General features: G+C 38.3%; 2 long non-coding RNA genes across 2 annotated transcripts in view; one reads left to right on the plus strand and one right to left on the minus strand.

Moving 5' to 3' along the window:
* LOC123653263 overlaps positions 1–1,895 on the minus strand; it is a 7,299-nt gene extending 5,404 nt beyond the window's left edge. Inside the window, exon 1 of the long non-coding RNA XR_006742966.1 lies at positions 1,234–1,895. This is a non-coding gene — a long non-coding RNA (uncharacterized LOC123653263). The remainder of the gene's footprint in view (positions 1–1,233) is intronic.
* A 20,057-nt stretch (positions 1,896–21,952) lies between these two features.
* LOC118702282 lies at positions 21,953–23,936 on the plus strand. Its single transcript, XR_004982678.2, has 3 exons — positions 21,953–22,244; positions 22,407–22,580; positions 23,893–23,936. It is a non-coding gene; the product is annotated as an uncharacterized LOC118702282 (long non-coding RNA).
* Positions 23,937–72,089: the final 48,153 nt, after the last annotated feature.

The raw sequence follows: 72,089 nt of genomic DNA on the forward strand, positions 1-72,089 counted from the left end.
AATAGCAGTTTCAAACAGCAGTTTTTTCAAAGGAGGGACCACTATGCTTCATCTATAGGTCTCTAAATTCCTCTGCTGACTATTTTGGTACAGATTAATTCTCAATTAATTTATTTTTTATTTTATTTTACTTTATTTTGCTGTGGCCTCAGAATTCATGAGAAGCACCTGGCACTTTATCTTGCCAGACTTTGAGTCTGCTAGCTTCTCTGTTTAGGAAGTAAAATTGCCTCTTTTTTCCCCTTTCCCCTCTCCTGCTCCCTTTCTAGATTCTCTCACTAGGGAGGTTTTTAAACCATCTGTTCTTGGCTCCTCAGCTGGGGAAGATAATGGCTTGTTAGTTACAAGCTGGTTGCAAATGGCCCACACTGTTTGGCCTTGTTTTAACTTTTCTGTCTGTTTCCCTATTCCTCCTGCCCTGGACTCCCATAACATTATCACCCAAAAAATACCAAGGGATTTAAGAGATCTGTGTCAGAAACTGAGGTCAAAGAGCAAATATTAGAACAAGAGATGCTTCTGATGCTCTTATCACTGAGGAAAGGACAAGGGTCTTGGGAGCCCAGGGGTAGGGCAGAGGCCAGTACAATCAGTTTCTCTTACTCCCACAACACACTTGTATGTCCTTCTCTCCTGTTTCTTAAAAAAATAAAAATAAAAATAAAATAATAATAATATATATATATATATATATATATATATATATATATATTTTTTTTTTTTTTAATTTATTTATTTATTTTTTTTCACAGAGAGGAAGGGAGAGGGACACAGAGCCAGAAACATCGATGAGAGAGATACATCGACCAGCTGCCTCTGCACATCCCCCACTGGGGATGTGCCCGCAACCAATGTACATGCCCTTGACCGGAATCGAACCTGGGATCTTTCAGTCCACAGACCGATGCTTTATCCACTGAGCCAAACCAGTCTCAGCCCCTCCTGTTTCATACTCCTACTCTTGCTCCCAAGCCTCACTTTCCCTAATAAACTACCTACAAGCCAGTTTGGGGCTCAGGTTCTACTTTCTGGGTCAAAGAGAGTCCCCAAAATGACAGCCCAGGTGACAGTTGGGCTGGAGGCAGGAAAGTACCCAGCCTAGACAGGAGAAAGGAGGCCTTATGAGGGATGTGTCCGAGAGATAAGTTGGAACTCAACAGACTTATATGGGATATGACTGAGATGTGGAAAATTGCCCTAAGAATTGGAAGAAGGGACTGAAACAGCACGTACCTATTTAGGTCACATCAAAGGTCATCCTGCTGACAAGAGGTGGTGGGAAAGTGCAACGATCTGTTCCTGGAGTGAACAGGCAACTCTAGGAGGCAAATTTGGTACAGGCATCAACACTCTTAAAATACCGCCATGCCCTATATTCTCACAAAAGAACCAGAAACTGAGAACAAACGTTATAAAAACAAAACACTGTGAACCAGCATGTTATTTATATTAGTATTGAAAAAAAAAAACCATAATTACTTTGAGTCCAACACAAGTGTGTTAATTCTAGAACATGTGCTGGAGGGAATATCACGAAGCCACTAAAAGTGATATGCTCCATGCAAAGTGGGGCCCCACACTGTCCAGAAAAAGGAAAGCACTGGAAAATGGTGAGATCTGAATTAAATTTGTAATTTGATTCACAGTATTGTACACTGTTGATTTCTTAGTTGTGGTGAATATGGTGCTGCAAGATGTTAATAGATGAAGCTGCATGAAGAAAAGAAGGGAACTCTGTATTACTTTTGCAACTCTTCTGTAAATACAGAATTGTTAAAAAAAAAAAAAATAATAATAGCCAAAACCGGTTTGGCTCAGTGGATAGAGTGTTGGTCTGTGGACTGGAAGGTCCCAGGTTCAATTCTGGTCAAGGGCATGTACCTTGGTTGTGGGCACATCCCCAGTAAGGGGTGTGCAAGAGGCAGCTGATTGATGATTCTCTCTCATCGTTGTTTCTAACTCTTTGTCTCTCTTCCTCTCTGTAAAGAATCAATAAAATATATTTTAAAAAAATAATAAAGTGACATGTATCTGTATTAGGGTTCTCCAGAAAACCAGAACCAATAGGATAGTGGGATAGATGGGTGGAAGGACGGATGATGGATAAATATCTCTAGAAAGAGCTTTATTATAAGAAATTGCTCATGCAGTTATGGAGGCAGAGTCCCATGACCTTCCGCCTGCAGGCTGGAGACACAGGAGAGCCAGTGTTGCAGTTTCCAGGCTGAGAGTCGGAGACACAGTGATGTTGACTCCAGTCCAGATGTGGAGGCCCTAGGGCAGAAGATCAATGCTCCAGTTCATATAGACAGGCAGAGAATGAGTGGGTCCTCCTTCCATCCAGCATTTTGTTCTAGTCGGGCCCTTAACAGATTAGATGAGGCCCATGCACATTGGGGAGAGCCACCCACCTTACTCAGTTCACTGATTCGATGCTAATCTCTTCTGGAAACACACTCCTAGGAAATAATGTTTATCTAGCTATGCGGACATCCTGTGATCCAGGCAAGTGGACACATAAAATTAACTACCACAGCATCCATGTTTGTGTGTGTAGAGCCCAGTCCTGTTAAGATACCCTCAGAATGGATAACAGTGTTTGCCTCTGGGGATAACAATGGGTGGTGGGGTCAGGATTAAAGGGAGACTTACTCTTCCACTGAAACCCCTTTTGTACAGTTCAAATTTTTTTTAAAAATATGTACCTATTACTACATTAAAAAAATAAGTCACAGGCACAGAGGATATGCTCTATAGGAGCATATGGTGAGAGGGACTTTTGTGAGTTTGGGATGTATTCAGGAAGTAGCCTCCAATGAACGCCATGGAAGATAAGAGGGGAAGCAGCACTGGCCAGAAGCAGAAGGCCAACTTCAGAGGAACCCCTGTGGAGCTCCAGAGCCAACAGCGCCCACCGAGTTCTTCCCACTGGGCTAAATGGCCGGGCCATCTACTGCCTCTGCCAGTCCCTGGATGTGGGCTGTGCTGGGAAGGCCATGAGCCTGGTCCAAGTGGCTCCCTCCAGCTGAGGCACTCCCTGAGGCGCAGGAGCCAAAGGCCGCAGTTGGGGCACCAAGTCCTCCCCTGGAAAGGGAGTCTGGGTGACACATCCCCCTGCTCCTCACAGTAAGAGAAAATGCTCATACTAACATGGGAAAATGATTATGATATTTGGAAAGAAAAGCATACAGGACACACATTTTTATCCAGAGCCTGTAATAACTAGGCAAAACAAACAATAAAAACATTAAAAAAAAAAAACACAAAACATCTTTACGTTCCTAGAAAAGGAACTAGAAGAAAATATTCAAAATGTAAAAAGTTTTGTGGTTTTTCTTCTGGAAGTGGGACTGCACATATTTTTTTTCTTCCTCCTTTACTTTTCGTTTTTAAAAAAATTATTTTTATTTTTAAAATACATTTTTACTGATTTCAGAAAGGGAAAGAGAGAAACATCAATGATGAGTGAGAATCATTGATCAGCTGCCTCCTGCACGCTCCCTACTGGAGATCAAGTCCACAACCTGGGCACGTGCCTTGATGGGGAATCCAACGGTGAACACCAGGTTCATAGGTTGATGTTCAAACTCTGAGCCATGCCTCCCTCATTTTTTATTTCAGGCGGCATGGCTCAGAGTTTGAGCATCACTTTTCTATATTCCACGCCCCCCCACCCCCCAATTTTCTATAATTGTTAAGTAATCAAATTTTTCAAAAGAACATCCTAGGATCTGCTTCACTTGTATCTATCATTAAGCTTTAATACTGCTTCATGAATAAATTCTGTGCTCATAGAGAAGGATGAGGAATATTTAATCATTATAAAAAATGCCTAAAATTTTATAAGAAAGAAATTTATCCCATAAATCAATATAAACCCACCCCTTGTAGGCACTCACAAGTTCAAGAAAAGTTAGTGGCCCAGACACTTGCTAAATTAAAATGACCGAGGGTCAATTATTATTCTCAGTATTTAAAGCAGCAGTCATAAACTTCTCCAGCAGAGGGCAATGGTAGCTTAGATGAAGATGGAAATCTTGGATGCCTAACTTGCAGCTAGGATATTGTGACTGGAAAAAAATTGCCTTTGCTTTTCGGTCCTGAGAAAAAAGCAATTTATTCTGCAGGACATATATACTATATATTAAAGTTAGTTAATTCATCTGAGACAGTGGGAAGGAAGGAGCTGTGTATTTTTTCTTTAAATTAGAGTCTGCTGAATAGAGTGCTCCCTCATTTTTTATTTCAGGGGGTGGTCATTAGAGAAACAAACGACTCATATCAGGATTTCTGAACTTGACACTAGGAACATTTTGGCACAGACAGTTTTCTGTTGTCAGGGCTGTCCTGAGCATTGCAGAATGTTTAGCAACATCCACAATTGCTATGTACTTGATGACAGTAGCACACTCCCACCGGTTGTGACAACCAAAAATATCTCCAGACCTTGACAAACATCCATTATGGGAGAAGGCATGAAATCATTCCCCACTGGACCGCTGCCTGAGATAAATACCTAGGCTAGTTAGTGTATTTGTTACACACAGTATAGGTGGTGCAAGTGAGGCAGAAATGAGCTTTCAATCCTGTGCTGAGCTGTTAATATTAAAAGAGAATTTATTGGGCACTGAACTAGGAACCTCCCAGGTCACTAGGCTCACTAAGGAACTTCCAGGTAACTCTGTTCTACACTCAGGCTCACCTAGGAGCAAAACTCAGCACCTTCGATTCTTCCCAAATAGATTCAACTCTCAGAATGTTTAAAGAGAAATGGAAGTGTTACTAAAGATATCCCAAGGAAATGAAGAAGAGAAGCCTTTTTGTAAGATTTGCCCTTCAGTATTTCTGTTCTTGACTGTCTCCGAATTCCTCTATCAGCTCCAATGCACAATGTGTTATTCCTACCACATACCCCAACCTAAGATGGGTATCAAAGTCTCTCCCCAACCAAACAAGTTTCTTGCTAACAGGGAATATTTTTCTCCATATTATTATACCTTCATTTATCTCATTTTTATAAACTCTCCCCAATCTCACAGCTAATGAGTGATGGAAGCCAGACTTAGACCAGGGTAACAAAGGATGAACCGTTTTGTCAGGATCCAGAGGTACAGTGCCGAGGACTCATGATATTTTTCATGGGCTAAGGAAAATGTTTTCATGTTCATCCTTTTAAAATAAGAATGGAGTTCCAGTCAAGATGGCGACATAGTTAAATGCCTCCCACAACCACATCAAAATTACAACTAAAATATAGAACAAACATCATTCAGAACCACCTGAAATCTATCTTAACATAAGTCCTACAACTAGGAAATTAAAGAAGAAGCACATTGAGACTGGTAGGAGGGGCGGAGACATGGGGCAGAATCATGGAACCAGCTGGTCCCACATCCATTGTGTGGCAGTTTAAAATGAGGAGATGTATCTTGGATGTGGAGGTTTCCCTGAGTGAGGGGTTCCATCCCCACACCTGGTCCCCCAGCCCAGGGTTCCAGTACTAGGAAGAGAAGGCCCCAAAACTTTGGGCTGTAAACACTAGAATATTGTGGCTGTGTGACATGGAGGCTGCTGGAGACCCAGGTAATTCCTCTTAAAGTGCCAGTGCATGGATTTACTCAGACTTCCTCTGAGTTCCAGTGCTGGCACAGCAGCTTGAAAGGAATCTGGGACATTTTGGGGAGGATCTAACTTGCTTGGAATCATGGTGAGCGCTATAGGGGAGGTTTTCTCCCAGAGAGAAGCGCTGGCAAAGGTTACTGTTCATTTGCTGAGCCCTCCCCACCACAGAGCTGGCAAGCAGGGCACCATATCTGAATCTCCATCAACCTGGCACACATTTTTTTGCCCCATCCTGGAAATTCCCTGCTCCTTCCTACTTACAGGCTCATCCAACTGGCTTCTCTTGCTTCATGCTTTGGACTTTCCTAAAACCTCTCAAACAAACAGCAGCTGTCTTCAGTGTGCCCTGTACTTCTCAATAAGTGGTCTCAGGCCTGGCACTAGCAGCAGCCTGCCTTGATTCATAGCTTTGTCTCTCCAAGCACCTCCAAGCCCAACATAAGTAGCAACCATATTCAGATTGCTTTGTAGCTCACACTGGATAGCCCCAATTGACACAGGCAGTGATTGACTTTGCACCTCCTGGGAGGCTCCTGAGCTAGAGGTACCCAGTGATCAGTTTTGAACTTGCTTGAATATAACCCTATCACCTCCATGAATGACACTCAGGGCCAGACTTGGTGAACACCACTGTCCTACTGAAGCAAGTCTAATTCCATAGGGTCAGTTCCTGCACATTAGCTCTTCCTCTGTTGTTGCAACCAACCTTCACAACTGATTGGCCCAGGGGTCAAACCCTCCCAGTGATTCCAACATCAACCAAGGCTCAACTACCATAGGCCACTTATGTAGTTACCTACTACATAAGGCCACTCTACCAAGTCTGGGAGACATAGCAGATCTACCTAATACATAGAAACAAGTACAGGGAAACAGCTAACAAGCAGAGAGAAATAAACATATCACAAATTCAAGAACAGAAGAAATCAATAGAAAAAGAACAAAATGAAATGGAAGCCAGAAAACTACCAAAGAGTTCAAAACAATGGTTATAAGGATACTCAAGGAACTTATTGAGAACTTCAAGGAACTTAGTGAGAACATCAAAAAGAAAAAAAAAAAAAAAAAAAAAAAAAAAAAAAAAAAGGATCAGTCAGAAATGAAGCACACACTATCTGAAATAAAGAATAATTTATAGAAAATCAACAGTAGAGGATTCCAAGAATCAAATAAAAATTGTGGAATATATGGAACAAAAAGCACCCAATCAGAACAGCAAAAAGAAACATGAACCCCCCAAAATGGGTGGCTTACATACAGACATTTATTTCTCACAGTTCTGGAGACGGGAAGTCCAAGAGGAAAGTATTGGAATGGTTTGGTTCTGGTGAAGACTGTCTTCTGGCTGCCTTCTCACTGGGTTCTCACATGGCAGAGAGAGAGAGGCCAGCTCTGGTGTCTATTCCTATTCTTATAAGAGCACCAGTTCTATTAGAACAGGTTTCTACCCTTATGACCTCATTTAACCTCAATCTCTTGAAAGGCCCCATCTCCAACACATGAGGGGGTTGGGGCTTCAACACATGAATTTGGGCATGACACAATTCACTCTAGAGCAGGTGAATTGGTCAAACAATTTATAGCTGGCATATTTTTAGTAGTTGATTGCAAGTCTGATGTAAACAATCAAGGAGGAAGGGTAGTTCTTTGAGCATTCTTTCCAAAGTCTCACCTCTTCTCTGCTCCTTTGCTGCAATTAATGTGGAATATAATGACGTTGTACCCTGATGTCCATCTCGTCTCTCACTGATGAAGTTAGTAAGTAAAATGGGTTATTGTTATTTGGGGTGAGGTGGGATGTTTTAGGTTGGGTTTGGTTTCTTGGTTTGGGGCTGTTTTCTTCTTTACTGCCATCTTGTGGCAGCCATTTTAGACCACATGGGGGAAGCCATCTTGTACATGAGTCAATTTGCATATTACCTCTTTATTACATAGGATAAAGTATATTAAAACATATATTTTTAAAATGCACTTATTTTTTTGGTGTCCCTCCCCCCTCTCAGTCCTACTCAATGCCTTTTGAATGAACACTTTACAAATATTTAATTTTTGGACAATATACAGCTAAACTAAAACATTTTTTAAAAGGGGAAAATGATTGACTTTATTTTAAAAGTTTGATACAGAAATATGAAAGTATAGAAAACACATAAAATACAGAATAATATTTTAGTATAATAGTGGTAGATTTTCTCTTCCCATAAAAGTACAATGTAGAATATTTTATGGAATGTAATAAATATGAACAAGCTATGTGATCACCAAATTGTAATTGACTTAGGGCATTTAATTTTTCATGCTTTTTGAATTAAATTTAGAAAGAAAGGAAGAGAGAGAGATAGGAACATCTATTTGTTGTCCCTCTTATTTATGCATTCATTGTTGACTCTAGTATGTGCCCTGACCAGGGATGGAACCTGCATCTTGGCTATAGGGACAAATCAACTGAGCTCCCCAGCCAGGCTGATATGACATTTTAAACAGCAACCTATTTCTACTTATGAAAAAAAGGAATATAACAATGTCTTAAAGTTATCTAGACTGTAATAATATCTTAATGAAACACTACAATTTTTCTTTTCCTAATAAATTTAACATATTTCATGTTATCTAGATTCAATTTAAGCTCTCATTAGGTTATTTTAAATTGAAACAAATAATGCATATTCCAATATATTTGTTCTTTTGATTAAAAAATAATCTATAAGCTTTGTTATGGAAAGTTTTCCTTTTAAAAATATTTTTTATTGATTTCAGAGAAGAAGGGAGAGGGAGAGAGTGATAGAAACATCAATGATGAGAGAGAATCATTGATCAGCTGCCTCCTGTACTCTCCCTACCAGGAAATCGAACCCGGGACAATTCTGCAAGCAGATGCTCTATCCACTGAGTCAAAGCAGCTAGGGCTAAAAAGTTTTCTTAATAGTCAGTTAACTTAAACATTCAAATAGTTTATTCTTTTTTTAAAAAAAAAATCACTTGGATTTAAAAATGCTTTTGAATGAGCCATTATATGTATGCATCAATTTTTTTTCCAGGCATGTGATTTAATTTTGATAGCCTAAAACATCAGTGTGTTTTATTCTCATCTTTGACATATATTTTGCATACATAGGAAGGCTTAGTTTTCTCACTTTTATAATAATCTATTTAAATAAATTCATATCTGTTTTCAAGATAATGTGAAAACCATTTCCATATAGGCATCATGAAAAATAAGTAGTTCCTTTATGAAGAATTTTTAATTTATTTACTGTGAAAGGAACATTAAAGGTGAAAATTATCAAGAGTTTTATTCCGTTTTAAATCTCTGCTCTTAGAGATTAAAAACGGTGGTAGAGTACGTGGATGCTGAAAGGACATGCTCCCATGAACAAACTGGAATTACAACTAAAATACAGAAAAACATCCTGAATAATCAACAGAAATTGATTAGGAGAAAATCCTGATACTCAAGTACGGAAAGTGGAGACCGCATGGAGACTGGAGGGGCAAAGGTGTGAAAGGGCTGGCGGGGTGCCCAGAGACAGCAACCAAAGTCCTGGAGAGAGATCTCAGCTGTGGGGGATTGCCAGTGAAAACTCTGGGATCTAATCACCAAGCTGGCCCCCACAGCAGAACACCAAAACTGAGGAGGATACCCACATAATATCTGGCTGTGAAAAGTAGCTGAGTACTGTCTGCCAGGGAGAAACAGCTGCAAATTCAGGCACCCTCTTAAAGGGCCCACACACACACAACCTTGTGCTCCAGCAGAGGGAGGGTGAAGTGGACTGGAGCTGTGAAAGCAGAAGCCAGGACTGGGGACTCTGGGAATAGAGCTCAGAAGGCAGATACCCCAAGTTTCCTGTGAGTCATTCCCTCACTCAGCAGAGAACATCTTTCCCACATAGACATTTGCCCTGTCTGAGGGGAAGAGAGTTGAAACATCCTGCTAGAAAACACCATGCCCTAAGGCTACTTAAGAGATTAAAAGTAACAATTAGCCTCCAGGCAGAAGCAACTGCCTCACTCTGTAGAAAAAAAAAACAACTCTTACCAAATGTGAGGAAGATTGCCTGGAGGGCAATTCAAGTCACAATCCTACCTTGTTTTTCCGAAAATAAAACGTCCTCTGAAGATAAGACCTACTTACAGGTTTCCTTCTGAGTGAAATATAAGGCATCCCCCTGCAAATAAGGCAGGGGTGTCGAACTCAATCAGAGAAGGGGCCAAAATCTAAAATCCAGTCTAAATCGCGGGCCGAATGGTTTACTGAACAGTCATAAACTGACAATGTTAACCAGAAATGTGAATTTAAAATGAGTGGAACAATCTTTTCCTTAACAGTGCTGTTAACCAACTCACATGCTATCAAGCAAAACAGTAATATTGGTATCAAGCAAAACAGTAATATTGAAATGCACCTAAAATGCTCATTGTTTTGTTTTCTGGCTAGATGTCTGACACTGTTTTCCCCGGATCAATGAGTCAATGTTCGGTTTTATTTCTTGGGCTGTAGCAACCCGCAAAACAGCATGGAGATTGTCATTGGTAATGCGTGATCTGTGCTTGTTTTTGTTCAGATTCATTATTGAAAACATCTGTTCACAAAGATAGGTGCTCCCGAACATGGGTAGAATACGGGCAGCATGAAGTCGGAGCTCTGGCATTGAGTCAGGGGGCAGTAGAGGGTAGAAGTCCTCAATTTCAACATCCTGAAACCTTGATTTCAGGCCACTGTCAGACTGAAGCTCGATTATCTCCATCTGAAGGTGATGGGGCACATTGTTGACATCAACTGTAAAAGGATTGGCAAAGATGTCAAAGCCTGAGTGCTGTGTTCTAAAGTCAGAGACGCGCCGCTCAAATTCACTTAGTAAACGGCTAACTTTGGTAGCCAGCCGACTGCAAGGAAAAGTACCAGAAATAGTGGTTGAGATACTCAAACAAACGGGAAAGTGGGCAAGATTGTCCTGTTCCAGTTGGGACTTCCATAGTTGAAGTTTACGATGGAATGCTGTGATCATGTCAGACATCTTCGTGATGACTTGTTTGCGTCCCTGCAGCTTCAGATTCAGTTAGGCGAGATGCTCGCATATGTCACACATCATAGCAAAATCACATAGCCAGGCGGGATCCGACAGTTTAGGCAAGGGCTTTCCTTTACTTTCCATGAAAAGAGCAATTTGTTCTCTGAGCTCAAAAAATCTTTTGAGGACTGCGCTCTTGCTCAGCCATCTTACTTCTGTGTGGTATGGCACGTCTCCATGCTCTGCACCCACCTCCTGTAAAAACTGCTGGAACTGGCGATGATTCAGGCCACATGCCCATATAAAGTTAATAGTTTTAATGACTGTGGTCATTATGTCATTCATGTCCAGAACTTTTCCACACATAGCCTCTTGGTGGATAATGCAATGATAACTAATCAAGGGTGTGTGGCAGTGACTTTTTTGCATTCTTTCCTTCATTAGTCCAACCAAGCCTTTCTTTTCTCCGCACATTGAAGGTGCGCCATCGGTAGTTAGCCCCACCAACTTTTCCCAGGGTAATTTAAAATTATTTATAGATTTCTCCACAGCCTCAAATATATCTCTACCAGTCGTCGTCCCATGCATGGCAGCTACATCCAAAAGTTCCTCAGTGACAGAGAGGTCGGTCTTCGTAGCACGTATAAAGATGGACAGTTGCGCTGTATCAGTGTTGTCTGTGCTTTCATCGATAGCAAGTGAAAAAGCATGATAACTGCATGCCTGTTCAGCCAGCTGTGATGATAGATTTCCTGAGAGTTCTTGAACTCTATCTGCAATGGTGTTTCTTGACAAACTGACATTTTGAAAACTCTGTATCTGGTCTGGGCATACTTGCTCACACACTTTTAGCATGCATTGCTTCAAAAAGGCACCCTCTGAAAAACACCTTGAAGTACGTGCAATTTCTTCAGCCACTATAAAGCTTGCTTTCACTGCAGCATCATTTTTCGCTGTAGCCTTTGTAAACATTTGCTGCTGTGATTGTAGTTTGCCTTTTAGTTCTTTAACAATTTTATGCTTTTCTTCCAAAGTATATTTGCCATACTTAACATTATGTTTGGTGTCAAAATGACGACGTATATTGTACTCTTTCATCACCGACACTGTCTCATAACACAATATACACACTGGTTTGCCCTCTCTAAGCACAAACATGTATTCATTTTCCCATTTGTCATTAAATTGTCTGCCTTCACCGTCAACTTTTCTTTTCCTGGACATTTTGGGATCAATATTGGCAGTAAAAGATGTAGTTTATTGGAAATCTGCGTTAGAAGGAAAAAGTTGAAAACTGCACAGGGATAGCTTGATTTGGCAGATGGAGTGGAGAAAAAAAAGTCAGTCAATAAATGCCTGGCTGGGTACAGATAGCAGATTCTGTTGCGATTTTTATGCCCGCACACTCACTCTCTCCTCTGCTCTGCCACCCGCACAACCACATCGGATGCCGGACTATATGTCACGCCTCCTGAATCTCGCGTGACTTGTTATCTATGCACATGCGTAATAGATAGCAAGTACGGCGGCCGGCGAGGCGGCCGGCGAGATCACAAGCCTCCTATGTCACCACGCGTCATTGTGATGGAACGCAGCGGAGTGCAGGGATGACAGCGCGGTGCGGGCCACATTGCAAGGCCTGGCGGGCCGGATTTGGCCCGCGGGCCTTGTGTTTGACATGTGTGAAATAAGGCCTCCCCTCGGCTCTGTCTCAGAATGAAAATTAATTTACTGTAAACTGGTCGCTAGGGCCACCCCGACTGGTGTCTAGCAACCAGTGACTTAAGTGGAGTCCTGACTTCACTGCTGTGTGGAGGCTGAGTGGAGGTCAGAGTGAGTGGTGAGTACAGGGTGGGAGAAAGGAGGAAACTTTCTCAGATGCATGTATTGATAGAAGAACAGGAGAATTAGAGTGGACAGGATGCGGCGAAGGTGGTGAGTGCTGGTCTGTCTCTGGTGACACTACCTGATGCTCACGGCTGCCCTCATGATGACTGAAAGTTCTCAGTCAGTGGCAGACCCTGCTCCAGCCCAGATCCAGGCCCCAGCAAGCCCAGTGAGGGTCCCCAGGCAGGCCCCAGGGGGTAAATGTCTGATAAAGGGGTAGGGGGGATGTCTGGGGAAGGTGTTCAGTGGCACAGGGGTGGGTGGATCACTTAAAATGACACAGGAGGATCAGAGGGGGCAATCAAAATGACACAGGAGGATCAAAAAGGGTTACTAAAATGGTAATCCCCCCTCTGATTCTCCTGTGCCATTTTGATTACCCCTCTGATCCCCCCTGTGTCATTTTAAGTGACCCCCCTCCCCCCATCTTGATACCCCAATTCCTTTTTTTACCCTTAGAAATGAGCACAAAAAGAAAAAGCTACTCTGTGGAGTACAAGAAAGGAATCATGGAAGACTCTTGGGGCCAAAATCTTACTGCTTTCTGCAAAGAGAAGATGTTGAGGATCCGATTGGTCTGAAAATGGTGAGCAGAGTATGGTAACCTCATTGAACAAGTGGACAAGGGAAATGCTAAAAAGCACAAGTGTGGATCAGGTTGGCAACCATTATTTTCCGAGCTGGAAGACCTGATCTGTGAATGGTTTGTTGACAGGAGAGCAAAGCCTTTGGTTATGAATAGGGCTCAGATTCAAGAATTTGCCCTTGCAATGACACCACAGAAGACTTCAAAGCATCACAACACTGGCTAGATACTTTCCTTCAGCGAAGTGAACTGTCTTTAAGGAGATCTGCCAGTACAACATTGTTTAGGTTGGAAGATACTCAAGTTATTAAGCGAGCACTTGCATTCAAGTCCTTTATTGATGATGCTGACTTCTCTAAATACAATCTTTCCAACATGATTGCTATGGATGAAACTGCAGTGTTTATGGGTCAATCATCTCAAACAACAATTGAACAGTGGAGTGCCTCCTTAGTGTACATTCCCTCAATTGCTTATGTAAGTGCACGTGTTTCCTGTATTTTGGCAATTCGTCTGGATGGCACAAAAATTCCACCTTTAATCATTTGTAAGGGCAAGAAGAAAAAGATTGAACGTGTTTTGGGTGTTTTTATTATTGAAACTGAAAAAACCTAGGCCACACAAGCAGTTATAAGGAAGTGGGTCAATTTAATGCTGCCGCTTGTTATGGGAGAAAGCCAAAGAGGTCTTATAGTCTGGGATGCAGCCAACACTCACCGCACTAAAGACATGAAGACATTTCTTCACGAAAGAAAAGTAGATCAGATAATGATTCCCGCAGGAATGATGGCTTATCTCCAGACTCTTGATATTGCAATAAACAAGCCATTCAAAGACACTTTGCACATGGAAATTAATGACTACATTGAAAATAGAATGGAGAGAAATCAGCGTGGAAACTTTGTGAAACCTAAAGTGCAAGAAGTTGTGACTTGGGTGGAAGAATTCATGGGAGAAAATCACTGACAGTTGCATTGCAAATGCACTGCACCACACCAGCCTCCAAGGGAACCCGCTCCGAGCAGGCGACTGGCAGTGCTCTGCGCCCAAAGCCCTATTTCTGAGCGCTGCCCTTGCCCCATCTCCTCCTTCACCCAACCCTGAGCATCCACACAGGAACTGAGAGAATAGCAGCCTCCTGGGCATTCTGGATTTGTCCCTGAGCCCTGCCTCCCCCAGCACTCTCAGCGAGAATCCTTGGGGAGCAGAATTTTCATCTACAGAATGTTAGCAGTTTCTTCACCACCCCCAAACTAACTACTGAGGTGCCCGCAATGCTTGAGACAGCCTTGCTTGTGTGGGTGTAAAACAACTTCTTTTTAAAAAAAATTTCTTCATTGATTAAGGTATCACATAATTGTCTTCATCCCCCCTTTGATTCCTGGTCAAGGGCATGTTCCGGGGTTGCAGATTTGATCCCACACACATGAAAGACAATTCAATCCATGTGTCTCTTTCACATGAATGTTTCTCTCTTCTCCTCCCTTCCTTCTATCCACACTCCCTAAAAAAAAATAATAATAATAATTAAAAAATATACTCAGGTGAGGATTAATAGTAACAACAAAAAAGTTGGGATAAGGTTAAAATATTATTTCTGATGCTGTCATTTAGTAATCTATCTACCTCTCCATAAATACAATAACAACTACAACAAAATCAAGACTTATAACACGGACAATCTCCACTGCTTCAGTTGGGTCCATGGCTATTATAATCTTTCTTGCCCTCTCAGCCAGCCATTCTAGATCCTGGACACACTCGGGCACTATTTCTGCTGGTTTAGGTTGCTTCCCTAATGGGGCATATCACTGACAGGTCTGAACACCTAGTTACCTCACCCTTCCTTGCCCAGAGGTACTTGCTAACATTGTTCATTCATAGTTATTACCAATTGTAGAAGCACCAAGAGCTGCCCTATTGATTTGTCTGAACTCCAGACATGCTCCTCCCTGCCACCATCACATACAGGCCACTCTGTCTTCTTCTGAAAAGCAGGATCAAGTACCATCGTCCATATAGTAATCTGCTGTTAAACTCAGGCTCTCCTGGCATGTGAGCCCAGAATGACTAGGAGTAGTCAAGGCATTGGGGTCTGTTCAACCCATCCTCCCAACCCCCACCTGACCCCTCCTGCCACAGCCCCCAGTCCTCTGTCAGAAGGTCTCCTCCCTCCACTGCCACTCCCTCGTGCTGAGAACACTGGCCCCACTCGCATCCGCTGATGGCACCAAGCGATTGGGGCCAGTGCCAGGTGCCAGCAGTGGGTATGAGTGAGGCCGATGCCAGCAGCAGGTAAGAGTGCTGGGTGAGACCAAGGTATGTGAGAACAAAGAATTTTCAGTAACCAGCAGAGGCTCACCCTGATGACAGCGATCAGAGCCCTGCCTTGGTCTGGCGCCCCACTAACCTGCTCCACTATCCCGCTGCAGGCTGACACATGCTATGTTTGGCATTATGCCACGTGCTGCTGTGCCACCTGGTGGTCAGCGCACATCACAGTAACTGGTTGTTTGGTTGTTCCATCGTTTGTTCTGTTTACATATTACACTTTTATTATATAGGATTAGTTTCAGGTGTGCAACATAGTGGTTACCCAATCTTATACTTTACAGAGTGCTTCCCCTGATATTTCAAGTACCCTCCCTGGACTGTACATAGCTATTACAATATGATTTTGCCCCCATCGGTCTCTCCCTGGCCACTCCCACCCCCAGCACATGTTCTCACTCCCTAGTGTCTGTGTCCAGTGGTAAAGGTTATATGCATGTCTTTGGTTGGAGTAATTGTCTTTTAGTGGAGCTTTCTGTGTCACAATTCCCTGAGCATCCTAAAGTTCCCCACCACCCTCGCTCTTTTCTTAGGCAAAGACAGCTTTTTCACTGGGGTAACTAACTGTTGCAAGCCTCTGGGAACACTTGGCCAACTCCCAGGGATGTTTGAGCAGAACCCAGACCTGCCCACAGGCAATAACTGATATATATATATATATATATATATATATATATATATATATATATAAATTTTTTTCTTTTGTTAATTTTAAAATTTGTTAATTTTTAAATTTTTTATTTTGTTATAACAGCATCTCCCTGATGGACACCTGACCTGAGGATATTTTTCCCATTTTTAAGATTTTTAAATATTTATTATTACTTTGTGGAAAGAAGATAATGGAGGAAGCAGTAGGGGAGAGAGAGAGGAAGAGAGAAAGAGAGAGAGAGAGAGAGAGAGAGAGAGAGAGAGAGAGAGAGAGAGAGAGGAGGAGGAGAGAGAGAGAGCAGACTCGAGAGAGAGAGGAAGTCGGGCGCCACAGAGCTTCATCGCGCTCTTACTCTAGAGAGCAAGCAGCTAGACTCGTGCTCTCCTACGACGATCGCTCTCGTCTCTCTCTCCTACGATAAGAGCGCTCTCCTCGCGCGCTCGTCCGCGACTCGGCTCGAGTCTCCTAACCCTCCCCCCCCTTTTTTCTCTCTCCCCTTTCTTTGCCTTCCCCTCTCACCCCCTACCTATTGCACCGTGCTCTCATCCTGCAACTTTGGTTCATGCCCTTGACCAGTCATGGAATCCACCACCCTCTGGTGCTGCGGTGGAAGCTCTAACCAGGGGACACTCCCACCCAGACAGTCTCTGAGATTTGAGATATTTGGGCTTTGCACATGTGTTCTGGCTACCTTTGACCTTAAGGTTCTATTCGCAGGGGTCGTGATGTCAGAGGCTGATGATTGATTAGTATGATTCCGAGAGGAGATGTTAAACTGCCAAACTGCCCTGCTTGAATGCTGTGGCATGAGTGGTTGACTAGAGAGCTTGTATTCAGCTCAAGAGGTGAGAAAAGCAGAGGGAAGGTGAGGCTTCTCTGAAGCCCTAGACGCTCTGCCATGGAAAAGAATTTTTCTTTTCTGAGAAGTCCCAGCATGGTGGCCATGGACTCCCCCACCCAACCTGGGACCAGTGGCGTGGGAACCAGAATCCCCCACTATGAAGACCAGCACATGGGAGAGATCCACAAAGCTGCCAGTGTGGGCAACCTGCGGAGAGTGAAGCAAATCCTATTGTTCAGGAAAAGTATTCGGAATGATAGAGACATGATGAGCAGGTAATGGGGACTGGGAGGCTGGTGGCCTGGGGTCCACTGGGAGGATGGGTGGGTGGACCTGGGAGAGGTGCACCCTTGCAGGTCTCAGTGGGTGGAGCGCAGCCTCCTGTCAGCCAGGGCGATGGGTTGACTTCTTTCCCTGGGCCTAGCAGCATCTCCCTGATGGACACCTGACCTGGGGTCTAGTGCGCAGACCAAATTTAGGAGCAGCAAAAATAAAAACACATGGACTCACTCATAATTCCTCTTACAGAGCACTTTACTGACAACATTTAAGTGATTTAACTACACATCAATAATGGAAATGAAATTAAGTACATTCAACATTTTTATATTTATTTGACTAGAGGCCTGATGCATGATTTTATGCACCAGTGGGGTCCCTCAGCCTGGCCTACAGGATTGGACCTTAAATGGCTTTAAAACACCCTCCAAGGGGTTCTAGATTATAAAAGAGCACAGGCCAGGCCAAAGGACCCCACCAATGCACAATTGCAGACAGGGAAGGACATGAGAGGTTGGCCAGTGGGGTGGGGCCATGAGAGGGCTGTAGGGCATGTATGGCCTCTCTCCCTCAGTCCTAAAATGTCTGACCCTAGCTAAGCTACCAGTTGGAATGTCTGCCCCCTCGCTGTCAGTGCACATCATAGAGACTGGTCGACCACTCAACTGTCTGCCCCCTGGTGGTCAGTGCACATCATAGTGAGTGGTTGAGAGGCCTTAGCATATCATTAGCATATTATACTTTGATTGGTTGAACAGCTGACTGATGACTGACAGCATATTAGCCTTTTATTATATAGGATTTTGTACTGTACACATTTTTATATCATATTACATACTATAGAAAAGTACACAGTGAAAGAGAAGTACCAGGAGAATACACAAATGCCTATTTATATATATATTTTAATGTTGAAAAAGACTCAAAGTAAAACATTTCTGGAAGTTGATTGAGCAATATAAAAATTCAAGCCTGGCTGGCATGGCTAAGTAATTGAGTGCTGACCTAAAAACCAGGAGATCATGTTTCCATTACTGGTCTGGGCATATGTCTGGGTTGCGGGCTCTATTTTTTGTAGGAATGTGGAAGAGGCAGCTAATCAATAATCCTCTTTCAACATTGATTAAAATATATTTTACTCATCAATAAAAATATATTTTAAAAAATTTTCAAGCACTCGGTCTACAAGAAAAATAGTCTCAGCAAAATAAAAGAAAATGTTCTTGCAAAATATTTGCAGTATATGTGTATCAGAGAAGAGATGTCATCCTTTTACAGAGTAGTCTTTGAAATCAAGAACAAAAAACTATAACTTGAACGTGAACAAAGTTCTTTTTGGATAAGTATAATTAACCAATGGACAAATGAAAAAATATTTAATGCCCCTGGAAAAAAGGGAATAAGTTAAAAGAAGAAAATAATATTTTCTATCCATAAAGTTTGTGAAGATGACCAGTGATTGTCCTTATACTAATGCTTAAAATTAATTTGCTTTTGACATTTGCATAGGGATTTTGGCAGGAGGGTGAGTGTTAGAAATCAGCAATCTCAGATTGTGAGAGACCTAATAAAAAAGTGATATACTAATACTAGAGACTTAATGCATGAAATTTGTGCAAGAATAGGCCTTCTTTTCCCCCGACTGCTAGCACCAGCTTCCCTCTGGCACCAGGGACCCAGGCTGGCTTCTCTATGACCTCAGCTTTGTCTGGAATGATGTCTGGATTAATTAGCATATTATCCTTTTATTATTATAGATTCTTTGTGGGATTGGGCCTAAACCGGCAGCTGGACATCTCTTGAGAGGTCTCAGTTGTAAGAGAGTTCAGGCTGCGTTTAGGGACCCACCACATGCACAAATTTTGTGCACTGGGCCTCTAGTACAGATATATTCTTTATACACATCAATTCTATTTATACTAAAAGCTAAGTTATATAGTTTATTTCACTCAGTACTTCTTAAAAAGGTAATGTCTTAATAAGAAAAACTCATTATGGTTATACATACACATGAGCAGATTATGATCTTACATTAGTGAAAAATAGGTTCAAAATGTGTTAAAATTTATTTCTGAGCATCACAGACAAAAAGCAACCTAAAAGAGTTCACAACCACTAAAATAGTAATGCATGAAATGTTGAAGGGTATTCTTTTTTTTTTAAATATATTTTATTGATTTTTGTACAGAGAGGAAGGGAGAGAGATAGAGAGTTAGAAACATCGATGGGAGAGAGTCATTGATCAGCTGCTTCTTGCACACCCCCTACTGGGGATATGCCCGCAACCAAAGAATATGCCTTGACAGGAATCAAACCCAGGACCCTTCAGTCCCCAAGCCAACGCTTTATCCATTGAGCCAAACCGGTTTCAGCTTGAAGGGTATTCTTAAGGAAGAACATTAAAGGAGAAGAAAAAGAGGAGGAGTAGTTAAAATACATAAACAATAATATGACAATAAATATATATTTACTAGAGGCCTGATGCATGCAATTTGAGCAAGAGTAGGCCTTCGCAGCTTCAACAGCTGCCTGAATCATTTCCTCACAGCTGTGGTGGCTTCCTTGATCCTGTGGCTATAGCCCCGGCTTCACCTGGAAGGTCCTCTGGAAAGATATTTGGTCTAATTAGCATATTATGCTTTTATTATTGTACTAGAGATCTGTCCGCATTGATTTGTGCAATAGGTTTTCCTTTCCCTGGCTGTCGGCATCGGTTTTCCTCTGACGCCTTCTGTCTTTGCTTTGACTGGTTGGAGTCTTCACTCTAGCCAGAGCCTTGAGTCTTCTCTGCACTGACTGGAGCACCACTCTGGTAGCTCCCTCCACAATCCCCCTCCCGGCCATAGCAGGCATCCGACCCTGTCCAGCCTCTTCGCACCTGTGTATGCAAATTAAGCAGTCATCTTTGCTGGGTTAATTTGCATGCTTACTCCTTATTGGCTGGTGAGTGTCATGGAGGTACAGTCAAGTTGAATATTTCTCTTTTATTAGTGTAGATGTCATCAATTGAATCTAAAAATCAAAATAAATGAATAAGAAGTCTAATAAACAGAAAATACCAATGAATAAAATAGAACCAGAGGCATGGAAACATGGCTGTATCTCAGAGGCAAGGGGAACAGAGGAGGCAGGATGAGATTAACCTAAGATTTTACCAATAAACACAGACAGTAGGGTGTTGAATGCCTAAGGCGGGGCAGGAACGAGGTGGAGGGAGACAACGAAGGAAAAAAGGAGGACATCTGTAATACTCTCAACCATAAACATTTTTAAAAAGAGAGAAAATGTAAAAAATTATTACTAATGCTGAAGTGTTTTTTTAATCTATAAAGAATTTTTATTTTTATTTTTTTAAAGCAAACAGCCTGATTGCTTTTATTTTATTTTTTAAAATTTATTTTATTTTATTTATTTTTAATATATTTTTTATTGATTTTTTACAGAGAGGAAGGGAGAGAGATAGAGTTAGAAACATCGATCAGCTGCCTCTTGCACACCCCCTACTGGGGATATGTCCCCAACCAAGGTACATGCCCTTGACCAGAATTGAACCTGGGACCTTTCAGTCCCCAAGCCGACACTCTATCCATTGAGCCAAATCGGTTTCGGCTATAAAGAATTATTTTAAAATATTAAACTCTTCCACTATGTATACCCATTCTTTCAATCCATTTTTTTTACATGAAATATAATCTGAATACCTATTCTATAATAAAATATTCTACACAGGACCCTTTCCCTCCAACTCTCAGGCCCTTTTCATCCTTACAATCTTCATGTTGTCTAATATGAGCAAAATGAGAAATTTATAATTGAAGTGTTAGGAAATCATCAGGTTGAAGCTTTTTCTCCCTGCTTTTAAACAAAACAAATTTTTTTGAATGTAGGAAATTGTAAAAGATAACCTTTGCCTGCCCTTTTGAAATGTATAATAATATGAAATACAAATATTGATCATTGGGAACATATGCTTTCCCTACAATCTATGAATCTAAATATTGAGCAAAATGAGCCATCCTATGTATTTGAATTCTGATTCTTCTTTGGTTTAAGTTCCCTTTGAAAATCAGAGTAAGAATTACTTAAAAAGCAAAATTCGTGTTTTGCTTTTTAAGTCTTCTTTCCCCCATAAGGCTTTTAAGAATTAAAATTTATTTAAATGCCAACCATTTGACTAGAATTGCAAGAGGTCTGTTGTAGTTATTATTACTACATTTCTTAATGTAATGGCATGATGTCAGTATTTTATGCACCATGGCATGATGTCAGTATTTTATGTACCAATATTTTTTTAAATGCTGCCAATAATAGCTGTAAGACATTCTGAACTAAAAATTGGATTTCAATATCAGAGATATTAAAGTGAGATAATATAATCATTCTAGAATAATTTAAATACTGTGTTCTTTCTGATTCTTTAAACACATCTTCAAAGTAGTTATAATGATATCAGTTTACTTAATTGAAATGTTGTCTTTGTAAAGTGGTAGTAATAATGATACTAATATTATCACAATTATTGAGCTGTGTTTTGTGTGCCAGGTACTGTAGTAAATACTTTGCATAGATTCTCATTAAAATAAACAATGGTGTCCTGTGAGACACCTATTATTTTTATCCCCATTTTGTTGAGGAGGAAATTGAAGTCAAGAAATGACAGTGACAGCTAATAAGTGACAGTTAAAATAGGATTAGAACCAAGTTTAGCCAAATTCCCAGGTCATCCTCTCTGTATTCAAATGGGTTTCTCCTTCACTATTGTGATGAGTAACAAGAACTAATAAATATTGTACTATCCACAGAAAAAAATTAAATATTTGCTTTGAAGGCATAGAGAGAAATGTTTACAATTGTATGTGCAATTGAATGCTTGCATCTAGTGCACTCTAAGTTCCTAAGGAGTCCTCTCACTTTTATAGGACTGCTCTACATGTGGCCTGTGGCAAGGGCTTTCCCAGAGTGGTGAGACTGCTGACACGCAGAGGTTGCTTACTGAACCTCTGTGATATTGACAACAAAACTGCTCTCATTCACGTATGTACTCGCCAACTATATCAACATGAGATGGGTTTAATTTAATTAGTTAGGATAAAAATGAGTTTATCTCATTTAACTAGAAGTCATTGGTGAAACTTGTGGAATGTTTACTTTGAATTCCTAGAACTTATAATCTATTTCTTGGCATAATACTGACAGGCCATACAATATGAGCAAGAAGAATGTGCCACCATTCTACTAGACCATGGTGCCAATCCAAATGTGATGGACATCCACGGCAACACTGCTCTCCACTATGCTCTCCTTGGTACCAACACAGCTATAGTGGAAAAGCTACTTTCCTGTATGGAAAATATGGAAGCGAGAAACAAGGTATAGATCACGTAACTTTATTTAAAAAATATTTAAAATACATGTTTTTACTTTAGTTTAAATCTTTTAAAAAATTGTATGTTCTATTAATTTTAAAGAAAAAGAAAGTAAGAGGGAGAGAGAGATAGAAATATCAATGAGAAATAATTATGAATTGACAGTCTCCTGCCCATCCTCATCCGGGGATTCAGCCATGACCTCCTGGTTCAAGGGTCAGCACTCAATCACTGAGCTACACCAGTATTTTTTCCTTCCTTCCTTCCTTCCTTCCTTCCTTCCTTCCTTCCTTCCTTCCTTCCTTTCTTCCTTCCTTCCTACCTAGCTTGCGCTCTCGCTCTTGCTCTCACTTTCACTCTTGCTCTCTCTCTTTTCTTTCTCTTTTTTTCTTTTCCACAAGCATTTTTTTTCTCACATACATACACTAAATATAATAGATCAGGCCCTGTCACCATGGCAACAACTCCAAAGCCCAGTCAGGGGCTGGGGAAATGTAGTGTTCATGGAAGGGGCAAAGCTCTGCCTCCCATCGACCCTTCCACCCCAGAAGGAAGAACTTCCTGTTAGTGCCTGATAGGAGTGGGAGATAGGCTCAGAGCCCACTAAGGACTGAAGGCCTGGGGGAGTGAAGTGATGCTAGGGACTGGCTCCTATGCTGGAAGGGGCTTAGGAAATGGTGCTGCTGGAGGTGGGTGGGAGGAGGAGGCCTAGTGCCCAGCAAGAGGAGCTGGGTGAGTGCAGGTGGGAAGAGGAAGCCCCAGTCCACAGGCAACAAAATAGCAACAGGATACCAGGATAGGAACAAAGATTCTTGGAACCCGGACTGTTCTTGTTGGAAGTGAGATTTGGAGAATCATGTTGCAGTTAATCTGTTGAAGAGGCAGTGGAGGGCATTTTAAAGGGAAGAATAGCCAGTGACTGCACAGGGGTGAGAAGATAGGGGATCTTTTTTTTTTTCTTCCTCCTCACCAGAGGGTTTTCCCCCCATTGATTTTAAAGAAAGTGGAAGGGAGCGAAGGATTGAGAGGTGAGAGAGAGAGGGAAACATCAATGTGTGGGTGCCTCCTGACCAGAGCAGGGGACCAAACTTGCAACCCAGGTACAATCTCTTGAATGGGAATCAAACCTGGACCCTTCCATGAGCAGGCCAGTGCTCTAACCAGGGGAACACCAGCCAGGGCAAAAGGGGCTACTTTTTATTTACTTTCTGTATTATATGTTCAGAGGATCTTGTATAAGTTTTAATATTCAGTTTGTGTGTGTATTTATATATGTAATTTAATAAATTGTAAACTGTTTTTTTCCTTTTATACAGAATGACTTCACACCATTTTCAGTTGCTAAATATGGAAACAAAGAGAAAATGGTCGAACTTTTAGTAACTAAAAGTTCAAAAGCTGATCGCATGGAAAGGTACAGTTGTTCATTCCTTGTTTTTTATTTGGAGATAATTTATTAAAGCTGGGGACAGTGAAACAATGAAGGGTGTAGGATAGAAGAAGCAGGTGTTAGTTGGAAGCATTCTAAGCTGTCTGAGAGATTGAAATAAAGCTTCAGGAAAAGACCAGACTTTCTCCTTTGTTACTAGATCTGCCCCTCAAAGACACTAGTGCATCTTTGTTTAGGTAGTGAAAGGTCCCATGTCACCTTTCCCAGAGAAATAGACAGCAGCCTGCCTAAGACTCCATAATTGAGGTTGGCCCCTCAAGGGATTTCCTTGCCATAAGAATGAAACATTCCCATTTGAGTTGAATTTGCCTCAGGTTACAAATTATTTTAAATTATGCCTAACATGGAAGCCAGTTAGAAATATCTGATTCAAAACTAAGTTATTAAACAAAACAAAACAAAACAAAACAAAAAACTAGGTTATTGGTCCTTACCATTGCTATGGGTGCATGATCCATGACCCATCAGTATCCATGTGTGACAAGTAGGATTCTATCTTTCAAGCCAATGGGAGTGGAAAGGGATATTAAGCATCATTCTCATAAAGATCTGCTGGTTCACAGTGTGAGTAGGTAGAGAAAGGCTAGTAGTAGTCCAGGCAAAGTCCTGACTTCTATTAGTGTTCTACAGTTCATAGGATTCACAACAAAAATAAGGGAGCATTGTGTTATCTGACTTCATGAGGTAATGAATTTGTACATAAATTTAGTTGCAAGTTATATAGTAACTGAGACATCCTGAATTACAGACCACAAAGAAAGGACAGGTAATAACCAAAATTAATACCATTTTCTGAAAACAGCAACATTTGAATGTTAGAGTCTATTAAAAAATCCCACATTACCATTTCTTTGGGATTCCAAAACAGGGTCAACAAATAGAGTTCAATAACAGATCCCCCCCCCCCCCCCCCCCCCCCCCCCCCGCTTACTGAGCAACTCTTTTTTTGCTGTATTTTTTCATTTCAATATCTTGGCAGCCTTCTAAAGTGAGGCAGTTAGATTCTTATTTTATAGAGGAGTACTTTGAGCCACAGAAAACTGACTTGTTTGAGAACAAATAACTGTTGGTTATAGAACTAGAATATCTGAGTTCAAGAGACTTGCCATTATGTCAAGCTAACTCTAATTAATTCATTGAACTATATTGCCCTCAAATCATGACTCTTTTATGTTACTTTTCTTTAAAAATTACATGCTTCATAAGAAGTTTATAGAACTTACAAATTTGAAGTGTCTAATATAATTATTGTTTTAATATTAAGTCTAATGTTATCTGACATATGCTAAGAATTTATATTTGGAAAATATTTTTATATTTGTATTAAGATAGTAATATTATTTATCACAAATTTTTATTCACAGCAACCAACAACCAACTTTTGAAAAAAAAGAAAAAAGAAGACCTTTGGAGCCTTCTAAAAGTAACAATCTTGGTAAGTCTTCTGGTAGTGAATTACTCTTGCTGCTCCTACCATAGATGGATTAAAAGTAAGGAAGTTTTAATAGTGAAGGACAATAAAAATCAAAAAAATGTGTAAATTGCATGTATTAGTTTTCTTAATCTCTTTCTTAATAGAATAGTATTCAGTATTATTTGTAACTTAATTGTAGGTAATTTTAAAGTCAGGGCAATGTTGTTTGAAAAGTTCATTTATTTAGTATTAACCCCTAACATCCTATATGATTTCTATATGTAAAAAAGGAAAATGATTTTAAGTTAGGATGTTGTATATTCCTCTATATTCACATTGTAACAGATTGGACTTGTATATACAGAATGGACCTTTTGTTTAGTTTTGACAGGCAATGGATTATATTTAGTAAATGAAACCTGTTTTACATAGTGATTTGTCTCACTCAAAAAGTAGCTAAAACAATATTTTCCTGGTACCACAAACAAATGGCATACAAAAATAACTGCAAAACTTATTGTGCAAAGTCCTAATGAGATTTTAAAAAAATATATTTTTATTGATTTCAGAGAGAAAGGGTGAAAAAGAGAGAGAGACAGAGAAACATCAATTATAAGACCTGTTGTTAATAGGTGCAAGTTTCTAGCTCAGACAGCTGAGACACAAGGCTGTCTTGAGTTTTAAGTGCACTCAGGGCATTAAGTGTTAAGCTCTGAGCTGCAGACAGTGTGCACTGTGATGGTACAATGGGCACAGGTACTGTTCCAACAGACTGGAATTTTCTGTAATGAAACCCTACTTTGTATCAAAAGCAAAACAGACTTTAGTACAATAAATAAAGGTCAATTTATGTTAAAGGGGGGGGGGGGAGAGAATCATTGATTGTGTGCCTCCTGCATGCCACACATTGGGGATTTAGCCCACAAAGGGGGCATGTGCCTTGAGAGCTAATGGAACCTTGACCTCCTGGTTCATAGGTAGACCCTCAACCATTGAGCCATGCTGGCTGGGTCCAATGTGGTTGCTTTTTAAAGATACCTACCAATAGCACAGAAATCAGAAAGGCAATACCTGTTCAGAATCATAGGATACTTTACATAGTATGGCAAAAGGCCTCACTATCATCAACTTGATTCCTCAGAAGTCAGAACAGAATGAGATATGTTGATTCAGTAGAACAAGATGTTTCCTTCTGTTTGTTGGATAATTGTCAGGATGCTGTAATTTCTTTAGAACAAGATGCTCTGATAAAAAGATAATAAAAAATAAATATACAAATAGCCCAACTCGGACTAAAAAAATTATAATAAAAATACAAAAGTGTTTCACAGTGACAAAGATGCCAGTGTGGTACACAGATGTGGCACCTACTTCGTTGTGCAATCTGAATCTGAACTGTCTGAGGACACCTTGGACTTAGTAGACTTACCAGAGGACTTGGGTATGTTGGTTTTGTAACTTATAGGAAATACAAAGATGCAATATCATTTTGACCTTGAGCTCATAATATGAGAGCTGTCTCTGCTTTATTTCTGTGTTTATTACATCAGAATTTTCAAAGAAAATGTCAAAATTCAGTTATTAATTTGTCTGCCTATTGATCTACTATTTAACTCTCAGTTGCCTTTTAGGTACTGAATGCTGTCCTGATATTGCAGAATTGAAATACTTTAAAAACACAGTCTCCAAGAGATTATTATTGTCATTGTCATTTCTATTAGTTACTATACTTTATTTAATGCTTGCTAGGTGGTAGAACTCACTAGTTTATCATTATCATTATTTATTCTTTTTTTTTATTGTTGTGTAGCATGTGCCAGCCACTTTGATCCATAATGCTAATTGCAGTTTTTAAAATGTAGTGAAATCTTGGCTGGTAGTTCAGTTGCTTAAAGTATTGTATCAATAGGCCAAGTTGTGGGTTTGATCCTTGATCCTGGTCCATAACAGAATCAACCAATGAATGCTTAAATAAGTGGAACAACAAACGAATGTTCTCTCTCTCTCTCTCTCTCTCTCTCTCTCTCTCTCTCTCTCTCTCTCTCTCTCATATCAATGTTTAAAAATTGTTAAAAAATAAAGACATGCTTGCACACCCAAGCCTTCCCCTTTTTCTTTCTTCACAGGGATGATTTACTTAAACTCTGAGTGACCCCAGGAAGGGTCCAGAGCAGCAACAGTCACTAGCAATTCATCCTGGGCAAACTTCCCAAACCTGACTTCTTAGTGAGCCTAGCTCATTTCCCCAGCCCTTTCTTGTTTCACTATCCCTAACTTCTATTGTATAATAAATGTCCTCCAAAATTCACCTACACACACAAATAAAATAAATCATATAAAATAAAATAAAATAAAAACGTGGGTGGGGTTTAATTTAAGCCTGCAGATGGAGAAGTTGGGTAAAGGGGCAGAAGGGTGATGTGTGGCAACAGGAACATGAGTCCGAGGGCTACTATGTGCATGTTAACTTTGGGCGATAACTAAGCGAGGCAGCACACGAGCACTGCCGCTTCAATGTGCAAAATGTGTGCTATGGGAATGGTTGGGAATGAGGTGAGTGCCTAGCTAAGGCAAGCTTATGAAAGTCTTTACTACCACAGAAGGGACTAGATCTTATCCTGGGGCCTTGGGAATTTTCTCAGTTAGAATGCTTTTAGCTTCAGGTAATAATGGGTGGCTAATTCACAGAGGCTGAAACTACAGGAACGAGTACTGTTTTGGTTGTTCAGTGATTTCATCAGTATTCTAGGTGCTGTCCCTTATTCAACTGTTAGGTTGTCAGTGCTTATGTCTGCTTTCCTGATGAGCTAATTAGTGATGGCTCCGAAGCATCCTATTCTCACGTGACAATGTGTGAAGACCAAAGGAGTGCATTGGTCAATTAAAAAAAAGTTTTTTTAAGTCTAGTTGGCACACAATATATTACTTTCAGGTATATGACATAGTGCTTTGACATTTACATACCTTATGATGTGTTCACCATGATAACTCTAGTAACTATCTATCACCGTGCCATGTTATTACAATATTGACACATTCCTTTTACTGTACAATAGTTTTCTGTGGCTTGTATATCTTATAAGTAGAATTTTGCACTTATTATTCATATTCTTCTAATTTCATTCATGTCCTCAACTCACTACTTTCTGGCAACTATCAGTTTGTTCTTTGCAGATATGGGTTGCCTTTCTGTTTTGTTTGCTTTGTGGTTTTAGATTGCCTAATGTAAGTGACATAATATGGTATTTGTCTTTCTCAGTCTTATTTCACTTAGCATAACCCTCCACTCGGTCCATGAATGTTGCTCTAAATATCAAGATTTCATTGTTTTTTATGTCTGAGTAATATATATACTGCATCTTCTTTATTAATTTATCTATAGAAGGACACATAGTTTGCTTATATATCTTGGCTATTGTAAGTAATGGTATAGTGAAGATAGGGGTGTGGATATCTTTGCCAGTTTATGTTGATGTATTTGTTGGATAAATATTCAGAAGTGGAATGGCAGTTCTATTTCCAACTTTTTAAGGAATCTCCATGCTGCTTTACACAGTGACTATACCAATTTACAATCATATGAACAGCACACGAGGGTTTCCTTTTTTTTTCATAACCTCACCACCACTTGTTATTTATTTACTAGAGGCCAGGTGCATGAAATTTGTGCATGGGGGTGGTGTCCCTCAGCCCAACCTGCACCTTCTCCAGTCTGGGATCCCTCCCATAATCCAGAACTCCTAGCTCCCAACTGCTCGCCTGCCTGCCTTCCTGATTCCCCCTAACCACTTCTTCCTGCCAATCCAATCATCCCCTAATCATTCCCCTGCCAGCCTGATTGATATTTAACTGCTCCCTAGCCAACCTATTTGCCCCTAACTGCCTTCCCCTGCAAGCCTGGTCATCTCTAACTGCCCTACCCTACAGGCTTGGTCCCTCCCAACTGCCTCCCTTGCTGGCCATCTTGTGGCAGCCATCTTGTGTCCAATGAGGGCAGTATCTTTGACCACATCGGGGAAGCCATCTTTTCTGTTGCAGTGATGGTCAATTTGCATTTTACTCTTTTATTAGATAGGATAGAGGCCTGGAAATGGGTTGGGGGGGGGGGCAGCTGGTTTGCCTTGAAGGATGTCCTGGATCAAGGTGGGGTTCCTTTAGGGCATGGGGCAGCCTGGACAAGGGGCCTGTGGTGGTTTGCAGGCCTGGCTACACTCCCAGGAGACCCAAGTGGAGGCCGTGGTATCTGGGAATTATTTATCTTCTACAATTGAAACTTATTAGCCTGGAGTAAAGCCAAGCCTCCTGCTCACTTTGTGGTGGCAGCCATTTCTATTGGGATTTATTTATCTTCTACAATTGAAACTTTGTAACCTTGAGTAGAGGCCTGGGCCTGCCAGGGTATGTGGAAAGCTTGGCTTCCTCCATCGCTGGGGAAACCCAAGCCTGCCTGCCTGCTTGCTCTGTGGCAACATCCATCTTGGTTAAGGTTAATTTGCATACTTGCTCCTGATTGGCTGATGGGCATGGCTTGTGGGTGTGGCAGAGTGATGGTTAATTTGCATATTACTCTTTTATTAGAAAGGATATTTTGATGAAAGCTATTCTGAGAGGAGTGAGCTGGTACTTCATTATGGCTTTTATTTGCATTTACTGATTAGTGATGTTGATATATGTGCTTCCTTTAGTTTTTTTTTTTTTTTTTTTATATGTTTTTATTTATATTTAGTGAGAGAAGGGGAGGGAGGGATGTAAATAACAAGAAAATAATCACATTGCTCAGCTGCCTCCTGCCCACCCATACTGGGCATCCAGCCTGCAACTTGAGCATGTGCCCTAACTGGGAATCTCTTAGTACCTGGGACGACTCTCTATCTACCGAACCACAATGGTGTGACCTAAATGTTTCTTTTAAATCAGAAGAAAACTGATTGCCTTGCATTTGACTTCTCCTAATGTATTATAGGTTTGGGTTACATCACATGATCATTCCTAAACCAGTTAGTGGTAATCTGGTTTACTGTGATGAGTGCAGTATAATTATTTCTCTTTTTGGAGCTTGAGAGATACCACCTTCTTTGTGTAATATGACAGTAAATGTTCAAATAGAGATATTGGTTCTCCAGCAACTATGGAGACTGAGGTAGGGAGTCAGCTATATTTACTGAGGATAAATTGGAGTTTTGAGCAGAAGTGTAACAAGACTGTATTTGATTAGGGCCCTCTGGTTGTAATATGAAGTAGGTATCTGCAGGATTTGTTGGTGAAGGGCATGATTTTAGGCCATGTGGTATGGCATAGGTACTCAAGTCTGCCATTGTACTGTGAGAGCAGCCCTAGACCATCTTTAAGTAAATAGGCAAGATGGCAGCTTGTATTAGCCTGTGGTTCCTTGTTTCCTGTGTGTGCCCCCCCCCCAATGTAAATGATAGATGAAAGAAAACCACATAAAGAGATTGGGAAACAAAGGAATATTTTGCCTCCTTGGGCTGGCATTTGTCTATTATGAAGTTTCACCTATCCATGCAGAGATGAGTCAGAAAGCTCAATTTATTCCATTTAAAATGTTGTTTTTCTAGGGCTATGTCTTCCCCATTTTTCTGCTTAAAATATCTTATTAATTTAAGAGGGAACAATAATAATTGGTGGTATTTTCCCCCCCTGAGAGAGCCATCTGTTAAGAGTTTGACTAGGGTAGTTGACAGTAACAAAATAAAGCAGAGGTCTAGTTCATTCAATTTTGTGATGAATCAATGTAAAATGTTGGTAGGGAGAGAGAAATGCAAGATATTTGTAGGTTTCCTGGTAGTGCACTGGCATTTAGAGTGGCCATGAAGAATAGGACTTTGTGAGATGAGCAGAAAAGAGCCACAGTTCAACTGGAAAGACTAGTATATTTTTACACATGTTGAGTTTGGTGGAATATATCCCTAACTTCTGGATAATATTTCTTTGACTTTTTGACTTGTTCTGCCAACAATTGCCTTTAACGTATGAGCCATGCTTTCAGTTTTATAAGAAATTAAGAAAAGGATTAGGAGCAAATAAAAAGAACTCTGTGAGCAATCAGAACACTATTACACTACATGTGATAATTATTGTTTTTCTGTAGTTATCCAAGTTATTTCATTGGCTCATAACTACTCTTGCAAAAAAGAAATTAAAGCCTGCTTAGTTAGAGAAAATTGTCAGTGTGAGGACAATTTTCTTGAGAGGAACTTCTATATAATAGAATATGTTATCATTTGGATTCTTTATCTTTTATTATTATTTATTTTATTAAATAAAATTGCTGCTTGTTTTACATTGTTTTCTGACATCAATGTTCTATGTGTCCCTTTCACGCCTTTATTTCAATAGTTACTCGTCTACAAAAGTCTCTAAAACAAGCATGGAGTAGAAGAAAATCAAATAAAGGTATTCTGTGAAATCAAGTTCTGACTGTGATCATGTATCAACCCAAATTGTAACAATTTCACATAATGAAATTTTGTTAGAGGTCCCTAAACCCTTACCTAAACTTGCTTATTCACTAGAAAGATTCATAAGACTCAGCATATAATTATTCTCCTACCTGAGAGTAATTATATTGAAAGGCTAGTCTTCGCTGAAGAGCTGTAGAAGTTATATTGTGTTATGGCAAAATAAGTACACACTCTTCTAAAATTTTCTTAGTGAAAGGAGTCCAGAAAATTCTTGCTATATACATATGACATTGTTAGTTTATATGATTCTGCTTCTACTATCCATGACATTTTCTGTCAGTCTAATGGGGTTTGTTTGAGATTATGTTCATTGTAAATATCAGAACCTATTCTTTTGTTTCTTGCATTTGATATATTGCAATATTTAAAAAGAGAAAGTAAGTGTTCTTAATGTATTAATGGCCTACCAATAATATGGTTAATATTTCCTCTGGTATATGGTGTGTGTTCCCAAAGGAATATTTTCTAACAAAGCATTATTCGGTACTTTTAATGCTCTGTATTTTTCTGTTGTTGTTGTTTTATAAAATGTACTTTGTTTTTTTTCCTTAACAGTATGTGACATATCTGAAGAAGACTCTTTATGCAGGTAGGATTTTGTGAATTTTTAAATATTATATATTACCACAGGAATGCAGAGAAAAGAAACTAACAGTTCTAGAGTATTCTACTATGGGCTAGACCCTATGGTATGTATTTAATCTGTATTATATAATCATCACAATAGCTTTCAAAGTAGCTGTGCTATTGTATTAATTAGGCAACTTTTTTTTTTTTTATTAATGAGGCAACTGTGGGTCAGGGAGGTAGATTAATTTTTAATCTGTAAGTAGAGAATATCTATGTATAGACCATGTTATCTTAATTAAATTTAGCATATATTTAGAGGATAGCTCTAATTGATTTTTCCATTTATTGTCTTCCCAGTCTGGTTTTCTTTTCAGGCTAGTACCTTGGTCTAGTTATATGAATTTTTTTTCTTTGTTGCTATACTTCCTTCCCCCCCCCCCCCATGACTTCTTGACTTTTAACATTTTTGTTCTCTTTTTAACACTGCTTTTGGTGTTTCGTTCATTGTGTTATTTTCCCCTCTAATTCTGCCAGCTATGATGATCTCCATTTCTTTCTGGACAGAATCAAAGGCACAGAGAATTTCAGGAGTTTAGGAAGCATAGAAAATAATTAAACAAAATTCCCTCTAGCTCTTCAACCAGTGTTTAATGTCCTGGGCAAGTGGTTGCTCACATGGAGTATTAGAAACTTAAAGATATTAAAATGACTTTTGGGGTATAGTAAATGATGGAAATGACTTGTAAATTCAAATTGCTGAGTATAATACTCTTCCTTCTTTATCACTCTGTAGGTGAGATTTCATAGAAATATGGGGAGTGGGTAGTGAATGCAGTCAATAGAAGATAAGAATGGATTTAGAAAGGAAATTCCAAGTTTCAAGAACAACACTGGGTTGAGATTGGAATAAGAGTTTAATAAAGACATGAAGATATTGGGGTTTAGGACAAGTTAAAGATACATTTTAAGAAAGAAGGCCACAGGATTTGACAGATTAAAAAATATGGGTCTCAAAAATGTCCTGAAGGGGTTGCTATCATTCTGTATATTTGTTTAATTGGAGGAACTAGCAACATTCAAGGTTTCTTTTAAAAGATATTTAAAAAATTGGAGGCATGGGAAAGATTCTTTTGATCACAAATGTGACTGTGGTCTCATCAACCTGAACTCTGACTCACAGAGTGTGGCTTAGGTCCCCTTGAGTCTTAGGGGACTGGAGATTGCTGAACTACAATACATAGAGCTATGGCTCAAGGCAGGTGTATTCTCCCATCTACTTGTTTTCCCAATTAGCTGTTGTGCTTCCCATGTACACAGAAGGTTGGGCAGAGGCAGGACTAGATGTCAAGTCACTAATGGAGTTTGGTAATACATGTATGTTATGAGTTGATAACTCAGACTCCATTTAGTTTGTTTTCCAGGAGCAAGGGAAATAGAGAACTCCTATTCTTGGTCATTTGAGCCCATCCTTGTTTTAGGAGTCTGTGCTTTCATAGGCTGAAGATTTAAATGTTGGAAACTGGCATGGAGCCTCCAAAAGTCTGATCTGGGAGTGGGAAGGCTAACAACATATACATTTGTTCTTTGACATTTGGACAGTTAACTTTCCACCATTTCAGAGAACTTCCTGTATGCTTTGAGGGTAAAAGGAAGGATTGGGAACTCCTTAATAAGTGGTTTCTATGCTAAAGAAGCAAGAATACATTTTTCACTGACATCCATTAGTCTTTGAACCAGGGACAGATGATGAGGAAAGGGACAATAGATCATCAGATGAGTTCCAGTTCAGGGAATAAGTTATGTCAGCCAGTAAGTATTGCAAACAAATTAATCCTAGGCACAGTGTGTCTTCAATAAATAGATTGGAAGAGGTAGCAGCAGAAATAAAAAACTAAAAGCTTTTTATAAACATAGGTCCAGTGTTAATTTCAGTATAAATTACAGTATAATTATTTGATATACAAAAGGCTGATCTTTCACTTAAAATTTTGTTGCTTTTTAAAAATAAATGGATTTTTTAAAGAAATGTTGTACATTTTATAGCAAACGTCAAATTGCTGTTTCATGTCCTACATCAGACAATGCAGTCTTGAAGGTAAAGTGCTCTTTTGTGAAATTAGTTTTCTTGTTCTCAATTGAATTGTGTGTGTGTGTGTATAACACTCTGAAAATATTATAGTAAACTACTTATCATTGTTTTATGTTTGTAATGCAAAATAAGTCTTTTTATAGTTAAATCCTAAAGTGAGGAAGTGTTTTGATTTTCATTTTATTGATTTTAGAAAGAGTGGGACAGGCAGGGGGAGAGAGAGAAAGAGAGAGAGAGAGAGAGAGAGAGAGAGAGAGAGAGAGAGAGAGAGAGAGAGAGAGAGAGAGAGAGAGAGAGACATTGATGTGAGAAAGAACCATTGTGAGCTGCCTCCTGCATGGGCTACAACAGAGATGGAACTAATAAATTGGAAATATGTCCTGACTGGGAATTGAACCTGTGATCCTTCGGTGCATGAATCTATGCTCCAACCACTTTGCCCCACAGGCCACAGTGCAAAATGTATTTATTTTATTGCATGATTCCTTTTATATGCAATTTCCACAATAAGTGAGTCCATAGAGACAGAAATTAGACAAGTGTTTTCCAGAGACTGGGTAGGGGGAATGGAGAGTTCCTATTTCATGAAAATGAGGCTTCCTTCTGGAGTGATGAAAGATTTTGGAAATAGATATGGGTGATCATTGCACAAGATGATACATGTGCCAAAGGCTTCTGAAATTTATACTCTAAAATCATTGATGTTTAAGTTTAATCCCTAAGAAAAGAATACTGTCATAATCAATCAATAGAATTAAGATCATGTTACACACCTTTTATTTTTATTTATTTTTACTTTTATTTTTTAAAATATATTTTATTGATTTTTTACAGAGAGGAAGGGAGAGAGATAGAGAGCTAGAAACATAGATGAGAGAGAAACATCAACCAGCTGCCTCTTGCACACCCCCTACCGGGGATGTACCCACAACCAACGTACATGCCCTTGACCAGAATCGAACCCAGGACCTTTCAGTCCACAGACCGACGCTCTACCACTGAGCCAAACCGGTTTCAGCTATGTTACACCTTTTAAAACAATCCAATAGGCTCGTTTAAAACATGTCTTCCGGTAAAGGTTACATTGTTAACTTAAGATTTTTCTTATTTATTGAGGTAGACCTGTATTGCTGTGAATTTCACTATTAGAGCTGCTTTCACGATATTCCATAGATTTTGGGTTGTCATCTTCTCATTTGTCTCAAGATGTCTTTTAATTTCTTCCTTGATCTCATTGTTAACCCATTCACTGCCCTGTAACAGATTACTTAGCATCTAGGTGTTTGTATGTTGTTGCTGTTTGTTTGTCTGTTTTGTAATTGATAATTGATTTCTAGTTGAATACCGCTGTGGTTGGAGAAGATGTGTAAAATTATTTCAGTATTTTTAAATTTATTGAGGTTTTACTCATGGTCTATCTTGGAAACTATTCCATGCGCACTTGAAGAAAGTTTATACCCTGCAATTTTAGGGTAATAATGCTCTGAAAATAAAAAGGACTTGTATCAGGTAAAATGTGTCCTTTAAGAGTGTTATTACCTTCATGATTTTTTGGAAGTTCTATTCTTTGATGTCAATGAAGTATTTAACATCCTAACTATGATTGTATCACTATCTGTTTTACATATTAAAGTGCTCCTGTGCATAAGGGTTATTATTTCTTGCTGGATTGTTCCCATATCAGTATGTAATGGCCTCCTTTGTCTCTTTTTTAGTCTTAGATTGAACTTCTATGTTTTCTGATATAAGTATTGCTATCCCAGCTTTTTTTGTTTGTTTGCATTTAAAAATGTTTTATTTTATTTTTAAATACATTTTTATTGATTTCAAGGAGAGAAAGGGAGAGGGATAGAGAGCTATAAACATCAATAAGAGAGAAAAATCCATCCTCTGCCTCCTGCATGCACCCTTTTGGGGATTGGGCCTGTATCCCGGGCATGTGTCCTGACCTGGTATGGAACTGGTGATCTCTTATTTCCTAGTCAGTCACATGACCACTAAGCAACACTGGCCAGGGGAACATTTTATTAAGTGAATTTTTAATTATTGATTTGAGAGAGAAAAGAAGAGAGAGATAGAGAGACAGAAAAGAGAGAAACATTTGTTGATTTGTGGCTTCAGAGAGAAACATTCATTGGTGGCTTCTTGTATATCCCTGATGAGAGATTGAACCTGCAAAGTTGATGTATTGGGACAACACTCTAACGAACTGAGCCACCAGACCAAGGCCCTTTTTGTTTGTATTTACAGTAAATACGTTTCCATCCTTTTACTTTCATTATATGTGTATCTTTTGCTGAAGTTGTTCTTTTGTAGATGGCACATGTGTTATATTGGAAATCCAGCGAGCTAAACAGAAGACACCATAATCAGAGAGCTGAATTTGGAGTCTTTATTTCAAAAGCCTTGGCCTCAGGAGGACTTATGTCTTTCAAATTCTCATGGCCCTGAATGAACTTAGGGGTTAGCTTATAAAGGCAAAAAACAAAAAATAACAAAAAAACAAAACCATGTGCTGGGAAGGGAACAGTGATTTTAGCAGATATCTTGCAAAAAGCTTGTAGCCTTGAGCACAGCTCAGATAACCAGAAGACACCTGGCATGGAAGAAACCAAGGACAGATCAGACCCCCAGGCCAGCAGATTGGCTTGCAGGACCAGATAATGGAGAGGGGGCAGTGACTAGACTATAGGCTAACAAAAAGTGCATTATATTACGTTATTGGCTTTGCTTTTCAGATAGCTAGCTCCTCCCCCAAACTATCTTATTTTCTCCATTATTTGAGCAAGCATGCTTACAGAAGCTAGCAATAGCAGAGTTACTTCCTGGAATTAATAGGACACAGGACCATCTGTGATTAGTGGAAAATTTTAAACAGCAGTTCTTACAAAATGGAGGTTATGGGAACAAGATGGAGTGACTTTGGTTCAGATGGAGGGCAAACGACAGGATGGAGTCAGTCCTTTCAAGGCCCAGTGTTCACACGTAGGGATCTTGTTTTCTTAGCCATCGTTTACTCTATGTCTTTTGATTGGAGCTTTTTAGATATATACATTTACAGGGATTACTGACAGGTACTTACTTATTGCTATTTTATCATTTATAATTATGTCCCTTGCCTTTTTCTTTTTCTTTATATAGAAGCCCCTTTAATATTTCCCACAATACTATCTTTTTTGTGTGTGATACACTTCTTTAGATTACTTAGTAAGCTCTTTATCTTCTCAATTTTAAACGATAGCTTTGATGGGTAGAGTAGTCTTGGTTGTAGAGCCTTCTGTTTTATCATTTTGATTATTTTGTACCAGTAACTATCGGCTTGAAATACTTCTGTTGAGAAAGCATCTAACAGAATTATGGGGGCTCCATAAACAGGTTACCATCTGTTTATCCCCCTCTTTTTCTAAGATCTCCTTTTCTTTAACCTTTGCCATCTTAATTAAAAAGTGTCTTGTTTGGGATTCTCTTTGCATACTGCACTTGTGTGTCTTTTTCTTCACCAGGCCAGGGAAGTTTTCAATCAATATTTTCTCAAATGGGTCCTTATTTTTGCTCTCACTCTCCTCCTTCTGGTACCCATTTAATGTGGATGGTGCTATGATTTCTACTCTCCAAGAAGTCCCAAACTAGTCTCTTTAATAAAAAATTATACATATATACTAGATGCCTAATGCACAAAATTCATGCACAAAACGGGGGGGGGGGGGGGGCAGCCTCAGCACAGCCTGCAACCTCTCCAATGTGGGACACCTCAAGGGATGTCCGACTGCCAGTTTAGGTCCAATCCCAGCAGTTGGACCTCCTCTCACGATCCAGGAATGCTTACTCCTAACCGCTCACCTATCTGCCTGTCTAATTGCCCCTAACCACTGTGCCTACCTGCCAGATCACCCCTAACTGCCTCTGTCTTCTTGCCTGATCACCCGTGACTGCCTCTCCCTACCTGGCTAGTCACCCTTAACCCTTTTGCCTGCCTGATTTCCCCTAACCACTCCTGCCTCGGCCCCCAACTACCTTGGCTTTGCTGCTCTAGTTGGTTGTTTCCTGCTACCTCCTCTTGTAAGCCAAAGATTCTATTCTATGCTTCATTCTCTGCTATGATTCCTTCTTGTGTATTCTTCATTTCAGCTATTGTTTCTTCATTTCTGAGTGGATATTTTATATAATTTATTTATCCTCTTTCATACTTGCTTTCTCTTTTTATCTGGGGATATTTCCTACTTTTTAATTTGGGGCATGTTTCTTTTTCTTCCCATTTAATCTGCCTCTCCGTACTTGTTTCTATGAATTGGGTAGATCTACTTTGCTTCCAAGTCTTGGTAAAATGGCCTAATGTATTAATTGTCTTGTCAGGCTTATTGGCACAATCTTTATGATCCACCTGAGTTAGGTGCTCTAGGAATGTCACTTGAGTATGACGTGAGTCCTCTTTTTGAAGAGTCTTGATATTGGTCTATACATGGATAGGGTTTCTGCTCAGGCTGGCTCTCCACAGTAGCTGCTGTGTGAAGGCTGATCCCATGTCGAGTAATTCACATCAGTGTGGTATGGTGCCTACCAAGATCTTCCTTTGGGTGTTCTGATTGTGGAGTAATTGGTTCCTGCTCTGTAGCTACCCACTAGAGCCTCTTGTGAGGGCACTCTGTTGTAAGTCAATGTCAGTCTCTACCAGTGACTTTCCTTGGGTGACTTGTGTGGAGCAACAAAGTGGTGCAGTGTTTGTGACTGCTTCTGCTAGGCCTAGGTGCACCAGGGAGGGGCCAAGCTGCACAGCAATGCCTCCTTCCACCAGCACCAAGCCTGTGAGGCAGCTAAGAACAAAGCACAAGCCTCTCTGAGATCCAACTCTGTTTTCTGTTGGGATCAGTCACTGAAAGAGCTCCCATTGGTATGTAGTCCCATGAGATAAGTGAGTCATTAGGTAGGTGTGAATGATGCTTATCATGTTGATACAGATTCAGACTCAGCTTCATTTCTGGGTGTGAGGCCACTCAGCAGAAGTCCCAGGCAATGCAAATAGCAGCTATCACCCACTGTGTACCCATGGACATAATGGTTTGTTGGCCTCTCAGAGACTCTTTAGGGTAAGGTCAGCAGAATTCATCTGGACCCAAAGACCACAATTTGGTCTGAAACTAGGAGAACATTATTCATTTTCCAAAATTGTACCTTAACTATCAAGTCATTGGCATCACTCTGCTCTAAAATTGTAGTATGTTGGTCCTTGTATTTTATGAATGTCACTACTTTTGATACCTTTAAATATCTTAAAAAATATAAAAGGCAATGTGGGAAACCATAGCCTCATGAAAAAAGAGGCAAGCTTCCTATTAGTTACTGAGGCACAATGTCCTATCTTCTAAATCTATCTGTGTAATGCAAGACCCAGGTAGGAAAGACAAAAGTGGGGAATTCTGCATCTTTGTCTTTTTATTTTATTGTCTCTGATAGATAAATGGGATGGGGGTGAGAAGGGGAAATGTTAGGCAGCAAATAGAGGATTGTAATATGAATAGGACTACAAAATTAAGAAAGCCCTTTTAGAAATCTTGGAAAATTCTGCTTCTATACAGAAACAGAAATGAAGCAGAATTTACAATTTCAATGACCTGTTACAATCAAATTATACACCAAAATATTTTTACTGATTCAGTAATAGTAATTTCATTAATATCATGAAAAGTTAAAGAAAACTTTTAAATGAATAAGGTAATAACAATAACCATAATATCAAACTTTCATCAAAGGTTGCAGAAAAAAATAATCAGATCAGCAGTGAAAAGGAAGTGTCAGGAAACACGTGTGCTGGTGCTAATGAGGACAGTGACAGAAATGGACTGAGACAGCAAAGTAACTGTGAACAAAGTGATACCCAGCAGCCAAGTGATAATATTAATGAAAACGCAGTCATTTTAATGGATAAGGTAATAACAAACCCTAATGATAAAAGCCAAATGACAAAATTAATGAAAACACAGCCCTTTTAATGAATGAGGTAATAACAATATCCTTAATATCAAAATTCCATCAAAGGTTGAAGAAAGGGAGGAACAGAAAAATAGTAAAAAGGAAGAGACAGAAAACACGTATGATGATACTGATGACAATAACAGTGATGGATTAAGTCAGCACAGCAACAGGGAACAAACTGATACCCAGAAGCCAAATGATAATATTAAGGAAAACACAGCCATTTTAATAAATAAGGTAATAACAAACCCAAATAATATAAACCAAATGACAAAATTAATGAAAACTCAGTCCTTTTAATGAATAAGGTAACAACAATATTATTAATATCAAACTTTCATCAAAGATTGAAGAACAAAAGAAGCAGACAAGTGATAAAAAGGAAGTGCCAGGTAACATGCATGATGGTGCTAAAGACAACAGTGACAGTGTTGGTGTGAGGAAGAACAGCAGCACTGAACAAAGTGATAAGCAGCAGCTTCTTCTTGAGGAGAAAAACGATTCTGATAGGTAAGCCTATCTCAGTATTTAGCAGTAGGTAATTATTCCTTTCCTATTAAACAAATCCCAATTTGAGCTAATGTTCATGATTAACAAATTTTATATTTATACTATAGAGATAGAACCTTGCTTGCTAATCAGAAAAAATGCATATCAACAAACAATGAGATACCATTTTTTTGAACTTTTAGTGATAATTATTGTATTTAAAAAATAAAAACCAGAATTGGCCCATGAGAGGAAAAAGGCATTCTTCTGCACTATTGGTAGATGAAATTAGCACATCTTTTCTGAAGAGTAATTGAGCTTGTTTCAAAAATTCAAGTATTTCATTCCTTTATCCCAATAGCTTCACTTCCACAACTAGATCCTACATGACTTGTATAAACATACACAAATGCAGTCTAAGGACATTTGTTTTATGTTATTATATATTTCAAACATAGGGTAGGTCATTACATGTGTATATACATGTGTATAATATTATAGAGGCTAACAACATATATATTTGTTCTTTGACATTTGGACTTTTAACTTTCCACCATTTCAGGGAACTTACTGTGTGGTTTAAGGGAAAAAGAAGGAGAAGGATCTCTTCAATAAGTGGTTTCCAGGCTAAAAAAAAAAAAAAAAAAAAAAAAAAAAGCATGACTGTCATATTGGACAGACATCCATTAGTCTTTGAACTAGGGACAGATGATGAGGAAGGGACAATGTATCTTCCTATTTTGATTTAGGTCATCAGTTGTGTTCCAGTTCAGGGAATAAAAGTTATGTCAGCCAATAAGTGGTGGAAAGAAATTAATCCTAGACAGAGTGTGTCTTCATTAAATAGTTCATTGATTGGGAGAGGTGGCAGCAGAAATCGAAAACTAAAAGCTTTTTTCAAACATAGGCCCAGTATGAATTATATCAACAATCTTTATTTGATATGCAGAAAGCTAATCTTTCACTTATTGTAAAATTTTGTTTCTCTTATTAAAGAAATGGATGCTTTGATTGGTGCTGTGGATTTTACAGCAAACATGTCATTGGCATGACAGTTTCATGTTCTACAATAGATGATGCAATTGTCAAGGTAAAGTGCTCTCTTGTGAAATTAGTTTTGTTGCTCTCAATTGAATTTTGTGTAACATTTACTCTTAAAATTTCCTAGTGGCATACCTATCATTGTTTTAGGTTTGTAATGCAAAATTGGTCCTTTTATAGTTAAATTGTCAAGCTGGGAAATATTTTATTTTTGTTTTACTGATTTTAGAGAGAGTGGAAAGGGATGGGAGGGAGGGAGAGAGGGAAAGATAGAGAGAGAGAGAGAGAGAGAGAGAGAGAGAGAGAGAGAGAGAGAGAGAGAGAGAGAGAGAATTCATGTGAAAGAAAAACATTGATTGGCTTCCACCTGCAAAGAGCATGTTTCTGATAGGGATTGATCTGATATCCTGTGAATATGCCCTGACTGGGAATTTAACCTATGACCCTTAGTGCATGGGATGATGGTCCATCCACTGATCCCCACAGTCCAATGGGAAATATATTTACATTAGTGCATGATTCCTTTTATATGCAAATTCCACAATAAGTGACTCCATAGAGACAGAAATCAGACTAGTGTTTCACAGAGTCTGGGTAGGGGGGATGGGGGGTTCCTATTTCATAGGAATGAGGCTCTCTTCTGGATTGGTGACAGGCTTTGTAACTAAATAGAGGTGATCATTGCACAACATGGTACTTGTGCCAAATGTTTCTGAATTTTATATTTTAAAATGGTTTATTTAATGTTTGGTGAAGTTTAGTCGCTAAGAAAAGAATACTGTCATAATCAATCAAATTAAGATCCTGTTACATCTTATTGTTAAAACAATCCAATAGGCTCATTTAAAACATGGCTTCTGGTGAAAGGTTACATTGTTAATTTGAGATTTTTCTTGTTTCTTGAGGTAGGCCTGTATTGCTGTGAATTTCCCTCTTAGAACAGCTTTCATGTTGTTCCATAGATTTTGAATTATCATGTTCTAATTTCATTTGTCTCAAGGTATCTTTTGATTTCTTCCCTGATTGCATTGTTAATCCATTCAACTGTTTAGTAACAGGTTATTTGCCCTATTGTGTTCATGTGCAATTGATTTCTAATTTGATAACATTGTGGTTGGAGAAGAGGTGAGGAATGATTTCTATCTTTTTAACTTTACTGAGGCTTGTTTTATGGCCTTACACATGGCCTACCTAGGAAACTGTTCCATGTGCACTTGAAAAAAATTATAGCCTACAGTTTTAGGTTAATAATATTCTGAACATACCAATGAAATTCACTGGAGTTTTGGTTGATTTTTAAGTTAAACTGTATACACACATTTACCTACTTTATCTTTTTTGAAAGACCTACCCATAAATGCCAATGGGAATTGAACTTCCAAACTGTGATTATTTGATATTTGCTTTATATATTGAAGTGCTCCTCTGATGCTGCATATATATTCATAAGGGTTATTTCTTCTTGTTGCATTGATCCATATCATTATGTATTGGCCTTCTTTGTCTCTTTTTGTAGCCTTAGATTTAACTTCTATTTTTTTCTGACATAAGTATTGCTTTCCAGGCTGTTTTTTTGTGATTTGCATTTTATTTATTTATTCATTTATTTATTTATTTATTTGAATTTTATTGAGGTGGCATTGGTCATCATGAACATATAGGTTTCATGTGTGGGTTACTATCTTACAAAACCTGAATATAGGACCATGTGCCCACCACCCAAAGTAAAATCTTCTCCTGTCACCTCATATTAGGACCACTTTCTCTCCACAATCCTTCATTGTTTGCATTTGAAAAAAAATTAAAAATATATTTTATTGATTTTATTTTTTACATATATTGCTATTTATTTCAGAGAGAAGGAGAGATACATAAAGATATAAACCTCAGTGAGTGAGAAACATCCATCCTCTGCCTTCTGCATGCCCCCTTTTGGGAATTGGGCCTATATCACGGTCTTATGCCCTGACCAGGTATCAGACTGGTGACTTCATATTTCCTATATAGACAATAACGAAGCAACACTGGTGAGGTGAACATTTTTTTTTAGTTGAATTTTCATTGATTGATTTTGAGAGAGAGCAAGATAAGGGAGAGAGACAGAGAGAGAGAGAAACATACAAAGAGAGAGAACCATTGATTTGTTGTTCCACTTACTTATGAATTCATTACATACTTCTTGTATGTGCTCTAATGAGAGTTTGAAACAGAAAACTTGCTCTGTAGAAACACTGTCCAATTGAGCCACCAACCCAGGGCCTATTTAGTTTATATTTTCAGGAAATATTTTTTCCATCCTTTACTTTCAGTATATGTGAATCTTTTGCTGAGGTGGTTCTTTTGTAGACAACACATGTAGGGAATTTATTTTCTTCTCTATCTACTCTATGTCTTTTGATTGGAGCTTTTTAGTTATATACATTTATAGGAATCATTTATAGCTACTCATTTATGGCCATTTTATTCTTTATAATTATGTCCCTCGTCTTTTTTTCTACTACTTTATATAGAAATCCTTTTAATGATTCCTCTAATACTGTCTTTTTTGTGTGTGACGAACTTCTTTAGGTTACCTAGGAAGCTCTTTATCTCGTTTTTAATGTTAAATGACAGCTTTGCTAGGTAGAATAGTCATGGATGTAGGTCCTTCTTTTTTTTTTTTATCACTTTGAATATTTTGTACCAATCCTTGCCAGCCTAAAATGTGTCTGTTGAAAAAACATCTAACAGAATTATTGGGGCTCCCTTGTAGGTAACTATGTACTTTTTCTTTCTACTTCTAAAATCCTCTCTTTGTCTTTTACCTTTGCCATTTTAACTATGAAGTAGCTTGGTGTATCCTGCTTTCTGTTCATCTTGTTTGTTACTCCATTTCCTGCACTTCTGTGCATTTTTTTTCCCACCACACCAGGGAAGCCTCAGTCATTTTATTTCTTTAAATAGGTTCTTAATTTTTGCTCTCACTACTCTTCTTCTGGTACCCCTATAATGTGGATGTAGCTATGTTTTCTGTTATCTCAGAAATCCCTTAAACTGCTCTCATTAAATAAATAAAATATTTCTATACATGTATAGAGAAATATATATATTTGGTAGCAGGAAACATCGAATTAGAGCAGATTATATAAAATGTACTCTAATTCAATGTTTCCTGCTACCTTTTCTTATAAGTGAAAGATTCTAATCTGTACTTCATCTTATCTGCTGTTGATTCCTTCCTGTGTATACTTCAAGTATTGTATTCTTAACTTTTAAGTAGATATTTTATATGATTTATTTTTCCTTTTTAAAATATTTTTTATTGATTAGAGAGAGAGAGAGAGAGAGAGAGAGAGAGAGAGAGAGAGAGAGAGAGAGAGAACATAAATGATGAGAGAGAATAATTGATCAGCTGCCCCTGCACCCTTTCCACTGGGGATTGAGCCACATCCCAGGCATGTGCCCTTGGACAGAATTGAACCTGGGGCCCTTCAATATACAGGCTGAAGCTCTATCCACTCACCCAAGCTGGCTAAGCCTCATTTATCTTTTGTGATACTTGCTTTCTCATTGTCCAAATTTTCACATTGTTCCTTTAGCATTTTTCTAACCATGTTCTTCAATTGTATCTAGCGCATTCCTTGCTCCACTTAATTAAGCTCTTTCTTTTTTTCTGGGAATATATCCTGTTGTGTTTCGTGTGTGTGTGTGTGTGTGTGTGTGTGTGTGTGTGTGTGTGTTTTCATTTTGGGCATCTTCCTTCTCCCCATTTCAGCTGAGTCTCTGTATTTGTTTCTACAAATATGGGTAGATCTACTATGCCTCCCAGTCGTGGTAAAATGGACTTATGTATTGGGTGTCATTTTAGGCTCATTGGCACAATCTTTCTGATCACCAGAACTCGTTGCTCCAGGAATGTCACTTGTGTATGTTATGTGAGTTCTCCTTTTGTATAATATTGATTCTGGCCTATTTTTGGATGAGGTTGATGTTCAGGCTGGCTGACCACAGTGTACAAGCTGCTATGTGAAGGCTGAAGCCATGTCAAGTAATTCACACCAGTATGATGTCATTCCTGTTGAGATCTTCATTTGGGTGTTCTGATTGTGGAGTAATTGCTTCATGTACTGTAGCTCTCCACTGGAGCCTCTTGTGAGGCACTCTGTTGTAAGTCAATGTCAGTCTCCACCTGTAACTTCCCTTGGATGACTTGTGTGGAACAACAAAGTGGTGCAGTGTCTGTGACTGCCTCTGCTAGGCCTAGGTGCACCAGGGAGGGGCCAAGCTGCACAGCAATGCCTCCTTCCACCAGCACCAAGCCTGTGAGGCAGCTAAGAACAAAGCACAAGCCTCTCTGAGATCCAACTCTGTTTTCTGTTGGGATCAGTCACTGAAAGAGCTCCCATTGGTATATAGTCCCATGAGGTAAGGGACTCACAGGTAGTTGTGAATGGTGCTTACCATGTTAATACAGATTCAAACTCAGCTTCATTTCTTCAAGTTCCAGGCTATGCAAATAGTGGCTATCACCCACTGTGTACCCATGGACATAATAGTTTGTTGGCCTCTCAGAGACTCTTTAGGGTAAGGTCAGCAGAATTCATCTGGTCCCAAAGACCACAATTTGGTCTGAAACTAGGAGAACATTATTCACTTTCCAAAATTGTATCTTAATTATCAATTTATTGGCTTCACTCTGCTCCAAAATTATAGTATGTTGGTTCATGTAATTTATAAATGCCACCACTTTTTATACATTTAAATATCTTAAAAATGTAAAAGGCAATGTGGAAAACCATAGCCTCATGAAAAAAGAGGCAAGCTTCCTATTAGTTACTGAGGCACAATATCACATCTTCTAAATCTATCTGTGTAATGCAAGGCCCAGGTAAGAAAGACAAAAGTGGAGAATTTTGCATCTTTGTCTTTTTATTTCCTTGTCTCTGATAGATAAGGGGGATGAGGATGTGGAGGGGAAATGTTAGGCAGCAAAGAGGGGATTGCAATGTGAATATGACCATAAAATTAAGAAAGCCCTTTTAGGCATGTACCTTGGTTGCGGGCACCTCCCCAGAAGGCAGCTGATCGATGATTCTCTCTCATCGATATTTATAACTCTCTATCCCTCTCTCTTCCTTTCTGTAAAAAAATCAATAAAATATACCTTTTTTTAAAAAAAGAAGCCCTTTTAAAAATCTTGGAAAATTCTGCTTCTATACAGAAACAGAAATGAAACAGGATTCACAATTTCAATGACTGTTACCATAAAATTAAGCATTCAAAATATTATATTGATTCAAGTCCGATCAATTTCATTAATATCATGAAATTAATGACAACACACTCTTTTAAGGAATAAGGTAGTAGCAATATCTTTAATATCAAACAGTCCTCAAAGGTTGATGGAGAAAATAAGCAGACAAGCAGTGAAAAGGAAGTGTTAGGAAACATGTATGCTGGTGCTGGTGATGACAGTGACGGAAATGGATTGAGACATCAAAGGGACAGTGAACAAACTGATACCCAGAAGCCCAATGATAAAGTTAATGAAAACACGGTCTTTTTAATGAATAAGGTAATAGCAAAGGCCAATGATAAAGCCAAATGATAAAGTAATGACAACACAGTCTTCTTAATGAATAAGGTAATAACAGCATCCTTAATATCAAACTGTCCTCAAAGGTTGAAGAAAAGAAGGAACAGAAAAGTAGTAAAAAGGAAGAGACAGAAAACATGTATGATGGTGCTGCTGAGAATGTCAGTGATGGATTGAGTCCGCACAGCAACAGTAAAGAAACTGGTAACCAGCAGCCAAATGATGTAATTAATGAAAACACAGTCATTTTAATGAATAAGGTAAGAACAAAACCTTTAAATGATAAAAGGCAGAGGATAAAAGTAATGAAAACACAGACTTTTTAATGAGTAATATAATAACAATATGCTTAATATCAAACTTTCATCAAAGGCTGAAGAAAAGAAAAAGCACAGAGTTAGTGTGCGGCAGAAAAGCAACAGCAAATCAAGTGAAAAGCAGCAGCTTCCAATCATGGAGAAAGTAGACTCTGATAGGTAAGCCTGTGGCAGTATTTAACAGTAGGTAATTATGCTTTTCCTCCAAAACAAGTTTCAATTTGAGTCAATATTTATGATTCACAATTTTATATTTATACCAGAGAGTTTGAACCTTGCTTGGTAATCAGAAAAACACAAATCCACAAACAATGAGTTACCATTATTTTGCACTTAAAATGATAATTATCTTATTTAAAAAATACAAACCAGAATTGGCCCACGGGAGGAAAAGGCATACTTGTGCACTATAGGTAGATGAAATTGGCACATCATTTTCAAAGGGTAATTGAGCTTGTTTAAAAAAAAATCAGGGGTGTTATTCCTTTATCCCAATATCTTCACTTCCAGAACTAGGTTGTACATGAAAACATTACTTGCATAAACATACATATATACAGTCTGAATACTGGTGCACAAATTTGTGCACAGGTATGGTCCCTGGGCCTACCAGGGGAAATGGGGAAAGGGCTGAGGGACATTGGCCAGCAGTTGGAGGTTGACTGTGGGAGCTCACAACAACCAGGGGCAGTTCTTGTGTTGAGCGTTTGCCCTCTGGTGGTCAGTGCATGTCATAGTGATTGGTCAACTGTTTGTTTCAACATTTGGTCACTTAGGCCTTTATATATAGATAAAATATACAGTACATAATTCCATGTAGTATACTATATATAACATTATATATATATATATATATATATATATAAAATATTATATAAGCTAACAAAATATACATGTTTCTTGACATTTAGACATTTAACTTTCCAACTTTCCACCATTTCAGGGAAATTACTGGGTGATTTTAGGGTAAAAGGAAAGATTGGGATCTCCTCAGTAAGTGGTTCACATGCTATAAAAATCAAGACTGCCATTTCTGACTGATACTGATTAGTCTTTGAACCAGGGACAGATGATTCAGAAGGAACAAAGTATCTTCCTACCTTGGTTTAGGTCATCAGACGTGTTCCAGTTCAGGGAATAAACATTATGTGAGTCAGTAAGTGGTGCAAACAAATCAGTCCTAGGCAGAGTGTGTCCCCATTAAATAGTACATAGTTGGGAGATGTTGCAGCAGAAATAGATAAATTAAAGCTTTTTTTTAAACAAATTTCCAGTGTTAATTATATAAAGAATCTTTATTTAATATACAGAAAGCTAATCTTTCACTTTAAATTTTGTTGCTTTTTTTTTTTTTCCCTAAAGAAATAGATTCTCTCATTGGTGCTGTGGATTTTACAGCAAACATCGCATTGCAGTCGCAGGTCCTACATCAGACAATGTCATCTTCAAGGTAAAGTGCTTTCTTGTAAAATTTGTTTTCTTGCTCTTAATTGAATTTTTGTGTAACACTTAAAATTTCCCATGGCATACCTATCATTGTTTTATGTTTGTAATGCAAAATTAGTTTTTGTATACTTAAATCCTAAATTTGTGAAATGTTTTATTGATTTTAGAGAAAGTGTGTAAGGAAAGGGATAGAAAGAGAAAGAGAAAGAGAAACATTGATGTGATGAAGAAACATTGATTGGCTGCATCCTGCAAGAAGGAAGGGCACTGATAGGGATTGATCAGACAACCTATCTTTATGCCTTGACTGGGAATTTAACCCATGACCCTTAGGTGCATGGAATAATACTCCACCCACTGAGTTACTTTATTGTGTGGTAACTTTTATATACAAATTCCGCAACAAGTGAGTCCATAGAGACAGAAATCAGACAAGTGTTTCCCAGAGACTGGGTAGGGCGAATGGAGAGTTCCTATTTCATGGGAATGAGGTTCCCTTTGGGAGAGATGAAACGTTTTAGAACTAAATAGAGGTGATCATTGCACAACATGGTACATGTGCCAAATGCTACTGAATTTCTCACTTTAAAATGGTTTATTTTATGTTTGGTGAAGTTTAATCACTATGAAAAGAATACTGTAATAATCAATTAATCGAATTAAGATCATGTTATACACCTTTTAAAACAATCCAATAAGCTCATTTAAAACATGTATTCTGGTAAAGGTTAGTTACATTGTTAATTGATACCATTTTGGTTGCATAAGATGTGAGGAATGATTTCAGTCTTTTAAAATTGACTGAGGATTGTTTTATGACCTTACAAGTGGTCTACCTAGGAATCTGTTCCAAGTGTACTTGAAAAACTTATAGCCTACAGTTTTAGGTTAATAATGCTCTGAACATATCAATAAAATTCATTGGAGTTTTGATTGGAGTTTTTAAGATGTATACATTTACCTTTATTCTTTTAAAATATCTATCTATTAATATAAAAGGGGTATTGAAATCCCTAACTGTAATTGTATTGATGTTTGCTTTTTATATTGAAATCCTCCTTTGGTGGGTGCCTTTATGTTCATAAGGGTTATTTCTTCTTGTTGGATTGATTCCATATCATTATGTATTGGCCTCCTTTGTGTCTTTTTATAGCCTTAGATTTAACTTCTATTTTTTTATGATATAAGTATTGCTTTCCCAGCTATTTTTATGGTTATTTGTGTTTTTGTGGCATTTTGTTTGGTTATTTGAATTTTATTGGGGTGGCATTGGTCAACATGAACATATAGCTTTCATATGTGGATCACTAATTCACAAAACCTGTATATAAGACTATATGCCCACCACCCAAAGTCAAATCTGCTCCTTTCACCTCAAAATAGGACCCTTTTCTCCCCATAACTCTTCACTGTTTGCATTTGAAAATTTTTATTTAATTATATTTTATTGATTTTATTTTTAAAATATATTATATTGATTTCAGAGAGAGGAAGGGAGAGGGTTATACTTATATAAACATTGATGAGAGAGAAATATTCATCTTCTGCCCTCCATATGCCCATTTTTGGGGATTGGGCCTGTATCCTGGGTATGTTCCCTGAGCATGTATAGGACTAGTGACCTCTTGGTTCCTATACAGACACTTGACCACTAAACAACACTGGTCAGGGGAACATTTTTTTAGTTGAATTTTTATTCATTGATTTTTTATAGAGAACAAAGAAAGGGTGAGAGATGGAGAGAGAGAGAAAGATAAAGAAAGAGAGAGGACTACCCATTTGTTGCTCTACTTACGTAAACATTCATTGCTTGCTTCTTGTATATGTCCTAATGAGAGTTTGAACCAGAAAATGTGCTATATATAGACAACATTATCCAATTTAGCCACTAGGCCAGCATCGTTTTTGTTTGAATTTTAAGGAAATATCTTTTTCCATCCTTTTACTTTCAGTATGTATGTATCTTTTGCTGAGGTGGTTCTTTTGTAGATAGCACATGTAGGGAATTTGTTTTCTTATCCATCTATCTACTCTGTTTTCTTTTAATTGGACCTTTTGAGATATATACATTATAGGAGTTATTGATAGCTACTCATTTATGGCTATTTTAGTCTTTATAATTATGTCTCTTGCCTTTTTTCTATAACTTTATATAAAAAACCCTTTAATGATTCCTCTAATACTGTCTTTTTTGTGTGATGAACTTCTTTAGGTTACCTAGGAAACTCTTTATCTCCTTTTCAATAGTAAATGAAAGCTTTGTTAGGTTGAGTAGTCATGGATGTAGGACCTTCTTTTTTAATCACTTAGAATATTTTATACCAATCCTTGCCAACCTGAAATGTTTCTGTTGAGAAAGCATCCAACAGATTTGTTGGGGCTCCCTTGTAGGTAACTATTTCTGTTTTCTTTCTGCTTCTAACATCCTCTCTTTGTCTTTAACTTTTGCCATTTTAATTATGAAGTATTATGAAGTAGCTTGGAGTGTACCTCTTTCTGTTTATCTTGTTTGATACTCCCTTTCCTACACTACTGTGTATTTTTCTTCATCAGGTGAGGGAAGCCTCAGTCATTTTATTTCTTTAAATAGGTTCTTAATTTTTGCTCTCACTCTCCTCCTTCTGGTACACCTATATTGTGGCTGTATCTATGCTTTTTGTTAACCCAGAAATCCCTTAAACTACTCTCATTAAAGGAAGAATGTATATATTGAGGTATATATACATTTATCCTATCTAATAAAAGAGTATTATTGACCATCACTCCAACACACAAGATGGCTGCCCCCAGGTGGTCAAAGATGGCTGCCCCATGTGGACACAAGATGGCTGCCACAAGATGGCCAGCATGGGAGGGCAATTGTGGGCCATCAGGCCAGCAGGGGAGGGCAGTTGAGGAGGACCAGGCCTGCAGGGGAAGGCAGTTGTGCGCAATCAGGCCACCAGTGGAGGGCATTTAAGGGTGACCAAGCCAGCAGAGGATGCAGTTGGTGGAGACTAGGCCAGTAGAGGAGTGCACTTAGGTGGTGACCAGGCCTGAGGAGAGGACAGTTAGTGAGAACCAAGCTGTCAGGGGAGGGCTATTAGGGTTGAGCAGGCTAGCAAGGGAGGGCACTTAGGGGAAATTGGTCTGACAGGGGAGCAATAAGGGATATAGCAGGCTTAAAAGGGTATGGTTAGGGGTGATCAGGCTGGTAGGCAAGTAGTGGTTGGGAGCCAGTAGTCCTGGATTGTGAGAAGAATGTCTGACTGCCCAGTTAAAGGTTTAAACTGGCATTTGGACATCCCTCAAGGGATCACAGATTGGAGAGGGTGCAGGCTGGGCTGAGGGACACACCCTTTCCCATGAATAAATTTTGTGCACTGGAACTCTAGTGTACATATATAGCTGCTCTAATTCAGTGTTTCCTGCTACCTTTCTTATAACTGAAAGATTCCAATCTGAGCTTCATCTTATCTGCTGTTGATCCCTTCTTGTGTATTCCTCATTTCAGGTAATATATTCATTTCTGAGTGATTATTTTATATGATTTATTTATGCTTTTTTTATACTTGCTTTTTCATTGTCAAAGTTCTCACTATGGCCGAGACTGGTTTGGCTCAATGGATAGAGCGTCGGCTTGGGGACTGAAGGGTCCCGGGTTCGATTCTGGTCAAGGGCATGTACCTTGGTTGTGGGCATATCCCCAGTAGGAGGTGTGCAAGAGGCAGCTTATCGATGACTCTCTCTCATCGATGTTTCTGACTCTCTATCTCTCTCCCTTCCTCTTTGTACAAAATCAATAAAATATATTTTTAAAAAAAGTTCTCACTATGTTCCTTATTATCTTTGTAACTATGTTTTCCGGTTATATCTGGTGCATACCTTGCCTCCATTTCATTTAGCTCTTTTTTTCAGGGGATTTATCCTATTTTGTGTTTGTGTGTGTGTGTATGTGTGTGTGGACCTGTGGACCTTATGGTTGAGTGGCACCTCAGAGGATCATTAGGGTAATTGCACCAGATTTCATCAGGCCCCAAAATCCAAGACTTGGTTGTGTGAAATTAGGGAGCATTACTCACTTTCCAAATTGTACCTTAATTATCAATTCATTGGCTTCACTCTGCTCCAATGGTGTAGTAAACTTTGGCTCATATATTTTATAAATACCACACTTTTTGATATCTTTAAAGATCTTGGAAAAAATGTGAAAGGTAATATAGGGAAAAATAGTTTCATGTAGGAAGAAAGAAGCTTCCTATTTGTTACTGAGGCACTATGTCACATCTTTAAATCTACCTGTGCAATGCAAGTCAGAGTTGGGAAAGACAAAAGAAGGAATTTTGAATTTTTGGTCATTTATTTAGTTGTCTCTGTGAGATACATGGAATGGGGGTGAGTAAGGGGAATGTTAGGTATCAAAGAATAGATTATGTGAATTGGAGCACAAAATTAAGAAATCACTCTTAGAAATTTTGGAAAATTCTGCTTCTATATTGAAACAGAAATAAAGCAGATTTTACAGCAATTTCAATGACCTGTTATAACCAAATTAAACACTCAAAATATTTTTATTGATTCAAGTAATAGCAATTTTATTAATATCATGACATTAATGAAAATACAATCTTCTGATTAATAAGGTACTAAGAACGTCTTTCTTTTTAAACATTCATCAAAGGTTGAAGGGGAAAATAGGCAGACAAGCAGTAAAAGAGAAGTTTCAAGAAACACGTATGCTGGTGATAATGACAGTGACAGAAATGGATTGAAACATCAGAGCAACAGTGAACAAACTGATACTCAGCAGCCAAATGAAAAAGTTAATGAAAACACAGTCTTCTTAATGAATAAGGTATTAGCAAAGCTAATCATAAAGCCAAATGATAAAAGCAATGAAAACACAGTCTTCTTAATGTGTAAGGTAATAACAGCATCCTTAATATCAAACTTTCATCAAAGGTTGAAGAAAAGAAGGAACAGAAAAGTAGTAAGAGGGAAAAGTCAGAAAACATGTTTGATGTGGCTGATGATGACACTGACAGTCAGGAAAGCAACAGTGAACAAAATGATAAGAACCAGTTTCCTATTGTGCAAAATGAAGATTCTAATAGGTATGTCAATAGCAGTGTCTAACTGTAGGTAACTATTCTTTTCCTATAAAACAAATTCTAAGTTGAGCTAATATTCATGATTAACAAATTTTATATTTATACCTGAGTTCATCTTGCTTTGTAATCAGAAAATGCAAATTAACAAATAATGAGATACCATTTTTTGAACTTATAGTGATAATTATTGTATTTATAAAACCAAACCAGAAATTTCCCATTGGATGAAAAGGCCTTCTCATGCACTGCTGTAGACATAATTGGCTCATCTTTTTCAAAGGGTAATTGAGCTTCTTTCACAATGTCATGTATGTCATTCCTTTATCCCAATAGCTTCACTTCCAGAACTAGATCCTTCATAAAAGCATGACCTTATAAATACACACATACACAGTCTAAGGACTTATGTTATGTTATGATGTATGTAAAACATACAATAGGTCATTTTATTTATTATTTATAATACTAGAGGTCCAGTGTACAAAATTCTTGCACTGGGGGATGGGGGTGGGTGTCCTTTAGTCTGGCCTGTGCCTTCTCACAGTCTGGGACTCTTAGCTCCTAATACCCACCTGCTGGCTGCTCCTTACTGCTTGGCTCCCTGCTCCTTAGCACTGCTGTGGAGACTGGACAGGCTCCTGCCCCAGCCACTGCTCTTCCCAGCTCTAAGCCCAACTTCTTGCTGAGCAGCTCACCCTATAGGAAGGCACTGACCATCAGGGGGCAGCTCCTGCATTGAACATCAGCCCCATAGTGGTCACTGTGTGTCATAGTAACCAGTTGTTCTTCTGTTTAGTCAATTTGCATATTAGGCTTTTATTATATAGGATCATATACCAGGCTAGAGTATACAAAAGTTACCAAATAATTTTATTTTCTAAGAAAAATCATAACTAATTGGTTTATTGCCATTTTCTATCTATATATATAATTCCATGTGGATATTTTTATTTTTTCAAGTTTCTATTTCTTTCTGTGCTTTATTGAGTCATAACTGACATGTAACATTGCATATTTTGAAGGTCTATAATGTGTTCATTTGATATACTTTTATGTTGTTAAGTAATCAGCCCAGGAATGCTTGTTCACATTTCCATTACATCACATAATTATCAATTCTTTCTTTGTGATGAGAACATATAACTCTACTCCCAAGAATATAATACATATTGTTAACTATAGTCACCACACTGTACATCAGACCCCCACTAGTGATCATCTTAAAACGAAAGCTTGAACCTTTGACCAGCATATTTCCTGTTCCCCACACCCTCAGCCTCTGGCTACCACCACTGTACTCTCTGATTTTATAAGTTCAGGTACTTTAGATCCCACATGCAAGTGAGATCCTGTAGTATTTGTCTTTGTCTGACTTATGTTTACTACTCTACTGCTCTCAAGGTTCACCTATGTGGTCGCGAATGGGAGTGAAACCTGACAAGTGGGTCCGGGCTGCCTATCACTACTTGAGCCAATTAAGCAGAGACAGGGTTGATTCATATATAAGCATTTATTCCAACAATACTGGCAGTATGGGAGAGCAGTAGGTCATCCAAGAATATCTGCTCTGCACACCACCCACCCCCATCCCAAGAAACCAGCTGCTTGTATGGGGTAGAAGGACAAAGATTACATGGGAAAGTAGGAATGATTATGCAAAAGTAATAAAAATAGGTATTACAGGCATGGGGAAATAAGGAAAAAGAAAAAAGATGGGTATACTGTTTACAGATTACAGACAATGCAAGCTGGGGGGTTGCAAAGTGTAGGCACCTCTGGGACTCCATTGTTGCTCCAACAAGGTTATTAATCTTTTCATGATAATAGGCAGTTAAAGAGGATGGACCACATTTCCAGGTTAACTCCCAGGTCCCAGACAAGTGGGGGGAACCCCCAGCCAGATCACAACATGCTTTCTTTAATCAGAACAAAACAATCATGGTTAATAGAGCATGACTAATAACTAATAACATTTCTTATAACTATAGCCAGTCTCTATTATTCTATTCCTTTCTCATGCCAGAGAAAATGCCATTGTCTATGTATGTGTCTTTGTGTGTATGTGTATACATAGATACACAATTACATATATAATATACACATACCTGCAAACATACATACATACATACCACTGTATCTGTTCATCTATTGGTGAACACTTAGTTTATATATCTTGGCTGTTGTGAATAAGGCTGCAGTATACAAGGGAGAGCAGCTATCTCTTTGAGGTGGTGAAAAAAAATGTATGAGTGCTCTCTAAATATCCCTTAGGTCCATTTGGTCTAATGTTTGGTTCAAGTTTAACATTTCCTTGTTGATATTTTGTCTAGATGATCAATTTGTTGCTGAAAGTGGGGTATTGGTGCTCCTTGTTATTATTGTGTTGTTGGATATTTAAACCTTTAGTTCTGATAAAATTTGTTTAATATTTTTAGGGGAACCAATGTTGGGTACATACCTATTGACAATTGTTATATCTTTATGAAGTGATCTCCTTATCGTTATATAAAGACCTTGCTTGTGCCATGTTACAGTTTGTGGCTTAAATTCCATTTTGTCTAAGATAAGAATATCTACAAATGTTCTCTTTTGGTTTTCACTTGCAAGGAATATATTTTTCCTCTATTCGCTTTGAGACTTTAAGAATGATTGAGCCTGGCGAGTGTGGCTGTGTTGGCTGGAACACCATCCCTATATCAAAGGGTTGTAGGTTTGATTCCAGGTCAGGGCATGTTCCTAAGTTGTGGATTCCATTTCTGGTTGGGTACATAGGAGAGGCAACCAATGTTCTCTCTCTCTCATTGATGTTTCTCTGTCTGTATTTCTGACTATTCCCCACTCTCTAAAATCGATGAGTATATCCTCTGGTGAGAATTTTTTTTAATTTAAGAAAATGAATGGAGTCTCTTGAAGGCAGCATACATTAGTGTCTTATTATTTAATCCAACAAAACATAGTGTGCCTTTTTTCCTTTTTATCGAATTTGTTGAGGTGACTCTTGTTAACAAAAGTATACAGGTTTCAGGTGCATATTTCTACAACACATAGTTTGCCTGCCATATTGTGTGTTCTGCATCATTGTCATTCCATGCTTTTGATTGGAGAATTCAATCCATTTTCACAGAAATTATTGATAGGCAAAGACTTATTAATACTATCTTGCTATTCTCTGGCAGTTTTGTAATTCCATTGTTCCTCTGTTGCTTCCTTCCTTTTTTGGATTGAAGATTTTTTGTATTGTACTTTGAAGTCTTGCTCTTTATCTTTTGTCAATCTGCTTGAGTTTTTTGTTTTGTGGTTACCATGAGGTTTACATAAGATATCACATAAATATAACAGTTCATTTCATGTTGATCACAGCTTTGATTGTGTTTAACTGCAGATCAACATTACAAAAAGAAAAAGAGAAGAGACCAAAAGCTAATCTCTTATATCCAAAAAGTACAGCGCACTTAAGGAAAAAAGAAGGGCAACCCATGAAAGCAGTTGAAATGAATCCCAAAGTCGAAAACAAAATAGGAACACAAGTCATGGCCCTGAAGACTGTAAGAGGGAATAATGTAAATTTACCTTTGGTAAAAATGTCTTGTATCTAACCGTATTGGGTCAATAATTGTATCCCCTTTGACTTAATATACATTACTACATTTAAAACAAACCCAACATGGTATCTAGTTCAAAATATGAACTGTGACATTTATGACTAAAATTATTAATTTATTACTATCCTTGGTATGTGGTAAATGGTCTGTAAAGGTTTTCTAAATGAACAAAGAGACAATAAATTGACTTTAACCATTCACATCAATGTTAATTTTGGCTTTTAAAAATGTTAACATAAAGGCTAAATTGCCTTGAGAATGTGATGGAGTTTCTCAAATGTTCATAAACAAATTTTATTTCACAATACTGCATTTTTGCTCTATGACAAATCTAGTTATCACTTAAGTTAAATTTTGAGTTTTTCATGAAAACAAAATATCCTTATACTTAAGTAGGCTATTTCTTTTTAACAGTTTTTTAAGGATCTGTTCTTAAGCTTTGAACTTTTTGTTAATGGCATGAGATAAAAAACGAAATGAAATGTGTCCCTAGGTTGTTGAAGAACAAAACTACACTCAGAGGCAACTTTCTAAAGAACAGAAAACAAGTGTATTACAAGACAGAATTCTGACCAAACACCCTTGCAAGCCAAAGGGAATAAAAAGAGCTCATAAGAAAGCCTTATATCAGGTAGGTTATTTAGTCATTTACAAATGTGTGTAAGTATATATGGGTGTGTAGATATGTAAAATCCAATACTGTACATAAGGAAACTATAGAGAATTTTAAAAACATATCTGTGTTTGTGTGTGTGTGTGTTAGTGGTGGCATTTTGGGTCCATTGGATAAAATTATATTCTTAATTAAAATTCATTTGTCTCTCCCCAGTCAAGTAGTGACAGTGACAATGGCCTCATCCTAAGGGAAGGCTTTTAATATTTTCCATAGTAATTGGTGTGTTCTCCATGACCTCAAAGGTATAGCTACCAAGAACAAATGCTCTAGATTTTGGCAATGATTACATTTTGTTGATATATTATTAGTGAGGTTAGTTTTCATTTCCACTGATAGTAAGGAGGAAAAGAAGAGCCAGTTCTGAGGTAATATGCTAGATGTCATTCTACCTTTGAGAAAAGTTACAATTTGTTCATAGTAATATCTCATTTTAACACAAGAGATTTTGAAGAGAATGCTATAATGTAACATATACTTACTGACAATTTATTGTTACTTTATTGCTAGTAAAGTAATTCAGTGCATTTCTACCCATTTAACATTTATTACAGTAAACATTGTGAACAAGGAAGAAAAGTTATTGTAGCAACATAATCTCATGATTTTCTAAGAAGAGCTCTGTATATATTATCTTACCATTACTTTTTTAAAATATGAGGAATCTTTTGTGTTTTTATATTCACACTAGAGAAGAACTATGGATTGGGGCAAGAACAACAATTTTTAAGTCTGGAAACCTGGGGGAAATCCAAAAGTTGCTTATGTTTTTAACCCCTCCATTCCAGATTGTGATAACTGAATGTGTTCATAGATGGATGTAGAAGAGCTTAGGACAATGCCTAGATGAGCAGTTATAGTAGAGGTGGTATTTATTACTGAAAGTACTAAGAAAGTAGATGATGTATGAGATAAGTTTTGAAAAATATTTTAGGAAATTTAGTCTCTCCTGGTATATGCAGGGTTAATACTTTCAATGCGGGTAGCTATTCAGTCTATAATCTCAATTTTTAAGTGTATTATAGTTAGAGTTATTAATCTTTTCCTTAATGTGTTCTGGATTTGTAGTAATTCAAAAAAAGCCCTTTCCAATTCTGCGACTCTTAAACAGTAACGTGTGGTTTGCTTTTCAGTTTAAAAAATCCATGAACTTACATTACATTTTTAAACTTTGCAGAATGCAGGCTTGTATAAAGTTAGAGGTTGGGGTCCAATTCTATATTTTTTTATGAGAGATATTCACCAATTGGAAGCTTTTTATTATAAACATAAAGGTCTCTTTAATTTCAGAGGTTATCATGATATATCAATGAGTTAGCTAAAAGTCTCCTTTGTTTTACTTAGGTTTCTGATAGTTATGAAAAAGAAAAACCTCTGATACATGAAAATTGCATCTTGAAGGATGAAATTGCCAAGCTAACACTGGAACTAGTCACAGTAAAAAATCAGATGCAGGAATTGGGAAAAAAATATTTTGAGGACATTGTGATTGTCAAAGAAAAAAATGACCATTTTCAAAAGACAATAACAGAAACACTACTTCAACACAATGAGCAGTTTGAAGATCTGAGAGCTGAGCTTACAAAGCTAAGCACTAAACTGGAGGATGTACAACAAAACGGAGGAAGACTGGAAGCAGAAGGTGACTCATACAGTTCTGGAAGGGCTACTGTTATACAGTACCATGAGCATTGTCAGACTTCAAAAGGAGATCTACAGGTTGCTTTCAAGAAAGAGAAAGAAGAATATTTTTGTTCCCAGGGCAAAAAGAACTCTGATATGTCTGACATAAAGCATAGCATTGAGATTCTTTCTCAACAATGTTCTAAATTTGAAAGTAAATTCAATCACCTGAGAATTGAACTTCGTTCCACAAAATATGCTCTCAGAGATAGGACATTTGTTTTACAAGGTGGAGAAGGAGACCAAAGCCAAGTACAGAGTCAAAAGAAGGAAATTAAACACGTGTATCAACAGGAACAAGGTAAAGTGGATAAAGACACCGGAAAGCAGGAATTTTTACAGGAGACCATATCTTACCTGCAGAGTGAAAATAAGTTCCTTCAAAAGCAACTGGATGAAGCTCACCACAAAGCTGACAAGAAAATTAAAATCAAAGATCAGTTGGCAGATACCATAAAAATACTTCAAGACAACAATGAAAAGCAAGGTTTTATGGTGAAGGAAACATGTAAGGAACTAATCAAGGAATGGCATCTTGTAAAAGAAAACACACATCAGTATGAAAATGATAAACCAGAAAGAGATGTAAGTATCCAGACAGATAAATATTTTCAAACTTCTTAGAAAATTCAGAGCAATATTTGATGATGGCTAAATGTTGAGTCCAGGTGAATATAAAAAAATGTATAGATTATAAAGCTGTTTGTTCTATTATTTTAAAAGCAGACATTGTATCCATCAAATGAACATTAGACCTGAAAAGTGCTTTGCTTGAATAAAGACATTGTGTTGCCCATGAAATTTTAAGACATTAAGTTCCAGATTGCTAATAGATATAGACTGATAATACTTCAATCTTATATTAATTGAATAATAATTTTAGTCTTTCTGTCATGAATTTTAATATCGTTAGTGTGAAAGAAAAAAGCCACATGCTAACCTGACAAGCTCAGGGAAGGCCTGCGTGGCAGTCTTGCAAACCCAGAGACCTAAGATAAGCACAAAAGATGGTTTGAAAATTAAATATCTAACAGGTTATAGTAGGTAATCATGTCCCAGATATTTTCCCAGACAAAGATCAACTTTGATCTTTTTACTGAGCCCATTTGCCTTTTTGCCTCTAAGATAACATATCTGTGAGATGTCTGGGTAACTTGTAACTTCCCTTTTTCCGGAGCCCCTGGGGAACAACCAAATGTGGTGGGCACCAGGACAGATGCCTCAAATTCCTTCTTTATCATGTTAATTATTCCTGCACTCACCTGAGTATACATCCATCATTTTACTTTTTATCCAATCCCAGGAATTTCCCACCGCTTTGCTTTCTCCCTCCTCCTTACTCCATCACCAATGAATTTCATGTAACTCACCTATGTCCCTCCCTTGATTTCAGTGTATAAATAGAGAAATGTAACCCACCATTCTTCGGAGCATTATCTCAATCCATTGAGGTTTTGCTTCCCGACAATTGTCGACAGTTTTAGCTCAAATAAACTCATTAAAAAATTCTTTACAGGTTTCAATGGTTTTTTTCATTAACATTAGGAAACACATAAATGGAAATGCCCTTACCTCCATGAGTATTTTTAAATTAATATTTAATTGAGTTCTCTTGACAATTAAGTTCAGATTTCCCAGATGAACTGAAGTGTAGATGTTGTATCCCATAGTACCCTTCCTTCACTGGCTCCTTATACATTTAGATTGACATAGAGTTACTTTTATTTATGCTAATTTGAATTATTATAAATTTGAAAATATTTCAGTCTCAAGTAATGTGGGATCCCTTTCCAGGTCCAGCATGGTTCAGGGTTACTCTTCAAGGTTCAGTGTTCTGGAGAAGGCATCACACAAATGAAGAGAGACTGGAAAAGAGTTAATTTGGGGAAATGGGGGGCCAGGCGGGAGTCCACCTCTAGGGGGAGGACTACCTGCTGCTCTGGCCTTTTGCCATCCCTTTTATTGAGGTTCTGAGATACACCCACATCTTTTAGGCAGGAAATTCCAACAATAGAAAATTGGCAAGGATTTATTTATGATTAACAGGTTAAAGTTGCTTCAACTACCACTATCTCAACTAAACAATGAGTTAATAGCTCTGACCCATTGAGGTTGGGATTCCCTTTCACATTGAACTGCCAATGACAATGTTTGGTTTCCAACAAAGTAATATATTCATAAGACCTCCTGATCTTTTAAAGGCATCTACTTTTCATTCAATCATAATTTGGAACAAATGTGATGAGTTTTAGCAAATGTATACCTGATTTACACTTTCAAATACTATTTACCATTTTCTTAGAATATTTTTACAAGTAATTTATTCATATTTCTCATGTCAAGGCCTAATTACTATCATTTGGAGCTGTTTGTCCAAGATAGAGAGCATTGTAGCTCTAATTTGTCATTGGACCTTTATTTCAGACTACTGAGGGGTGGCAGGGTTTATGTGTAGCAGGAAGGGAGGTCAAGGCCAGGTTACCTAGGGCCTTGAAGACCCTTGGAATGACTTCACTTTTCTTTTAAGTTAGAAACCTATTGGGAGGATTTGAGCAGGGGATTGAATGTTCCAGGAGCTCTGACATTAATTGAAACCTCAGGTTAAAAAAAAAAAAGTAAAGAGAGAAAATGTTCCATAATATTGAATTTACTACCACTTGATCTACTAACATATCCATTTTTCTTTGAGATGTCAGTAGATTCTAAAGCTTTGAGATTCATGAGGGAGAGGGGGGGGGGGTTTGAGAGTGGGGCTGAGTCAGCTGTCTAAGTAACCTACTACTGATTAGCAGGAGGATTACATTTTCTGTGACTTTAACCTGATTGAGCAAACAAGACCATGTTCATATGAGGAAAAGAAGGTGAATTGAGTTAGATAGTGATACTTTTACAGTTACATATTATATTAATAATATATGACACTAACAAAATGCAGCCAGGCTTGGCTAAAAGTAGGTTTACAGTTGTTTTGTATGGAAAATAATATTATAAGTAGTAAGTAACCTACTCACAACTGTTAACCTTCTTTTGCCCCATCCTTTATGTGAATTTTCTATCATTAATATAATATAATATAATATAATATAATATAATATAATAATAATGTGATTTATAAAATCAGTAACAGAAATATCTTACTAGGCATTTGTGAGACACCTTCAAGGAGAACTGGCTGATACCCAAAGAACACTATCTTCCACAGAGGCTTTACTGAAGGATGAATTACAACATCGTATGGATTCTCAATATAAAATACAAGCATTGCAGAAGGAATTAGATGAAACCAGAAGTCAAGTATGTATGAAATTTAGCATGTCATTAGTTACCGTATTTTTCGGACCATAAGACGCACTTTTTTCCCCCCAGAAGTGGGGGGGGGGGGGGGAGGAGTCCCTGCGTCTTATGGTCCAAATATAGCCTACACATATACTTTAAAAAAAAAGTTTTTTTACTTGCCCGGCTCTGTGTGGTTTCTGTCTGCTTGCCCGGCTCTAAAATGGTTCTAAATGCTGCTGTTTACTTTACAGGGTTGATTACATGTGTTTATGACTGTGATGTTGGGTTTTAATGCACATAAAATATTTTAGGAAACTATTTGTTTCAGAATCTTTTTTTCTTCATTTCCCTTCTCTAAAAACTGGTGCGTCTTATGGTCCGGAGCGTCTTATGGTCCGAAAAATACGGTAATCTATAACTGGTTAAATAATACAAAGTGTTTTAGGATACTACTTTTCAAGGGCAGCTTTCTTTGCTATTTTAATTGTGATTAATTTATTATAATGTTATCTTTAGAGTGCACTTATTTCCTAAAACCTGTCTTTTATTCTGCCTTTTGAATCTTACATTTTTTTCTTATAGTATTTGCCGTTAGGGAATGACATAACTATGTGTCATTCTTCATAGAAGGCAAAAGGCTTTGCTTCCCCTACAAAACAATATTTTCAGTGATATCTCCATTATCATGATGAGGCAGCCAGATCAAATAGAGGAGAGTGCTGAATGAAATGTTCCAGAAAATTGTTTTATGTATTATCTATATTCAGTGAATGGATATTCCATAGTAATTTCAGAATTACTTGTACAGGAAGGTCATTATATTAACGAATTGTAGTAGGCATATCTTTCATTCTCACTCACTTGGAAATGAAAGCAGGGACATATTTAGATAATTGTAATATGTACACCCACAATAGAAAATTAAGGAAATGAGATCTAGACCCACTAATGGAATTAAAAACAAAACAAAAACTAGTATTGATATAATTCAGAGTAAAGGCCTAGTGCATGAAATTCATGCATGTGGGAATCCCTCAGCCTGGCCTGTACCCTCTCCAATCCCAAACCCCTGGGATATTGGGCCTAAACCAAAGTCAGACATCCTTCTCATAATCCTGGACTGCTGGCTTCTACACACTCACCTGACTGCCTGCCTGGTCCCCCAACTCCCCTCCCCCCACTGGTTTCATAGGGCAACTACCTTTGAGTGCTGGCCTGATTGCCTCTAGCTGGCCCCCCTCTGTGTCAAACTGTTTGCCTCTAACTGCTACCCCCTGCCAGCCAGTTTGCTCCCAACTTCCCCCTCCCTGCCATCCTGGTCACTCTTAACTGCCCCCCTGCTGGCCTAGTCACCCCAAACTAGCCCCCTCTGCCAGCCTCATTGCCCCTAAGTGCCCACTCCCCTGCTGACCTAGCCACCCTCACTGCCCCCTCCTCCCCCCACCAGCCTAATTGCCCCCAACTGCCCCTGCTGGCCTGATCACCCCAGACAGCCTGCTGTTCAGTCCTTTGGTTGTCTCTCACAAAGCCCCTGCCAGCCTGGTTGCCTTACTCAGACTGCTTGTTCAGTCATTTGGTTGTGCCTCACAACGCCCTGCTGGCCTGGTTGTAGGTAGCCATCATGTGAGGGCATGAGTATTAATTTGCATATCACCTCATTATTATATAGGATAGCATATAATTTGCCAATTTAAATTATATTATGCAATATTTTAAAATGTATTTAGAAAGTTGTGCATCTGTCACCTCAATCCAATTGTAGAATATTTTTATCAGTCCAAACACAAACTTTATACCTCTTAGTGGTTACTTCCAGCTTTTCACCTTTTTAGAACTTACTATTTTATATATCAAAACCTTTGTTTTTGCAAACTTTGGCAATTTTAGTTCCAGAAAAAAAAGTGGTGAAAATGTAAAGTCATTTTAATCTTCATTTTAAGAAGTCATTATTCTTGAAATCTGTACTGATTGGCTTTCAGTTTATAAACCTGTCTGCTATATTTTATAAACTTGTTCACCCATATGACTCATAAACCCAGGAGAAACCGTAATTTTAAGAAAGAAAAGTAAATCTCTAGATTTCTAAAAATAATTTTCTTTAATTTTTTTCAAAGTTGCAACATGAAAAGAAAAAATCAAAAAACCTCTTTGATTTAACCATATCTCTGCAACAGAGCTTGCATGAAGTATTGAAGCAAAAGAGTGATTTAGAAAAATCGATGACCAGGTAAAATCATATCTCAGATCATTTCTAGCATGAATTAAGATTTATCTGTAATTTTTATAATTAAAAAATTATCTTATTTAAAAATTGTGTGCAGAAACTTACAGCACAATGTGAAACTGTTGTGAGGGCCGTGATATTGTACTTACATTTTAATGATTCTTAAAATCATAATGAGCTTATTATTTGCATATCCTGTCAACTGCAAGTTTTATGTCTACCTGGAATGTTTATTTCTGCAAAAGATCTTCTCTGTCTGCTGATCTTTTCTTCTTTTTATAGTGTGGGTTTCTTCAACATTCAAATAGGCTAATATCTTGATTCAGCTTATGTTTCTCCTTTTTTAGTTATAAAAGATATCATACATATAAAAATGTCCATATGACTTAAAGAAGAAGTTGTGTAATCCTGTTTTTACCACTCATAAAAACACAACAGCATTTTCCCCATGTCTGGGAAGCCCCCAGGAGGCTCTCTTTCAGTTTTTTTCTCTGATTCTTATTATCAGTGCTTTTCCTCTTACTTAACTGTCTTTCTCTACATTGTTTCATATCCCTTTCATTTTGTTAACATTGTGCTAGCAAAGATCTCTTCTTAAAGCAGACTTGAGGAGATTGTTACTATCTCTTTGATTTATCTTCTTCTAAACCCCTGTTCCTTCCTCAATTCCTTTTCCACTCCAAAGTCATAGAGTTTTCTTTTATGCTTCTCCTTCTATTTTGAATGATCTCCTTGATGCTGGTACTTTTCTTTACTTATTGTAGACTGTTGTCAGTAGGTACCAAAAGGTATGTTTGTGTCTTTTCAAAACATTCACATATGATTTTGCTTTTCTTCTTCACCTTAGATACTTATCTCTGGTTTTTAGTTGATATTTGATAAGAGATTCATGTTTTATATTAACACTAGAGGCCAGGTGCATGAAATTTGTGCACAAGTATGTGTGTGTCTGTCTGTGTGTGTGTGTGTGTGTGTGTGTGTGTGTGTGTAACACAGCCCAGCCTGCACCCTCTCCAATCTGGGACCCCTGGCGGAATGTCCCACTGCTTGTTTAGGCCCGATTCTGGTGGCAGTCAGATATTCCTCTTACAATCCAGGACTCTTGGTTCCCAACTGCTTGCCTGCCTGCCTGCCCTGGTTGCCCCTAACCACTTCTGTCTTCAAGCCTGGTTACCCCCTAACCACTTTCTTGCCAGCTTAGTCAATGCCTAACTGCTCCCCTGCCGGCCAGATTGACTCTAAATGTCCTCCCCAGCCAGCCTGGTTACCCCTAACTGTCCTCCCCTGCCAGCCTGATTGCCCCTAACTGTCCTCCCCTGCCATTGTGGTAACCCATAATTTCCCTCCCCTGGCGGCCTAGTTGCCCCAACTGCCCTCCTCTGCAGGCCTAGTCACCCCAACTGTCCTTCCCTACAGGCCTTGCCCCTCCCAACTGCCCTCCCCTGCAGGCCTGGTCCCCCCTAACAAACATCCCTGGTAGTCCTGGTCTACCCCAACTGCCTGCCCTGCCCTGCCAGCCATGTTGTGGTGGCCATCTTGTGACCTCATGAGAGTGGCCATCTTTGACCACATGGGGGCAACCATCTTGTGTATTGGAGTGATGGTCAATTTGCATATTACTCTTTTATTAGATAGGATTACTAGAGACCTGGTGCACAAAATTCATGCACGAAGGTGGGGGTATCCCTCAGCCCCACCTGCACCCTTTGCAATATGGGACACTTGCACCTTTTTCTTATCTAGCTAACCTCTTCACATTAAAAATAATAATAATTGAAATACCACCTACTCCAGGAAATCCTCTTTAAACAAACATATTTAGAATCTGCATTAATTATTTTCATAGTATACAATTCTTTTTTCTTTAGGAGCAACTTAGAATGGATGCAATGTTTCTCATTCTTGCATTTTAATTTTTTCTTGTTGCTCTTATAACAGCAGAACTTATCCAATTTTATTTGCCCTTCAAGGACTTATATTTTGTTCAGTTTCTATTTTGCTCCCTGCCTTTTTCTTAAGCAGTAATTTTGGGTTGTGATAGTAAGCCTGTCTTGTAATCAAGTCTGTAGGTTGCCATATCTGAATAATTCTATAATATCTATAACTTTAGCCTACCAGAGATTATGTTCATTTATAGAAAATAATAAGTGTCACCTGATCATTTGATCTTCTAGTAATATTTTATAGCAAGATTTATTATTCTAGTAATTTAATTATTATAAAACTGAGGCATACAGAAATAAATCACATTGAACAATAAATAATGACTCAAATATCAAAGCATAGTACACTTAGGGCCTCCCTTGTCCTATGCCTCAGATATCATAGCATAGTACACAGTTCACATGGAACTCAGCTTCCTTTAAATAAGGAAGGGATGCTATATTCATGAAGCAGCTATGTCCACACTTTTTTTTGTTTATTTAATTCACAGCACATACTTTTTGTACTAATTATTGGAAAATCACCCTATCAATTGCCTCTGTCCCTTTCTGTATTGTCAACTTACATTCTGATGTTATTACAGTGCTTTCATGGTGCCTAGATAAATACTCAAATGTCATCCAGCCCAAATGACTGTGATGAGAGAGACCCACCATTGCTGGAGACCTTTGATTTTTATTTAAGTGGCCTCATTTGTTCTGCAACTTTACATAGGGGTGAGTAGATGCTGACGGAATTTTGGGAAACCCAGTTAGAATTCTACTCCAGTAAGATTTTGCTAAGATGGCACCTGGGACCACCAGGCATTTGTCCAATTAAAACCCAGTAACAAAGGTACTGGTCTCCTACAGCTAATGCATGGGGATCAAACCACAGCCTGCAGGAACTCACCCCCACAGTCAGGACCGGGCTGGTGCTCCTAACTCTGGGAAGAGAGAGACTTCCTGTACCTACAGGCTAGAAGCCCCAGACTCCATACCATGCACCCAAACAGGTCCATAACGCAGGCTGGTCAGCAGCACAGCTTCTTCACCAGGAACCACAGGCAGCTTGGTCTCTTCACCATGGGCTCATTGGGCAGCTTGGCTTGACCTGTTCACCCCGGAATCCCCAAATGGCTTGGCTTGGCCTGGCTCCAGCAGCTCAGCTAGGCAGCCAGCCCCCTACGGGATTGTGTCTGTGCTCTGGCCCCTCTTGTTCTCTCCAGCTCCAGGGCCAAGAGCAGGCCGCCCTGTGTGTTTTTCTCTCCAGCTCCAGGCCTCTGCCGGCCCCTCCTCCTGAGCTGGTAGTGACTGTTAAGACTGTTAAGGTGTCCCAGCCTTATTTGCATATATATATATATATATATATATATATATATATATATATATATATATATAATTTAGCTATTATGTTTTCAAACAAAATTAAATTGGGACAACAAAGAGGATCATAATTTATACATTCATTTATTTTATATGAAGAAACATAATATCTGTTTAAATGATTATAATGATTATTGAAAATTTACTCTTAAAGACTTTGACATTTTTCTTTTATACAATTCTGCAGATTTCAGGAACCTTTAAACATGCCAAAAAGGAATTTCAATGAAGAGCACAGTTTACCCAGAGCTTCAAAACCAAGTCTAGTAGAAATGACAATGGAGACTAGAAGGATCCACCAAGAGGTAATTATGAATCAGTTTTGGGACCCCCAAATCACCTAATTTGGGGACATAGATATCATTCAATGCTTGAACAGTGAAATATAGATTTTGTCATCAGAAAAAAACAGGTTTTTTTAAAATCACTTTTCCATAAAAAAGCCTACTGCTAACTTTCTATGTCTTAAATCCTGGCACCAGCTCCAAATCACAAAATTTTAGGAAGCAGCTTTATTGAGACATAATAATCGTACCATGCAGTTCACTCATTTAAAGTATACAATTCAGTGGCTTTTTCTATATTCAAAAAAGATTTTATTGTTTTTTTATTGATTAAGGTGTTACACATGTGTCCTTATTCCCCCATTACCTCCCAAAACCCCCCACCCATGCCCTAACGCCCCTGTTTCCGTTGGTTAGTCATCGTCACAATAACATGGAGGACATTTTCATCTCCATAAAATGTAGCCCTGTGTTCTTTAGCAACCACCCTGTCCCAGCTTCCACTTCTCCACTCTTCCTGGCCCTAGGGAACCACTACTGTCCTCTCCATCTCCCTAGATTTGTCTGTTCTGCACATTTCATATCAGTGTAATCACACAATAGGTGCTCCCTCAAGACTGCTATTTTAAGAAGCATAATGTGTCCAAGGTACAGCTGTTTTGTAAATGTATCACTGTTGTTTTTTTTATTTCTGTTTATTGCTGAATAGCATTTCATTATATGAAGTGAATGCATATTTTTTTAATCTATTCATCATTTGCTGAACCTTTGGGTTATTTCCTCTTCTTGGTGTTGTTAAGAATACTGCAATGAACATTCATGTCCAAGTTTTTATGTGCACATATGTTTTCATTCTCTTGGGAATGAGTTATAATTGGATTTGCTAAATCATATCTTTAATCTTCCAGGAAACTGCCAGACTGTTTTCCCAGTGGTTGCACCACTTTGCCTTTGCATTGACAGAGTATGAGGGTTCCAGTTTCTCCACATTCTTGCCAATGTGCCACTAATTGTCTTTTGATTGTAGCCGTCCCAGTGGGTATGAAGTAGCATCTTACTGTTACTTTTGATTTGCAGTTTTCTATTAACTAATGATGTCGACCATCTTTTCACATGCTTAATATTCATTTGTATATTTTCTTTGTATATCTGTCTACTCAATGCCTTTGGCCATTTTATATTGGATTATCTTTCCTAAATTGTTTGAAGTTTTACAAATGTCTTCTTTTTCCCCAGATAGACCATTCTTACTCCCGGCCACTTCCACCCCGAAGGGGCCCGCCTTCACTGCCCCAGTGTCTGTGTCCATTGCTTATTGCATGCATACAAGTCCTTTGGTTGATCTATAACCACTCTTACTTTCCCCTTGTTTCTGAATCTATTTTTGTTCATCTGTTTATGTTGATCATTATATTATATCCCACATGTGAGTGAGATCATGTCATATTTATCTTTCTTCAACTGGCCTCTTTTGCTTATCATAACGCTCTTCAATCGCATTCATGCTGTTGAAAATGGTAAACATTTCTTATTTTTATAGCAATGTAGTTTTCTATTGTGTAGATGTACCACAATTTTAATCCATTCATCTGCTGATTAGCACTTATGCTGTTTCCAAATCTTAGCTATTGTAAATTTTGCTGATATGAACACAGGGGTGCATGTATCCTTTCTGATTGGTGTTTCTGGTTTCTTGGGATATATTCCCAGAAGTGGGAGTACTAGAGAAAATGGGAGTTCAATTTTTTAACTTTTTTAAGGCATGCCATACTGTTTTCTACAGTGACTGCACCAGTCTACATTCCCACCAGCAGTGTAGGAATGTTCGTTTTAGATAAGACGATCTCTTCAGTAAACAGTGCTGGAAAATTTGGTCAGATACATGCAAAAAAGAAAAAGAAACTATTGTAGATCACCAGCTTACAGCATACACAAAAACAAACTCAAAATGGTTAAAGGGCTGACTACATAAAAATAAAAAGCTTCTGCAGAGCAAAGAAACCATCAACAAAACAATAAGAAAGCCCACTGCATGGGAGAACATATTTGCCAATAATATTTCAGATAAGCATTTAATCTCCAAAGTTTACCTGGAACTCACACAACTTAACAAAAGGAAGATAAGCAATCTAGTAAAAAAAAATGGGCAAAGAACCTAAATAGATATTTATAGAAATAGGACTTACAGAAGGCCAATAGACATATGAAAACATGCTCAAAGTCACTAATCATCTGAGTGATACAAATCAGAAAAACAATGAGGTACCATCTCACACCTGTCAGAAGGGCTATCATCAACAAATCAACAAACAAGTGCTGGGGAGGATGTGAATTGTCTTTTTATTATTGAATTTTAAGAGTTCTTAATCCTAGAGATACAAACCCCTTATTAGATAAAAAATTTTCAAATCTTTCTCCCATTTAGTACCTCACCTTTACATTTTGCTGATGCTGTCTTTTAAAGCACAGTAGTTTTTTATTTTTTCATTATTTATTTATTTATTTATTTATTTTTTAATTTTTATTTTTT

The sequence above is a fragment of the Pipistrellus kuhlii genome, unplaced genomic scaffold (assembly GCF_014108245.1).
Source record: "Pipistrellus kuhlii isolate mPipKuh1 unplaced genomic scaffold, mPipKuh1.p scaffold_m20_p_1, whole genome shotgun sequence".
NCBI classification, from domain to species: Eukaryota; Metazoa; Chordata; class Mammalia; order Chiroptera; family Vespertilionidae; genus Pipistrellus; species Pipistrellus kuhlii.